This window comes from Sapajus apella, unplaced genomic scaffold (assembly GCF_009761245.1).
Source record: "Sapajus apella isolate SASKATOON/1434 unplaced genomic scaffold, GSC_monkey_1.0 scaffold159, whole genome shotgun sequence".
Classification (NCBI taxonomy): Eukaryota; Metazoa; Chordata; class Mammalia; order Primates; family Cebidae; genus Sapajus; species Sapajus apella.
The window spans coordinates 2,255,457-2,317,718 of record NW_022437099.1 but is presented as its reverse complement, the minus strand read 5'-3'; the positions used below and the strand labels follow the sequence as shown (position 1 = coordinate 2,317,718).

At 46.3% G+C, this 62,262-nt stretch overlaps 2 protein-coding genes and 2 non-coding genes across 6 annotated transcripts in view; all 4 read left to right on the top strand.

The window, feature by feature from the left end:
* Nucleotides 1-10,609: 10,609 nt before the first annotated feature.
* Nucleotides 10,610-34,407, top strand: KDELR2 (KDEL endoplasmic reticulum protein retention receptor 2). Of its 2 annotated transcripts, XM_032266516.1 has the most exons (5): nucleotides 10,610-10,863; nucleotides 21,138-21,238; nucleotides 27,309-27,467; nucleotides 30,956-31,208; nucleotides 33,795-34,316. In XM_032266516.1, the coding sequence occupies exons 1-5, from the start codon at nucleotides 10,773-10,775 to the stop codon at nucleotides 33,827-33,829; spliced, it is 639 nt and encodes a 212-aa protein (XP_032122407.1). In that variant the 5' UTR covers nucleotides 10,610-10,772; the 3' UTR covers nucleotides 33,830-34,316. The 2 variants fall into 2 exon arrangements, with proteins under 2 accessions (XP_032122407.1, XP_032122408.1); XM_032266517.1 differs by lacking the exon at nucleotides 30,956-31,208 and having other exon boundaries at nucleotides 10,626-10,863; nucleotides 33,795-34,407.
* Nucleotides 15,414-15,617, top strand: LOC116542006. The gene has a single exon (XR_004265038.1). It is a non-coding gene; the product is annotated as a small nucleolar RNA SNORA73 family (small nucleolar RNA).
* LOC116542003 lies at nucleotides 23,282-23,388 on the top strand. The gene has a single exon (XR_004265035.1). It is a non-coding gene; the product is annotated as a U6 spliceosomal RNA (small nuclear RNA).
* Nucleotides 34,408-43,199: 8,792 nt separating the features above from the next.
* The window catches only part of DAGLB (diacylglycerol lipase beta), a 38,924-nt gene continuing 19,861 nt past the window's right edge, over nucleotides 43,200-62,262 (top strand). Inside the window, exons 1-5 of one of the 2 annotated variants that reach the window (XM_032266514.1) lie at nucleotides 43,200-43,458; nucleotides 45,682-45,833; nucleotides 56,400-56,571; nucleotides 57,883-58,141; nucleotides 60,254-60,376. In XM_032266514.1, coding sequence (XP_032122405.1) covers nucleotides 43,364-43,458; nucleotides 45,682-45,833; nucleotides 56,400-56,571; nucleotides 57,883-58,141; nucleotides 60,254-60,376 — 801 coding nt within the window. In that variant the 5' untranslated portion in view covers nucleotides 43,200-43,363. The remainder of the gene's footprint in view (nucleotides 43,459-45,681; nucleotides 45,834-56,399; nucleotides 56,572-57,882; nucleotides 58,142-60,253; nucleotides 60,377-62,262) is intronic. The other variant, XM_032266515.1, reaches the window with a different exon arrangement.

The window sequence follows — 62,262 nt, the reverse complement described above, 5'->3', positions numbered from 1 at the left end:
AATGCCTGTAATCCCAGCACTTTGGGAGGCCAAGGCAGGAGGATCACCTGAGGTCGGGAGTTCAAGACCAGCCTGACCAACAGAGAGAAACCCCATTTCTACTAAAAATACAAAATTAGCCGGGCATGGGGGTGGGGGCCTGTAATCCCAGCTACATGGGAAGCTGAGGGCTGAGGCAGGAGAATCACTTGAACCCAGGAGACAGAGGTTGTGATGAGCTGAGATTGCACCATTGCACTCCATTATGGGCAAAAGGAGCAAACTCTGTCCCAAAAAAAAAAAAAAAAAAAAAAAAAGAGATTCCCTTTGCTCTGGAATTTCTGGGTGTATAGAAGCTAGGAGTCAGGAGGGGCTGCCAAGACCACCACATGGAGGGCACCTGCCTGGATATAAAGCTAGTACAGGACAGAAAAAGAGGAGAAATTGCCATATACAGCCCACCGTCCCTGGATCCAGCCATACCTGAAGCACACAGTGGACTCGTCAGTCTTCAAACCAACAGATTCCCCTTCCATTAAAAAAAAAAAAATTAATGTATTTAAATTTCCTGGCTTAGGCTGGTTTGAACGGTTGTTATTACTTACAACCCTGAAAGGGTTAACTAACAGACCCATTAACAGATACCGATAAATATTCAGTCTTTTTAACACGCTCAGTGAGCACTCTTCCATCATACACACATTGGCCAATGCTTTTTAATTGCCTGCTGTATGCCAGGGGCATTGCTGGGTACAAACATCTTAGAAAGCAGCCTCTGAATTTGGTTACCTGGGGTTATGTTTTATGGTGGTTTTACCCCAGAGTCAGTGCAAAGCCCTGTAGATGAGTCAATGTCTGTACTGTATCCACCCTACCCCCTAAGATGTCATCCTCACCAGATGACAAGGTGTGAATGCAGGCACTTATGCCTCAGGTATTCATTTATCTCCAATAATACTAACAAAATAATGTAGTGTAATTATACACCACCTTTCCAGATAGTAATATCAGTTAATGTTTATTAATTAGTGTGCTCAGTGTTTTTATGGATTTCATTTCATTTTACTTTCACAAAAACCCTCCAAGGTGGGTTTTGTTATCTCCTTTTTGCAAATAAAACTCAAGAAGGTTATGTGACTTGCTGGATCTAAAACTGAAGTCTGTCTAAATCCAAAAGTCCCATCCTCTAAGTGGAAATAGTATATACAGATACACACACACACGCATACACACACACACACACACACACACACGCACTCTAAGGCTCTAAGGGCCACAGATGCTGGGGATTTCAACACAAAACCCTTACTTCTTTTCTCTCTTCCTGTTCCTCCCTCTATTTGTTTGCTAGGGCTGCTGTGATAAAATACCATAGACTGAGCAGCTTGAACAGAAGAAATGAGTTTTCCCACAGTTTTGGGGTTGGAAGTCCAAGATCAAACTGTCAGCAGGTTGGGTTTCTCTGGAGGCTGTCCTCCCTGGCTTGCAGACAAGCTTTCTACCTGTGTCCTCACTTGGTCTTTTCTCCCTGGCATTCCTTCTCCTCCACCTCCTCTTCCTTGTCTTCTTCCTCCTCCTCCTCCTTCTTTCCCTCCTCCTCCTCCTTCTTTCCCTCCTCCTTCTTCTCCTTCTTCCCCTCTTCTTCCTCCTTCTTCTCCTTCCTTCCTTTCTCCTCCTCCTTCTCCTCCTTCTCCTTCTTCTTCTGCTTCACCTTCTTCCTCCTCCTCTTCTTCCCCCTCGTCCTCCTCCTCCTGTCTCCCATCCTCCTCCTCCTCCCTCTTCTTCTTTCCTCCTCCTTCTTTCCTTCTTTCTTCCTCCTTCTCCTTCTTCCTTCTACCTTCCTCCTCCTCTTCTCTTTTTCTTCTTCCTCCTCTTCTTCCTCCTTCTTTCTTCTCCTTCCTCCTTCCCCTCCTCCTTCTTCTGCTTCTTACCCTTCTCCTCCTCCTCTTCCTCCTTTTTTCTTCTTCCTTCCCTCCTTCCTTCCCTTCTCCTCCTCCCCTTCCTCCTCCTCCTCCTTCTTCTTCTTCTTTCTCCTTCTCCTTCCCCTTCCCTTTCCCTTTCCCCTTCCCCTTCCCCTTCCCCTTCTCCTCCTCCTTCCTTTTCATAAAGACAGGGTCTTGCTCTGTCACCTAGGCTGAAGTGCAGTGATACAATCATGGTTCACTGCATGAGTGCAGTAAACACCAAGTAATACAAACACGTGGAGGCTTGCTTATGGGCTCAAGCAATCCTCTCACCTCAGCCTCCCGAATAGCTGGGACCACAGGCATGTAACGCCATGCTTTTTTTATTTTTATTTTTACTTTTGTAGATATGGGGTCTTGCTATGTTGTCCAGGCTTCTGCCTCTTCGTATAAGGAAACCAGTCCTATTGGATTAAGCCCCCATTTAACCTTAATTACCTCTCTCCAAATACATTCACATTCTGAGATATTGGGGAGTAGGACTTCCACATATGGATTTGGTTGTTGTGAGAAAGCGATACAATTCAGTCTGTAACACCCTCTTTTCAGATGCCAAAGATATAATAGTCCTAGTCTCAAGGAGGCCTCCAAGATCTTTGCATGAGCTGAGGATGCTTCACAGAGAAAAGATTCTGTCAGGCAGAGGCAGCAGGCAGTGGCTCATGCCTGTAATCCCAGCACTTTGGGAGGCCAAAGTGGGTGGATCACTGAGGTCAGGAGTTCGAGACCAGCTTGGCGAACATGAAACCCTGTCTTTACTAAAAATACAAAAAATTAGTTGGGCATAGTGGTAGGCGCCTGTAATCCCAGCTACTCAGGAGGCTGAGGCAAGAGAATCACTTGAACCCGGGAGGCAGAGGTTTCAGTGAGCTGAGATTGAGCCGCTGCACTCCAGCCTGGGAGACGGAGCGAGATTCCGTCTCAAAAAAAAAAAAAAGATTCTATCAGACAGGATTCTCCCACCTTGTGCCTCTTGTACAAACTTGTATGCATCTACTCCCATCCTCATCACAGGGCATCCAGGCCTCCCTCCCCACTCCTCCAATTCAGAGCTAATTCACTGTCTATTCTGGGCACTTGCCTTCCTAAACTCTCAGTCCATCAGTGACCACAAATCACTCTCAACTAGCTCTTTCCCCTTTGCCTGTAAATATCCCCTCCCACCGCTGTCCACGAAGCATGCTGGACAGTTCTAGACCTCAGCAGCTACTGCCCTCTCCTTCCCCTTTTCTTTTCTTTCTTTCTTTCTTTTTTTTTTAATTGAGACAGAGTCTCCACTCAGACTGGAGTGCAGTTGTGCCATCTCAGCTCACTGCATCGGGCTTCCAATGTGCTGGGATTACAGGCGTGAACCACCACACCTGGCCCTATTACCCATGTCCTTTTTTTTTTGAGACGGAGTCTTGCACTGTCTCCCAGGCTGGAGTGCAGTGGTGCAATCTCAGCTCACTGCAACCTCCACCTCCCGGGCTCAAGCAATTCTCCTGCCTCCCGAGTAGCTGGGACTACAGGCACATACCACCACGCCCAGTTAATTTTTTGTATTATTAGTAGAGACGGGGTTTCACCGTGTTAGCCAGGATGGTCTTTATCTCCTGACCTCATGATCCACCTGCCTTGGCCTCCCAAAGTGCTGGGATTACAGGCGTGAGCCACCGCACCCGCCCTATTACCCATGTTCTTAAGAAAGAGTTTTACTGGGTCCTATGGTTTGGATGTTTGTAGCCTCCAAACCTCATGCTGAAATTTGATGCCACCTTTTCCAACTGGGGTTTGGCAGAATGGCTCCTGCAAAGAAGGGTGGCAAAAAAAGAAGGGTGGCAAAAAATCGTTCCACCATTAATGAGGCGGTGACCCCAGGATACACAAGCACATCGATGGAGTGGGCTTCAAGAAGTGCCCCTCAGGCACACAAAGAGATCCAGAAATTTGCCATGAAGGAGATGGGGACTCCAGATGGGTACATTAATGCCAGGCTCAAAAAAGCTGTCTGTGCCAAAGGAATAAGGAATGTCCCATACCATATCCATGTGCAGTTGTCCAGAAAAAGTAATGAGGATGAAGAGTCACCAAACAAACTCTATGCTTTTGTTACCTACATACCTGTTGCCACTTTCACAAATCTACAGACAGGCAATGTGGATCGGAACTAACCACTGATGGTTCAACTATTAAATAAAACTATTTAAAAAAAAATTTGGGGTGGGTGCGGTGGCTCACGCCTGTAATCCCAGTCCCTTGGGAGGTGGGTGGATCATTTGAGGTCAGGAGTTCAAGACCAGCATGACCAACATGATGAAACCCCATCTCTACTAAAACTATAAAAAAAATTAGCTGGGCCGGGAGCAGTGGCTCAAGCCTGTAATCCCAGCACTTTGGGAGGCCGAGGCGGGTGGATCATGAGGTCAAGAGATCGAGACCATCCTGGTCAACATGGTGAAACCCCGTCTCTACTAAAAATACAAAAAAAAATTAGCTGGGCATGGTGGTGCGTGCCTGTAATCCCAGCTACTCAGGAGGCTGAGGCAGGAGAATTGCCTGAACCCAGGAGGCTGAGGTTGCGGTGAGCCGAGATCGCACCATTGCACTCCAGCCTGGTTAACATGAGTGAAACTCCGTCTCAAAAAAAAAAAAAAAAAAAAAAAAATTAGCTGGGCATGATGATGTGTGCCTGTAATCCCAGCAAAAAGTAAAAATAAAACAAAACAAAAAAAGATAGGATAAATTTTCTTTTTTGGGGGGGTAAAGACTATTAATTCGTATGTAATGGACTGTATCTACCTTCCTATATAAAAGGGTGTTCTGCCAGGCATGGCATCTCATGCCCAGCACTTTGGGAGGCCAAGGTGGGTAAGCACGAGGTTAGGAGTTCAAGATCAGCCTGGCCAAGATGATGAAACCCCATCTCTACTAAAAATACAAAAATTGGGCCAGGCGTGGTAGCTCATGCCTGTAATCTGAGCACTTTGGGAGGCTGAGGCAGGCGGATCATGAGGTCAAGAGATAGAGACCATCCTGGCCAACATGGTGAAACCCCATCTCTACTAAAAATACAAAAATTAGCTGGGCATGATGGCTCATGCCTGTAGTCTCAGCTACTCAGGAGGCTGAGGCAGGAGAATTGCTTGAACCTGGGAAGCAGTGGTTGCAATCAGCTGAGATCACCGGGACAGAGCAAGACTCCATCCCTCAACAACAACAAAAAAAGCCAGGTGTGGTGGCAGGCACCTGTAATCACAGCTACTCGGGAGGCTGAGGCAGATAATCACTTGAATTCAGAAGGCAGAGGTTGCAGTGAGCCTAGATCCTGACACTGCACTGAGCCTGGGCAACAGGGCCAGACACCATCTCAGAAAAAAAAAAAAAAAGTGTTCTATTTTGTTTGTTTGTTTGTTTGTTTGTTTTGAGACAGTCTCGTTCAGTTGCCCAGGCTGGACTGCACTGGCATGATCTCTATTCACTGCAACCTCTGCCTCCCAGGTTCAAGCAATTGTCCTGCCTCAGCCTCCCAAGTAACTGGGATTATAGGTGTACACCACCATACCCAGTTAATTTTTTTTTTAGTGGAGACAGGTTTCACCATGTTGGCCAGGCTAGTCTTGAACTCCTGACCTCAAGTGATCCACCTGCCTTGGCCTCCCAAACTGCTGGGATTACAGGTGTGAGCCACCGTGCCCGGCCTGGTGTTTTTTGTCTTTGGTATCACTTTGGTGGACTGCCTGTGATGCTCATTATCACAGTCTAGTCTGATGCTTATTCATTAATAAAACTAATTACTAGTTACACAGGAGGCTGAGGCAGGAGAATCATTTGGACTCAGGAGGCAGAGGTTACAGTGAGCTGAGATCGTGCAACTGCACTCCAGCCTGGGCAACAGAGTGAGACTCATCTCAAAAAAAAATAAAGAAGAGGCCGGGCGCGGTGGCTCAAGCCTGTAATCCCAGCACTTTGGGAGGCCGAGGCAGGTGGATCACGAGGTCAAGAGATCGAGACCATCCTGGTCAACATGGTGAAACCCCGTCTCTACTAAAAATACAAAAAATTAGCTGGGCATGGTGGTGCGTGCCTGTAATCCCAGCTACTCAGGAAGCTGAGGCAGGAGAATTGCCTGAACCCAGGAGGTGGAGGTTGCGGTGAGCCGAGATCACGCCATTGCACTCCAGCCTGGGTAACAAGAGCGAAACTCCGTCTCAAAAAAATAAATAAATAAATAAAGAAGAAAAAAGAAGTGAGTCACTGGCCATGTGTAATTGGCCAACTGGACAACACATGCCTGCTGTCCTGTCTTCTCAGGAGGCTGAGGTGGGAGGATCACTGGAGCCAAGGAGGCTGAGGCTGTAGTGAGCTACAATCAAGCCACTGTACTGTAGTCTGGGTGATGGACCAAGACCCTGTCTCAGAAAAAAAAAAAAAAAAAGTCACTGAGTCCATCCCATATTGAAGGGAAGGAGAATTAACTGACTTTCAAGGGAAGTGTCATATCCAAAAGCACTAAACCATTAAATACAAGGAGTGCTAACAATCCGGTTAACTAGTATTACAAATCCAAAAAGTACCACACTTGCCATAGAAAATGTGAAGAGGCAATCAAAGAGTGTACAGTGACAAAAGTGTAAGAAAAAGTGAGGCATAGGGGTGTGCACCTGTAATCCCAACACTTTGGGAGTTAAAGGTGGGAGGATCACTTGAGGCCAGAAGTTTGAGGCTTCAGTAAGCCATGATTGAGTCACTGCACTTTAGCCTGGGCAACAGAGGAAGACCATGTCTCAATTTAACATCATCAACAACAACAAAAAATACACACACACAAATATATATGTATATGTATTATATATGTGCATACACATATATATATATATTTTTTTTGTTTGGTTGGTTGGTTGGTTTTTTTTTTTTTTTTTTGAGACAGTCTTGCTCTGTCACCCAGGCTGGAGTACAGTGGTGCAATCTTGGCTCACTGCAACCTCTGCCTTCAAGGTTCAAGCGATTCTCCTGCCTCTCCTAAGTAGCTGGGATTACAGGCATGCACCACCACACCCAACTAATTTTTTTGTGTGTATTTTTAGTAGAGATGGGGTTTCACCATGTTGGTCAGGCTGGTCTCGAACTCCTGACCTCATGATCCGCCCACCTCGGTCTCCCAAAGTGCTGGGATTACAGGTGTGAGCCACCACGCCTGGCCTACATACATATTATATATGCATGTATGTATGTGCATATATCATATATAAGGATCTGCATATATATGTGCATATATGTGTGTGTATATATGCATATATGTATATACGTATGTAGGGAAAAGACTATTACAGAAGTGCATGAGGTAGTTAATCAATAAAAGTGTTATTTTTTTTTTTTTCCAGACCGAGTCTGGCTCTGTCTCCCAGGCTGGAGTGCAATGGCATGATCTTGGCTCATTGCAACCTCTGCCTCCCGGGTTCAAGCAATTCCTGCATCAGCCTCCCGTGTAGCTGGGATTATAGGTGCACGCCACCACATCTGGCTAATTTTTGTATTTTTAGTAGAGACAGGGTTTTGCTATGTTGGCCAGGCTCATCTCGAACTGCTGACCTTGTGATCCGCCCACCTTGGCCTCCCAAAGTGCTGGGATTACAGGCATGAGCCACTGCGCCTGGCCAAAAGTATTATTTTCTGAATTTTGTGTTCTTTGTTATCTGTGAGAAGAGCTGGCTTCTAGCTAGTAGAAAGAATAGTGCGGTTTCCCAGGGTCTGATGCTCCAAAGGGCCCATACGCAAGGTTTAATGTTTTTGCAGTCACTGTCCTGAAAATTTCTGCTTTTTTCTTTTTTTTTTTTTTATTGAGACAGAGTTTCACTCTTGTTACCCAGGCTGCAGTGCAATGATGAAATCTCACTCACTACAACCTCCGCCTCCCAGTTTCAAGTGATTCTCCTGCCTCTGCCTCCTGAGTAGCTGGGATTACAGGCATGCACCACCATGCCCGGCTAATTTTGTATTTTTAGTAGATACAGGGTTCCTCCATGTTGGTCAGGCTGGACTCGAACCCCCGACCTCAGGTGATCTGCTTGTCTCGGCCTCCCAAAGTGCTGGGATTACAGGTGTGAGCCATCGCGCCCGGCCAATTTCAGCTTTGAATTTGTGTTTTCCAAGTAAAGCCCAAATGAGACAGTGGAGCCGGGCGCGGTGGCTCAAGCCTGTAATCCCAGCACTTTGGGAGGCCGAGGCGGGTGGATCACGAGGTCAAGAGATCTAGACCATCCTGGTCAACATGGTGAAACCCCGTCTCTACTAAAAATACAAAAAATTAGCTGGGCATGGTGGCGCGTGCCTGTAATCCCAGCTGCTGGGGAGGCTGAGGCAGGAGAATTGCCTGAACCCAGGAGGCGGAGGTTGCGGTGAGCCGAGATCGTGCCATTGCACTCCAGTCTGGGTAACAAGAGCGAAACTCCGTCTCGGAAAAAAAAAAAAAAAAAAAAAAAGAGACAGTGGAGCATGAAATAGAGACTTGAAGCTGGGGCACACACATGATTCCACCTCTTGCCTCTCTGATAGGTTCTCTGAGCAGAGAACCGGTCTGGCAGCCCGGTCTCCCCATTTCTGCCCTTGCCCAGGGACCACTGCTGCCCCCTGTTCAGCTGGGGGCCTGGGTGCGGGTACAGAGTTCATCAGGCCAGGTTACAGTGGTAAGACCAGACTCATATGCCCTGTGCCTCTCTGGGCACGCCATGGCGGTGGCTGTCCACTGTGGGTGGTGCCATGGTGCATTTGGTGGGCAACTCAGTAGAGATAAGTCTTACCCCCACTCCTGATCCAGGTACCTAGTGGGTTCCTTGCATGAAGGTTGCAATACCCTTGAGGATTGCCTTCTGTCAGGGCTTGGGGTGGTGTTTTGCAGGAAGGAATGATGTCTGACTCAACCTCCCTGCACTGGCCATCAGTTGGCAGGAGAGGGAAGCAGCACTCATCAAGCCCAAATGCATACTCCCTCTGCGTTCAGTGTAGACGTTCATGTGCACTAGGGGAGCACGTGACTGTCTACACTGGCCCATCTAGCATCCCCATGCCCAAGGTGTGCTGTCTTAGCCAGCTCTGTACCTGATGGATCCCCATCCGTTCCTTTCAACCCTCATGGGTCTGGCCTATGCCCATGTCCTCTGGCGAGCCCCAGGCACACTCTGGACAAGCCATGAAATATGAATCGTGAACTTTCTCGGATTCTTCATCTCAGTTAAATGATCTGATATTTGCATTCAAAACTGACATTGCTGGTCTGGACGTGGTGGCTAAAGCCTTATAATACTAGCACTTTTGGAGGCCAAGGCAGGAGGATTGCTTGAGGCCAGAAGTTCAAGGCTGCAGTTAGCCATGATTGCACCACTGCACTCCAGCCTGGGCAACAGAGCAAGACTCCATTTCTAAATAAAATAAAGACAAATGGGAAAGCTTATGATCATTATTAAAATTTCCCAACTCTTCTTTACTTAGAATGACATTAAATAGCAAACAAGAAACACCACAAGTTGAGAAGGAGACTGCAAAAAGAAAAAGCTTTATCTTTTAGGACTTAACACTTTCCTCCACTGCTTTTTTTTTTTTTTTTTTTTGACAGGGTCTCACTCTGTTGCCTAGGCTGGAGTGCAGTGGTCCAATCTCCCCTCACTGCAACCTTTGGCCCCTGGGCTCAAGTGATCCTCCCACATCAGCCTCTATTTTTTTGTTTTGTTTTGTTTTAGATGGAGTCTTGGTCTGTTGCCAGGCTGGAGTGCAATGGCATGATCTCGGCTCTGCAACCTCCGTCTCCTAGGTTCAAACGATTCTCCTGCCTCAGCCTTCCAAGTATCTGGAACTACAGCCTCCTGTCACCACACCTGGCTAATTTTTGTATTTTTAGTAGAGACGGGGTTTCATCACGTGGGCCAGGATGGTCTCGATCTCCTGACCTCATCATCTGCCCGCCTCGGCCTCCCAAAGTGTTGGGATTACAGGCATGAGCCACCGCGTCCGGCTAATTAAAAAAAAATTGTAGAGACCGGGGTCTCATTGGGTTGCCCAGGCTGGTTTCAAACTCCTGGGCTCGAAGGATCCTCCTGCTTCGGCCTCTCAAAATGCTGGGATTCCAGGCATGAGCCACTGCGCCCGGCCTTTTCTTACACTTTTTCATACAATAAGCCTGTGGAGGGCCGGGCACGATGGCTCATGCCTGAAATTCCAGCACTTTGGGAGGCCGAGGCGGGTGGATCACGAGGTCAAGAGATCGAGACCATCCTGGTCAACACGGTGAAACCCTGTCTCTACTAAAAATATAAAAAATAGCTGGGCATGGTGGCGCGTGCCTGTAATCCCAGCTACTCAGGAGGCTGAGGCAGGAGAATTGCCTGAACCCAGGAGGCGGAGGTTGCGGTGAGCCGAGATCGCGCCATTGCACTCTAGCCTGGGTAACAAGAGCGAAACTCCGTCCCAAAAAAAAAAAAAAAGCCTGTAGAGCTCTTTTGATATGTGAGAGGGAAAAAAAATCCCCAGGAGTGTTATTTCAAAAAGTAAAGGAAACTGCTGGCATCCGAGGAGACGCCGGAAAGCCGGCAGGGAAAAGCTGGCAGAGAGTCCGGGGTCTTCCGGCAAGGGAGTCCCTGAGGCCTGGCCGGGCCTGCGCTCGTCCCCTTTAAGGGGCGGGGCAGGGGCGGGATCTGGCACCGCTTTCCCAGGCTGCCCCGCGCGCGCGCGCCGACAGTTCGGCCACGTCCCTGGCCACGTCGCGGCCGCTCTCGCCATCTTCGCCGCTTCCTCTCAGGGGCTGCTGCTCCCTGAGCCGCCGAGCTCCGGGGCCGCCGCGCTGCGCCGACCGCCGCCATGAACATATTCCGGCTGACCGGGGACCTGTCCCACCTGGCGGCCATCGTCATCCTGCTGCTGAAGATCTGGAAGACGCGTTCCTGCGCGGGTGAGCGGCCGGGGAAGGCCCCGAGAGGCTCGGGCGCGGGGGCCGGGTCTGGCAGAGGACCCGCTGACCTCGGCCGCCTCACGCCCCGCGGGGCCTGCGCCGGCCCGACACACCTCCTCGGCCGGCCTAGCGGGTGCCCGGACCCGAGGGACAGCAGTCTGCGGGCCCTCGGTGTGGGCGCCGCCGGGCCAGGTGTCGCAGCGCGGGGCCCCGCTCTGCACCCGATCCCGGCGCGAACTTGAGCCGTCGGGGCGCACCCGGCTGCGCGGGGCCCTGCTCTGTCTGAAAAGTTGGCGTGGGTGGGAGGTTCCGGCAGGCGTGGCCCCTCCGTGGGCTTGAATGGGGGCGCTTCTCTGGCCGGGGTCCCGCTTGGGGGCTGCCAGGGGTGCAAGGAACCCGCGTATTAATGGCACGGGCGGGAGGAGAATGGGCAGGATCGCTGCTGACTGGGCCTGACGTGGCAGCCCAGCCAGCTCGGGAGGTGGGGCGGGCGCGGGGAGAGGTCATCTGGCTCCCCACCCTGCCCGTGCAAGGCTTGGGCTCTAGGTGTGGTGCAGTGGGGTCGGATCAGGCATGTCCTTAGAGTTGTGTGGGCTTCACCCAAGCCCTTGGATCCAGGATCACACCTGCCAGGGGAGGGGCTTGCGGGGAGGTCTAAAGTGATTTTCTTGGCATAATTAACTCTGCTTTGGGAAAAACTATCTGGTTTGTCAAACTCCAAGTGCCTTCATCTAATGACGGGTTCTCTTAAAATTGCGGCACCCGGGGACCGCGGAGGTCTCTCCTCTGGGCTGCTGCCGTTCCTCACTCCACGTCACCAGTGAGTTGGCTGCTGCCCTGTTCAGGAGTACAGATTTCATGCAGGCACTGCTGGTAGGCAGTGAAGCGAGCCTTTCCTAGATAATGGTTGTGGACTTTACATTTCATTAATTTTAAAGGCATAATAATCGCAAGCTTTTCACTTCTTTTTTTGAAACAGGGTCTCGCTCTGTCACCCAGGTTGGAGTGCAGTGGTGCGATCACTGTTCACTGCAGCCTCTGCCTCTCCTGGCTCAAATAATCCTCCTGCCTCAGCCACCTGAATAGCTGGGACTCTAGGCATGCACCACCACACCTGGCTAATTTTTTTTTTTTTTTTTTTGCTATTTTTTTTGTAGACACAAGGTTTCACCATGTTGCCCAGGCTTTAACTTTTAAAAAAATTCCTTAAACTTATTTTTGATGCTCGGCGAAATAACTTTTGTTGAAATCAAGAACTTAATATTTTCAGAGGCAGTAAAAGACAATCCTGAAGGAACTGGGTGGCAGAGACTCTATTTACCCGATTTCTTTCTTAAAATGTTGACGTCTAGAGTCACACTTCATTTCTATCTAACTCTGCTGTCTGCAGGCCTCACCTGTCTAACTGAGATCCAGGAAGTAAGCAAAACCAAAAAGACCTTTGAGCAATCAAAATGGGTGTTACAAAGTCCTTGTGCCAGTGTGCCTGACTTGGAGGTGATCTCTCAATTGATACATAGTTCTGAGAGGCTCCATTGTATGATTTCCAATGACAACAAATAATTGCAGCAATTCTGAGAACTGACTTTGAGGCACTTGCTTTCTAGCAAGTAGTCTCCTGATAGCTTTATATAGCTTATCCCAGGTTATCATTAAAATAACCCTAGGAGTTAGGTGCTGTTGTTCCCATTCTTTTATGGGGGAACTGAGTCTTAGGGAGGCAAATAAATTAGTGATAGAGCCAGGATTGAAGCACAATTAGTACCTCAAAGGATCTGAGTGATGAATGTCTAATGGAGCTGAAATAAACACTGGATACCAAATCAATATGTGTAGATTATTTTTTGTTACACTCAGATGATGTTACCTTTTTTTTTTTTTTTTTTTTTTTAAAGAGTTAGTGCGGGCCGGGCGCGGTGGCTCATGCCTGTAATCCTAGCACTTTGGGAAGCCGAGGCAGGTGGATCACGAGGTCAAGAGATCGAGACCATCCTGGTCAACATAGTGAAACCCCGTCTCTACTAAAAATACAAAAAATCAGCTGGGCATGGTGGCGCATGCCTGTAATCCCAGCTACTCAGGAGGCTGAGGCAGGAGAATTGCCTGAACCCAGGAGGCGGAGGTTGCGGTGAGCCGAGATAGTGCCATTGCACTCCAGCCTGGGTAACAAGAGCGAAACTCCGTCTCAAAAAAAAAAAAAGGAGTTAGTCCGGTGTCTCACTCTGGCTGGAGTGCAATGGCTGTGTCACCTCACTACAGCCTCAAACTCTTAGGCTCAAGTGATCCTCCTACCTCAGCCTCCTGAGTGGCTGGGTACAGGGGTGAGCCACAGTGCCTGGCAGTGTTACTTTTAATCTTTAGTTTTGCTCCAGAATCTTTGTGTGAGTCTCTTCATTTTCTTCTGTTTTTCAGAATCCCCTCCTCTGGCAAGTTATTAAGTCTTGAAGTGTGCTGTCTCCTAAACTTTTATTCACACTAAGATATTTGGGAGAATTTAGTGCAACTCTAGAATAGATTTCTTTCTTTTTTTCTTTTTCTTTTTTTTTTTTTTTTTTTGCTACGGAGTCTCACTCTGTCACCCAGGCTGGAGTGCAGTGGTGTGATTTCAGCTCACTGCAACCTCTGCCTGCCTCCCAGGTTCAAGCAGTTCTCTGCCTTAGCCTCCTGAGTAGCTGGGATTAGAGGCACCCGCCACCATGCCCAGCTAATTTTTGTATTTTTTAATATAGATGGGGTTTCACTGTCTTGGCCAGGCTGGTCTTGAACTCCTAACCTCGTGATCCACCTGCCTCAGCCTCCCCAAAGTGTTGGGATTACAGGCGTGAGCCACTGCGCCCAGTCATTTATTCAGAATTAAATGCTAAATTTGACAAGCTGCCTTTTTTTCCATACTAAATAATAAAAGTTAGAGTCTTTCAAAAGAGTAAGAATTTGATAAGAGTTTCTCAAATAACTGGAATAGGAGACACATGCATCCAGATTGTGTTTCTCATTTTGAAAATACTCGTACTGGGGCTGGGCGCGGTGGCTCAAGCCTGTAATCCCAGCACTTTGGGAGGCCGAGGCAGGTGGATCACGAGGTCAAGAGATCGAGACCATCCTGGTCAACATGGTGAAACCCCGTCTCTACTAAAAATACAAAAAATTAGCTGGGCATGGTGGCACGTGCCTGTAATCCCAGCTACTCAGGAGGCTGAGGCAGGAGAATTGCCTGAACCCAGGAGGCGGAGGTTGCAGTGAGCCGAGATCGCGCCATTGCACTCCAGCCTGGGTAACAAGAGCGAAACTCCGTCTCAAAAAAAAAAAAAAAAAAAAAAAAAAAAGAAAATACTCATACTGAGGTTCATTTTTAGGATTTTAGCACCAATTTTGAAAATGGTATTTTAGTCTCGGAACTGTGGTGCTTTTTACCCAGTAAGGATCAGAGAAGCTAGTGAGGAAGCTGGAGATTCTGTTTTCCTCATAGTCAGATTCCAAAACAGCTGCCTTTAAGGACCATTTCAAAGTAGGGGCAGTGAGCTGATCATGTTTGAGCCTGCATTCTCTTGTGGCTGTGTCTGCTATTGTCATTACAGAAGGGTGCCAAAATGGACTGTGAGTTTCTTCTATTCTGATTTATCATTGCAGCTCCATCCACAATATGCTCAAGTTGTCACTTTATTTTTGTCCTAAACACTGACCTACTTAACCTTGGGAAAAGAAGCTGCGGTTTTAGTTATGAAGGGCTTCCTATCCAAATTTTCCTGCAAGCTGATGGTTATTAGTGCTGTATCTACTGTAGTGCAGTATCTATTAGTATGTATCTACCGTAGCTACAGGAGTCTTTCTGAGATCCATGACCTCGGGCCTTCCTCCCCCAATGTCTCTCCTTCCCTGTTTCCCCTGTTGCTTAGATTGTTGTTAGCTGTTATGTAGGTTGTAAACTTTCCATCCTACCAAACACCATACTGGAGCTTATGGTATCCAGATTTCACATATTGGTCAGTTTATATTTTTGAAGTCATGTAGTGGGTAAGATGTGGAATACTCCAAGTAGCTTTTGAATCACCTGTGCAGCTCCCTCTGTAGTTGCTGTCACCTCAGCTGGTTTCTCTCTGAGTAACCATTACTCTCAAACATTTATTGACCACCCACTGTGTGCAAGGCACTGGCACACAGTTCAGAGCAGCAGCTTGTAGCTATTAAAACTTTCTGTTAAAAAAAAAAACAAAAAACAAAACAAAAAAAAAACTTTCTGTTGTCAGCTGGACTTAGTGGCTCATGCCTGTAATCCCAGCACTTTGGGAGGCCAAGATGGGTGGATCACTTGAGCACAGGAGCTCAAGACCAGCTTGGGCAGCATGGTGAAACCCTGTCTCTACCAAAAATACAAAAATTAGCCAGCCATGGTGGTGCACTGTGATCCCACCCAGCTAATCAGAAGGCTGAGTGGGGAGGATCACTGGAGCCCAGAAAGTCGAGGTTGCAGTGAGCCGTGATCACACCACTGTACTTCAGCTTGAGTGACAGACTGAGACCGTCTCAGAAACAAAAACAAAACAGGTTTCTGTCCAACGTGGATACCCTAGGAGGTCACTCTCCCCAGGCTCTGTCCAAGTGGCGCAGGGGAGCATAGGGCTTTGCCCCGTGATGTGCAGTCCCTTTCCACAACGTTGGAGATGAAGTTGGGCCTCGTGTCTGCGCCTGCATATTCCTACAGCTCCCCAGAGTCCTGTGGACAGTGACTGGGGAGACAAACCATGCAGGAGACATGTCTAGGAATAATTTAAAAAAAAAAAAAAAACAGGTTTCTATTCTCAAGAAAGCTGCAATGTAGTTGAAATGATATGAAAATGTATGAAAGATAAAAATGTAGGATGTCAAACTGTCAGGCAGTTAAAGCCTATGGGTGTGAAACAGCAAGAAGATCCCAGGGAAGGCTCCTCTGACTTTCCAGCAAGATGTGTATAAGACCTGTATGAAAAGTATTAAGGCTGGGTATGATGGCTCACACCTGTTATCCCAGCACTTTGGGAGGCTGAGGCGGATGGCTCATCTAAGGTCAGGAGTTCAAGACCAGCCTGGCCAACATTGTGAGACCCCATCTCTACTAAAAATACAAAAATTAGCCGGACGTGGTGGCACACACCTATAATCCCTGCTACTCATGAGGCTGAAGCAGGAGAATCGCTTGAACCCAGGAGGTGGAAGTTGCAGTGAGCTGAGATTGTGCCACTACACTCCAGCCTGGGCGACAAGAGCGAAGTTCTGTCTCAAAAAAAAAAAAATAGGGAAGTATTAAACTTTGCTGATGGACATAGAAGATGACTTGCATGTATGTTTATACCATGGTCCTGGAGAGCACCCAGGCAGGCTGGTGAAGAAGAATAAGACACATCTCTCCAAATTGATTTTTTAATTCAGAATATTATCAAAGCTAAAGATAATAAACTGAGAGAAATAATCTGTAATATACCTAAGTGACAAAAGCTTAATATCTATAATAAAGTACTCCTACAAATAAAAACCCAGCAGAAAAATGAGCAAAGTTGGCGACTCACTGATGAATAAGAAAAGACCAGTGAAGCATGAAAGGATGCCCAGCCTCACTAGAAGCTAGGAACTTGAATATTAAAATAGCAGTGCAGCCGGGCGTGGTGGCTCACGCCTGTAATCCCAGCACTTTGGGAGGCCGAGGCAGGTGGATCACCTGAGGTCAGGAGTTTTCAGGACCAGCCTGCCCAACATGGCGAAACCCTGTCTCTACTAAAAATACAAAACATTAGCCAGGAGTGGCGGCGGACCCTTGTAATCTGAGCTACGTGGGAGGCTGAGGCAGGAGAATCACTTGAACCTGGGAGACAGAGGTTGCAGTGAGCCAAGATTGCGCCATTGCACTCCAGCCTGGGTGACAGAGTGAGACTCCATCTCAAAATATATATGTATATATATATGTATCGAGAGAGAGAGAGAGAGAGAGCGAGCGAGCGCGTGAGCGAGCACGAGCAGTTCAGACCAGGTATGGTGGCTCCTGCATGTGGTCCCAGCGCTTTGGGTGGCCAAGGCTAAAGGATCACTTGAGGCCAGAAGCTTTGAGACCAGCCTGGGCAACATAGTGAGACCCTATCTCACAAAAAATAAAAGATTAGCTGGGCATGGTGGCGTGTACCTGTGTCTTAGCTTCTCAGGAAGCTGAGATGAGAGAATCACTTAAGCCTCAGGCTGCAGTGAGCTGCGCTCATGCCATTATACCCCAGTCTGGGCAACAGGTGAGGTTCTATCTCAAAAAAAAAAAAAAAAAGGAGTCGGGGGAGGCAAGCAAAGAAAGAAGAACACCAGTGCATACTGTTACCTGCCCACCACTGGGTAGGAAAAAGTAAAAGAGGTTTACAGCCTCTCAGGTTGACAAGGATGTGAAGAGAAGAGTCTTCTCCTTTGGTGTTAGTAGATATGTAAATTGGCATAGCCTTTCTAGGAGAAATTTGACAATATCAAATTTTAAAATGTTCATGTCTTATTTTTGGTTTATGTGTTTTTATTTGCATTATTTTGAGTTATGGATTAAAATTTTTAATTGGTACATTATGATTGGATCTACTTATGGGATACAACTTGATGTTTCAATACAATGATCTAAGCAGGGTAGTTATATCCATCATCTCATGCATTTATCATTTCTGCATTCGAAAACTTCTCTTCTGGCTATTTTTGTAATATATAATACCTTATTGGGAGGATTACTTGAGACTAGGAGTTCAAGGCTGCAGTCAGCTATGATTGCACCAGTGTACTACAGCCTGGGCTGTATCAGGTTAAATGTCTTTTGTTTTCTGGGCCACAAAGACCCCAGAAAACAAAAGACATTTAACCTGATACAGTAGAATAAGACAAGAATGATGTTAAGTTTAATGACTGGCTTCCATTTAACAAGTTGTACTCCTTGTTATGGATGTTTGGTGTATATGGTATGGGGATGTCGGTTTCAGAAACATTTACAAAAGTGAGTATTCTGGTAGAGCTTATTACCTGGTAACCTTAGCATGCTTTGATCTCAAAGGAGAGAGATACTAACTGGGAGCTGCTCTGGCTTAGTAGCAAGTGTTCTACCCCTAACCCTTCCAGGAGATTCTTGCCCTACCCCATTCTGTCTTCAGCTGGAATCCCCATTTTCCTGTGAAGACAGAACATTTTTGTTGTTCTGTAAGAAGCTGCTCCTACTTCCTAATCAGGATCCTGGGCCAGGGAGAATGGTGTGGGACCACGTTAGCATCCGCAGATTTCCAGTACGGCGGTCCTATGTGGATGCTACTCCATGGACAGGCCGTAGACAACACACTGCCCCGTGCGCACTCTGGGTTCTCCCACCCTCTAGCTGGTGGTAAATTAGGGCAGAGCCCTATTTACAGTCACAGGGACACAGTATGACTTGGACATTCTTCAGAAGTGTTCTCCCAAAATACCACAAAATGAGAATTTGCCCCCATGACATGAAGGTAAAATGAATTCCATTTTCTTTTGTCCATTTGTTCATTCAGCAAATATTTTCTGAGTCCTGCTGTGTGTCAGGGCCCAGTGTCCCGTGCAGGAAATACAAGATGGAATAAGGTGTGACCCCAGCCTTTAGAGATCTCAGTATCCAATGGGGTTTTTGGGGAGAAGAGAGGCAGGAACCAAATCATCACAGTGTATTTTTATAAGTACTGTAATTGGAGCTAAAGCAGCAGCTGGCATGAAGCAGGTCTCATTATGTGCTTGCTGAATGAATCAACAGCCCCAAGGGTGGGTGTCTTCAGAGATGACCTCCGGAGGAGGTGGGATGTGATTTGGGTCTCCAGGGGGGCTGGTAAAGACAATATGATGATCCCTGGTTTTCACTATAGGCATGCTGGGAAGAAGGGCACAATTTCAAATCTGCCTGGCTTCCAAAGTTCTGTTAGGGTAAAACCCTTTCCCACAGAATTCACCTTTCTGTATCCTATGTGTTTGTATTTAAAATACTGGAAAGAACCATATAGGAAATAAGCTGGAAATTGATTTCTTAAGGATTCCACAAACACCAGATAGGGTCTGACTGCTCCCTGTTCTTTCTTCTTCCCCCTCTGTAACCTCCAGTTTTCTTGGTTAGCAGCAGCCTTGTTATTTCTCCTTTGGAGCATTGATCTCTGTAGGGAAAAAAAAGTTACCCGTTACTGGGGAAAAGACTAAGCAGAGCAGATTTACTGTCTGTGTTTCCTCCTTGAAGTTGGTTTCTATTGATGGATCTGGAAGGATGGCATCAACATTTTCTTCCATTTCTATTTAGGTGTATATGTGAATAGGCTGGGACTGCAATTATTCATCTGAGAAAGTAACATTCTTACATTCAGGCTTTCAGCTTTAGCAAGCTGCAAAGTGATTGTTCATAAAATATTGAAAAACAATGTGTAATACAAAAATTAGCCAGGCGTGGTGGCGCATGCACCTGTAGTCCCAGCTACTCAGGAGGCTGAAGAGGGAGGATCACCTGAGCCCAGGGAGGTTGAAGGTGCAGTGGGCTGTACTCTTGCCACTGCACTCCAGCCTGGGCAACCAAGTGAGACCCAGTCTCAAGAAAATAAAAATAAAGGGCTTTTCATGTTCCAGAGTAGTGTTGTGAAAGATTTGGGTAAAGAGACATTTCTGTTAAACTCATACTTACTAAAATGTGTAATGGTGTGAAGTTTGCATCAAAGATGAGGGTGGGTGGGTTCTGACATTTAATCAGCCTTCAGTTTTTCTAATGCATCCGCTCAGTCTCCAGCATCTGAAACCCATAGTTCATGTCCTTTGTCACATAAATATTTGACTAACTATAAATGTCAGAAAAGCTGTGTGCACACCACATAAACATCCAGCCTTCCCAGCTGAGTGTGGCCATGCCATGCAGTGCTCTGGAGGTGGGTTGGTGGTTGGAAGTGGAAACACAGTTTCAAGGCCTTAAAAAAAACAGCTGCTTTTGAAGACTGGCTATAGTTGCAGGTTCCTACCTTCATGCTGTCCTAGCATTCAGGAACATTTTTATACAAATAGAATGAAATTTCTGTTTTTGTTTTTGTTTTTGTTTTCTTTTAATTTTTTGAGACAGGGTCTCACTCTGTCACCCAGGCTAGAGTGCAGGGATGTGACCACAGCTCACTGCAGCCTCAACCTCCTGGACTCACATAGTCCTCCCACCTCAACCTCCCATGAGCTGGGACCACAGGCGTGCGCCACTTTGGCCTGACTGTAATTTTTCTTTTTTTTTTTTGTAGAGACAGACTCTTGCTATGTTGCCCAGTCTGGTCTCGAACTCCTGGGCTCAAGTGATCCTCCCTCTTTAGCCTCTCAAAGTATTGAGATTACAGCCATGAACCATTATGCCCAATTGAGATAGAAGCTTTAAAAATCTTAACATGTCCGAGTACTTGCTGCCCTTAGCAAAGGAGTCATCTTGGGAGGTCATGCTGTTATTCCAGCAGGAGTTCCTGTGCAGCTCTTACTTGAGTCAGTGCTCTTCACTAGACTCCTCATCCCCCTTAATCACAGTAGACTCCAACTCCATTCTCAAAAGATTTCTCACCATGGACATACTATTTTACCATGCAAAGAAAGGGCTAGGGGAGGTGGCTCATAACTAGTCCCAACACTTTGGGAGACTGAGAGAGTTGCTTGAACCCAGGAGTTCAAGACTAGTGTGGGCAACATGGTGAAACTCTATCTCTACAAAACTCTTTTTTAAAATTAGCTGGATGGGATAGCTCACATCTCTAGTCCCATCTATTCGGGAGGCTGAAGTGGAAAGATTGCTTAAGCCCAGGAGATCAAGGCTACAGTGAGCTATGATCGTGCCTCTGCATGCCAGCCTGGGCAACAGAGGAAGACTCTGTCTCAGGGCAGTGGGGAGAGAAAAAAGGAAAAGAAAAATCTATAGGTAAGAGACAAATTATAACACTAAATGACAGAATTATTGAGAGAAATTTGTTCCTACCTAAGCTGATGTATTTGAGAAATACAAGGTTCCTTTTGAATGATACACATCCTGCCAAAATGAAGTCCCTTTCCTGTAGTCACCCTTTAGAGTGAGACAGAAAAGCCTGTTAGAGCTTCTTAAAAGGGGTGTGTTCAGGAATGATAAGGATAGAAAAACTACAGCTGCTCTTGTTCATTTAGAGGCATCCCAGGCCTGGGTCTTGACCCCACGTGCCCCTCCTTCCCTGTCTGCACTCCCTGCCCAGTGTGATCCACAGGAATCCTAAAGCTCTTCAGGCCTTTCTAATACTTCCCTTCTGTTTCTCTAGGTATTTCTGGGAAAAGCCAGCTTCTGTTTGCACTGGTCTTCACAACTCGTTACCTGGATCTTTTTACTTCATTTATTTCATTGTATAATACATCTATGAAGGTATGGTATGCCATGCACTGGAATGTATTTCATCTATAGTGCACAGACCTATGGATATTTAATTTATGTCAGCTGTGTATTTTTAATTAAAATGCTCCAAAAATAATATCTTAATATGCTGTTCTTGACTTTAAAACTTTTAGACCACCTTGTACGTATAACTGGGAATAAATGAGCTATCGGTAAACATACATTTTTGGTTTCAAAACAGTAGTTAATTAAAATACTTTGAAGTTCAAGCTTTTTTATTTTAGGTTCCTTAAGTATGATAAATATAAAGCTCGGGATAACTCTATAAGAAAGAGGGGTAACTATTATATTTTCAAGTTGTGGGAAATTACAGAGTCCCCAGAGCAATCCAGCAAGTTGGTGCATAACAAGGAATGAAAGTAGGACTCCTAGTTGCAGTGTCTCATTTTGCTGCTGTGTGAGGAACTGTGTACAGGCCTCTACCTTTTTTCTTTTCTACTTAGTAAGTTTTTCTTAAACTGCCGTGTGTGTTATTTTTATTATGTTTGCTATGCTTAAATGCTCTCTATACCATCATTTACTTAGTAACATACTTTTTAAACCTCCAACTTGTCCTAAGCATTAGTATCTATAACACCTTTGTTGTCTTTCTTATATGTTTTTCTAATTCACATTAAAACAAATGTATAACTTTTTTTTTTTTTTTTTTTTTGGAGACAGAGTTTCGCTCTTGTTGCCCAGGCTGGAGTGCAATGGCGCGATCTCGGCTCACCACAACCTCCGCCTCCTGGGTTCAGGCAATTCTCCTGCCTCAGCCTCCTGAGTAGCTGGGATTACAGGCACGCACCACCATGCCCAGCTAATTTTTTTTTTGTATTTTTAGTAGAGACGGGGTTTCACCATGTTGACCAGGATGGTCTCGATCTCTTGACCTCGTGATCCACCCGCCTCGGCCTCCCAAAGTGCTGGGATTACAGGCATGAGCCACCGCGCCCGGCCAAATGTATAACTATTAAAATACAAAGTGTTTGCACACAACCTAACACTTCGTGTACCACTGGTGGTACACACCCCATACTGGGATACTATATGACTTCTTAGGGGACTTCATGGACTACATGAGCTTTGTTTCTTTCTCACAGTGTTGAATTGATGCTTATAAACGCCTACAGAGCTGGGCACTGAGGATGTGGCAGAAAATAAGAAGTCTCTAGTCTGGTGTGGGGAGTACACAGAGTACGCTCCTGACCTCAAATGATCAGCCTGCCTCCGCCTCCCAAAGTGCTGCGATTACTGGTGTGAGCTACTGTGCCCGGCTGGCAGTTTCTTATAAAGTTAAACTTGGGCCAGTCACGGTGGCTCACACCTGTAATCCCAGCACTTTGGGAGACCAAGGTGGGTAGATTGCTTGAGCCCAGGAATCCGAGCCAGCCTGAGCAACATAATGAGACCCCGTCTCTAAAATAAATAAATAAATTAGCCAGGCATGGTGGCGTACTCCTGTAGTCTCAACTACTCAGAAGGCTGAGGTGGTAGGATTGCTTGAGCCCTGGAGGTTGAGGCTGCAGTGAGCCACGATCACGTCACTGTACTCAGCCTGGCGGCCTGAGTGATCAAGCAGGAACCTGTCTCCAAAAAAAAAATAAAAGAAACAAAGATAGAAGTATAGGGGCTCTCAGGATATGTAATAGGAGTCTGATTTCTTTCTTTCATTCATTCTACAAATACTGAGCCCCTGTGTGCCAGGCAGTATTCTAGGCCATTTGGTTATTGGCACACCCAAGGAAGTAATATTTAAACTGAAACTTAAAAGTATGATATCTAAACAACCTTCCCCTTAACATTTTGTGTTTAGGAGAATTTTCATAAGCACTGGTGAAAGGAGACATAGCAATATGTCAGTCTGGTCTTTATAAAATCTGTAAAGCAATTTTGAGTCACTTAGCAAATTTGAGTGACTTATAATGGATTCTTCATTATCAAGTGTTGGGAACCTAGTATTCAGGAAATAATGAGCTTATTTAAAAATGGTTAGGTCCCCACTTGTCTAGGCAAGTTAAAAAAAAAATAGGCGTGCTCGCTTCGGCAGCACATATACTAAAATTGGAACGATACAGAGAAGATTAGCATGGCCCCTGCGCAAGGATGACACGCAAATTCGTGAAGCGTTCCATAAAAAAAAAAAAAAAAAAAAAGGCATAGAGGTGTGTAAGCAAGAATCCTCCCTCCTCCTCAGGATGCCCAGGTTTCAGAGGATTCCATGCTTGCTTGGTTGTAGTTTCTAAGCACAATGTCCTGAAAGTCTGGAGTGAGAGCTGAGGTGCTCCTGTCTTTTTTTTTTTTTTGAGACGGAGTTTTGCTCTTGTTACCCAGGCTGGAGTGCAATGGCGCAATCTCGGCTCACCGCAACCTCCGCCTCCTGGTTTCAGACAATTCTCCTGCCTCAGCCTCCTGAGTAGCTGGGATTACAGGCACGTGCCACCATGCCCAGCTAATTTTTTGTATTTTTAGTAGAGACGGGGTTTCACCATGTTGACCAGGATGGTCTCGATCTCTTGACCTCGTGATCCACCCTCCTCGGCCTCCCAAAGTGCTGGGATTACAGGCTTGAGCCACCGCGCCCGGCCCCGCTCCTGTCTTTTTACTTTAACTTCCATGTGCTGGTGAGAGGAGAGAAGCAGCTGTTTTTCTCCAGCTGCTGCTAAGGCCTTAGTGGAAATAACGGCCATCAAGTGTTTATTAATCTTGAGCTACCCACAGACTGGGTCCTGTTGAGGGGCCTCTCTGCTGTGAGCCTTGGCTGAATGTGCTGAGGGGGCTTAATGCATGTGTAGATGGATGTGTGTTTTGTTTATGCATGTAGATTTTGTATTTTATTTATTCACTTACATGTGTACATACATTTGTGAGTGGAGAGAACTCCTGTAATAGTATATATAATGTTCCTTGATTTCTTTTGGGGGTATTCTTTGGTATATGAGTATGACCAACAATTTTAATACCATGTTGACTTTATTTACAAATACAACTGCATGATGAGGTGTCAGGGACAATTCAGTGTCTTTGTGGGTTTTTGGGTTTTGATTGTTTTTTTTTTTTTTTTTTTTTTTGAGACAGAGTCTCACTCCATCACCCAGGCTTGAGTGCAGTGGCATGACCTCGGCTCACTGCAACCTCCACCTCATGTCACCACGCCCGACTAATTTTTGTATTTTTAGTAGAGACGGGGTTTCACCATCTTGGCCAGGTTCGTCTTGAACTCCTGATCTTGTGATCCACCCACCTCAGCCTCCCAAAATGCTGTTGGGATTACAGGCATGAGCTGCTGCATCCAGCCCTTTGTGGGTTTTTTAAAGCATGTAAAGGCTTCATGACTGCTCTCATTTTCTTTTTAAGTCATCTGCCCCTAGATATTCTCATGTTGTCTTTCCTGGGGACAAGTAGCACCAGGCAGAACAGCTACCTCTCAGGTATTTCTGTTCCTGGACTAAACCTGCTATTTGATTCTTGGGCCTAAATTTCTACAGTCCGAGAGTTGATGTAATTTTAGAATATCAGAGCTTTTCTTTGGGGTTGAAGGAATATATGCTGTTGGTTTGACCTTTTTTTTTTTTTTTTTTTTTTTTAGACACAGTCACACTCTGTTGCCCAGGCTGGAGTGCAGTGGTGTGATCTCTGCTCACTGCAGCCTCCACCTCCCAGGTTCAAGCAGTTCTCCTGCCTCGGCCTCCTAAGTAGCTGAGATTACAGGCACCTGCCACTACACCTAGCTAATTTTTGTATTTTTAAAGTTAAATTTACGGCCGGGCGCATTATCCCAGCACTTTGGGAGGCTGAGGTTGACAGATCCGGGGTCAGGAGATTGAGACCATCCTGGCCAAAATGGTAAAATTCCATCTCTGCTAAAAAGTAGCTGGGCGTGGCAGTTTGTTCCTGTAATCCCAGCTACTTGGGAGGCTGAGGCAGGAGAATTGCTTGAACCCGGGAGGCAGAGGTTGCAGTGAACCGAGATCACATCACTGTACTCCAGTCTGGCGGCAGAGCAAGACTTCATCTCAAAAACTAAAGACAAGTTAAACTTACACTTAACATATGACCCAGCAATCTCACCCCTAACTATATACCCAAGAGAAGCGAAAACTTACATTCGCAGACGCTTGTACACAAATGTTCACAGCAGCTTTATCGACTGTCCTCCCAAATTAGAAACCACCTGCCCTTCACCTGGTGAGTGAATAAACAAACCGGTGCATCCATACAATGGACCACCAATGGACTCAGCTACAGAAAAGGAACAAATTATTAACACTAGGCCCTCATTTAATGTCATTGGTAGGTTCTTAGAAACTGTGACTTGAAGTGAAACAACGTATAGTGAAGCCAGTTTTACCATAGGCTAATTGGTATAAATAAGAGTTAAGTTCCTACAGCATATTTCTGGTCCCAAAAGCATCACCAGACTTTTTTTTTTTTTTTTTTTAGACAGAGTTTCACTCTCACTCTTGTTACCCAGGCTGGAGTGCAATGGCGCGATCTCGGCTCACTGCAACCTCCGCCTCCTGGGTTCAAGCAACTCTCCTGCCTCAGCCTTCCGAGTAGCTGGGACTATAGGCACGTGCCACCATGCCCAGCTAATTTTTGTATTTTTAGTAGAGACGGGGTTTCACCATGTTGACCAGGATGGTCTCGATCTCTTGACCTCGTGATCCACCCGCCTCGGCCTCCCAAAGTGCTGGGATTATAGGTGTGAGCCACCACACCCGGCCCAGACTTTTAAATAAAGACCAAAAACAGGCTGGGCGTGGTGGCTCATGTCTGTAATCTCAACACTTTGAGAGGCCAAGGTGGGTGCATTACTTGAGGTCAGGAGTTCGAGACCAGCCTGGCCAACATGGCAAAACCTCGTCTCTACTAAAAATACAAAACTGAGCTGGGCATGGTGGTGGACACCTATAATCCCAGCTACTCAGGAGGCTGAGGCAGGAGAATCACTTGAACCTGGTAGGCAGAGGTTGCAGTGAGTCAAGATCGTGCCACTGCACTCCAGCTTAAGTGACAGAGCGAGACTCCGTCTCAAAAACAAACAAACATGAGCTATACATTTAAGAAAGATTAATAAAAGCAGCATAATTATTTATCCAATTTTTGCTGAATCAGTGCGTGGTGGTGGTCATAGTGGTGGCGGATTAAGTCAAGAAGTTTATATTTGCAAAGCAAAGATTATAAGGAACACTCCTGTCATAAAGCTCAACAACAACAAATATAGCAGGCTCACTGGGTGCTTTTGTACAACATTGTTTATTGTGATACATTTGTATAATTATTGTATACTACTTTATGAATTTTTATTTTACCATAATTCATATTCATTTTCCAAGCCACTTACTTCAGTTCAGGGTCCCAGGTGCCCAGAGCCTATCCCAGCAGCTCAGGAGCAAGGTGGGAACCCCCACTGGACAGAATGCCATTCCATCATTGGGCACACTTACCCACACCCACACACACTAGGACCGTTCACACATGCCAGTTCACCTAACATGCACATCTTTGAGATGTAAGAGGAAACCAAAGTATCTGGAGAAGACCCACACAGACCTGGGGAGAACATGCAAATTCCATGTGAACAGTGGCCACAGCTGGGAACTAAGCTCGTTGTCATGACGAAATATGTTATTGGTGGACCTGCTGTATACACAGTAAGTTTGGTAACTCTCAGATACATTAGGCTAACAGAAGTTGGACTCAGAAGGCGACATACTATATGACCCCATTTATGTGGCATTCTAGAAATGGCGAAACTAGGGACAGAGAACATAAGCGTGATTTCAGGAGGCTGAGGAAGCCTGGGGGAACTTGACTACAAAGGGACAGCATGGCAGAATTTTGGGGGTGATGGAACTGTTCTGTGTCCTAATTGCAGTGGTAGTTATGCCTCAGAACTGAACACCTCCAAAAAGGAGAATTTTACTGTATTGAAGTTTTAAAATTCTAAAAAAAGCTAAGGAAAAACATCTTGCCTTTCCAAACATGGGTGATAAAGCTGGGGGAGCTGGAACAGTGGTGAGGTATTGACACCTGGTGTTTTTTCTTTTGGTTGTAGGTTATTTACCTTGCCTGCTCCTATGCCACAGTGTACCTGATCTACCTGAAATTTAAGGCAACCTACGACGGAAATCACGATACCTTTCGAGTGGAATTTCTGGTGGTCCCTGTGGGAGGCCTCTCGTTTCTAGTCAATCATGATTTCTCTCCTCTTGAGGTCAGTTTAAGAGGTTATTTAGGGCTGAGCGCGGTGGTTCACGCCTGTAATCCCAGCACTTTGGGAGGTCAAGGTGGGCGGATCATAAGGTCAGGAGTTTGAGACCAGCCTGGCCAACATGACAAAACCCTGTCTCTACTAAAAATACAAAAAATTAGGTAGGTGTGGTGGTGCACACCTGTAATCCCAGCTACTTGGGTGGCTGAGGCAGGAGAATCGCTTGAACCCAGGAGGCGGAGGTTTCAGTGAGCTGAGATCACACCATTGCACTCCAGTCTGGGTGACAGAGTAAGACTCCATCTTGAGAGGGAAAAAAAAAAAGGTTATTTAGGGCCGGGTATGGTGGTTCATGCCTATAATCCCAACATTTTGGGAGGCCAAGGTGTGCAGATCACTTGAGGTCAGAGGTTCATGCATTCAGCCTGGCCAACATGGTGAAACTCTGTTTCTATTAAAAATACAAAAGTTAGCCAGTCATGGTGGCACACACCTGTAATCCCAGCTACTCAAGAGGCTGAGGCACGGGAATCACTTAAATCCAGGGGGTAGAGGTTGCAGTGAGCTGAGATTGAGCCACTGCACTCCAGCCTTGGTGGCAGAGCAAGACTCCATCCAAAAAAAAGTTACTTAGTGGTCATATCTGGTTATCTAGGTGAATGGATCTGTTTTCATGTTGGCAGAACATGTAGGTATTCATGGTTTTTTTTTTTTATTTTTTATTTTCTGGTTTGGCAAACTCCAGTACAGTGTTCATGACTGGTGTAAAAAATTATAGATGAGGCCGGGCGTGGTGGCTCATGCCTGTAATCCAAGCACTTTGGAGGTCAGGGCAGGCAGATCACCTGAGGTCGGGAGTTCAAGACCAGCCTGACCAACATGGTGAAACCCCATCTTAAAAAAAAAAAAAAATTCAGCCGGGCGCGGTGGCTCAAGCCTGTAATCCCAGCACTTTGGGAGGCCGAGGCGGGTGGATCACGAGGTCAAGAGATCGAGACCATCCTGGTCAACATGGTGAAACCCCGTCTCTACCAAAAATACAAAAAATTAGCTGGGCATGGTGGTGCGTGCCTGTAATCCCAGCTACTCAGGAAGCTGAGGCAGGAGAATTGCCTGAACCCAGGAGGCGGAGGTTGCGGTGAGCCGAGATCGCGCCATTGCACTCCAGCCTGAAAAAAAAAAAAAAAAAATTTTCTCAAAAAAAAAAAAAAATTGTAGAAGAAAATTAAGCACCCACATATTTGGTTGTCTGCTGACAGTTTACTGTCTGATTCCTTTGAAATAGAAACTTGAAACTGTATTTTGTTATCTTGACTTCTGTGGTACCAGACACAGAGCCCTGCCTGTCCCAGTGTTGGAAGAACATGGTCTCCCTCCTGTAGCCCACATTTTGTTTCCTTTGCATGTATAGATGTGGATTGATGTCATGTCTGTGACCCTGTTTAGCAGCACTCTGCACCCCTTTCCTTTAGGAAAGGTGGTTTGTGGTACCCCTGGCACTGTGCAGTGCGCTGATCTGCTCCCAAGTACCTCTTCCTTCACCACTGAACAGGCAAACGGTGCTGCTCCACATCCTGGGGCCAATCAAGTCACTGTGCTGTCCTTTTTTTTTCTTTATAGACAGGGTTTCACCATGTTGGTCAGGCTGGTCTTGAACTCCCGACCTCAGGTGATCTGCCCGCCTTGGCCTCCAAAGTACTTAGATTACAGGCAGGCATGAGCCACCCATGCCCGGCCTTTTTTTTTTTTTTTTTTTTTTTTTACGGGGTGTTTCTTTGTCACCCAGGCTGGAGTGCAGTGGCGTGATCTTGGTTCACCGCAACCTTTGCCTCTTGGGTTCAAGTGATTCTCCCGCCTCAGACTCCCAAGTAGCTGGGATTACAGGTGCATGCCACCACACCTGGATAATTTTTGTATTGTTAGTAGCAACAGGGTTTCATCATGTTTTCCAGGCTGGTCTTGAACTCCTGATCTCAGGTGATCTACCTGTCTCGGCCTCCCAAAGTGCTGGGATTACAGACGTGAGCCACCCCGCCCAGCTGCACCTAGACTTTTAAAACACTCAAGGACTCTGTGAAAGTCCTTCTGTCATCATCATGAATAAAGTCATATGTTGGGCAGAGAATTTCCATAATTACAACTCTGATTATACCCCTTTGATTTAACCACACCAGAAAAGCCTAAGGAATAAGAAAAATAGGCCGGGCGTGGTAGCTCATGCCTATAATCCCAGCACTTTGGGTGGCCAAGGTGGGTGGATCACGCTGTCAAGAGATCGAAACCATCCTGGTCAACATGGTGAAACCCCGTCTCTACTAAAAATACAAAAATTAGCTGGGCATGGTGGCACACGCCTATAATCCCAGCACTTTGGGAGGCAGGAGAATTGCTTGAACCCAGGAGGCAGAGGTTGCGGTGAGCCGAGATCGTGCCATTGCACTCCAGTCTGGGTAACAAGAGCGAAACTCTTGTCTCAAAAAAAAAAAAAAGAATAAGAAAAATAGGGAAAATATTTCAGTACTCTGGCAAGATCAGTCGGTGAGGAAAAACAGCAGTGAGGAAGTAGGAGCTTCCCACTTACCAATGCTGTCAACCCTGGCAGAAAGCAGGGTTGATTTGTCATCCCAGATCTGGAGCAGGACAAGCTTGGCCAGGAAAAATGTCTTTATGTAGACTCATAGAAAATTGAAGAGGGAAAAATAAACCTGGAGGGACAAGGTCAAAGAGGTAGAGGCATCCAAGTTACCCAGCTTGTCACACTGGCAGTGCCCTGCCTCTTGAAGGTTGCTTAAGTTTCTGTGATTTCTGCCAGGAGTCCCCAATCCCTGGGCCACTGACTGGTACTGGTTCGTGGCTTGTTAGAAACCAGGCTTCACAGGAGGTGAGCAGTGGGTGAGCAAGTGAAGCTTCATTGTATTTACAGCCGCTCCCCATCACTCACATTACTGCCTAAGCTCCACGTCCTGTCATAAAAGTGGTGGCATTCAGTTCTCATAGGAGTACAAATCCTATTGTGAACTGTGCATGCGAAAGGTCTAGGTTGCCTGCTCCTTATGAGAATCTAATGCCTGATGATCTGTTACTGTCTCCCACCACCCCCAGATGGGACCATCTAGTTGCAGGAAAACAAGCTCAGGGCTCCTACTGATTCTGCATTATGATGAGTTGTATAATTATTTCATTGTATATTACAATAATAATAGAAATAAAGTGCACAGTGAATGCAGTGCACTTGAATCATCCTGAAACCATCCATCCACGCTGCTGGTCTGTGGAAAAATTGTCTTCTATGAAACCAGTTGCTGGTGTCAAAAAGTTTGGGGACCACTGGGTTATTCAGTTGCCAAGCTGTTGTTCAATTTTGGGCCAACATGCCCCACTCCACAACTCCCTGTCATCTTAAGCTGCTTTGTGGTAAAGCAAGCAAGAGTGTTTCCTCTAGGCTTCTGGTGGGCAGTGAGCCTGACGGAAACTTGCCATTTCTCTTCCAGATCCTCTGGACCTTCTCCATCTACCTGGAGTCTGTGGCTATCCTTCCGCAGCTCTTTATGATCAGCAAGACTGGGGAGGCTGAGACCATCACCACCCACTACCTGTTCTTCCTGGGCCTCTATCGTGCTTTGTATCTTGTCAACTGGATCTGGCGCTTCTACTTTGAGGGCTTCTTTGACCTCATTGCTGTGGTGGCCGGCGTAGTCCAGACCATCCTATACTGTGACTTCTTCTACTTGTACATTACAAAAGGTATGTTGGGTGCAACTTAACATTGTTTCTAGAGTCATGTGTTCTTTTAGGAGCGCCCTTGCTCAGTACTCTTCTAACCTGGCACTCTCTCATAAAGCAGAACTGGCTCCAGAGAACCATTTTTGTGACTGGCCAGTAACATTCTGGATCAGGGTGTCTTTTTTTTTTTTTTTTTTTTTGAGACGGAGTCTTGTTCTGTCACCAGGCTGGAGTGCAGTGGTACAATTTTGGCTCTCTGCAACCTCCACCCCCTGGGTTCAAGCGATTCTTCTGCCTCAGCCTCCTGAGTAGCTGGGACCACAGGCACATGCCATCATGCCTGGCTAATTGTTTTGTATTTTTAGTAGAGACAGGGTTTCACCGTGTTGGCCAGGATGGTCTCGATCTCTTGACCTCATGATCTGCCCGCCTTGGCCTCTCAAAGTGCTGAGATTACAGGCGTGAGCTATCACGCCCAGCCAGGGTGTCATCTTTTTAAATATAACAACGCTTTTCCTTTTGTGATAGATTTCCTAAAATGGCATGTTTTCATTGTAAAAAATTCATCTGGTGTTTTAGTAAACATTAACACCAGATACTTTTCAATGCATACACAGACACATGACTTAAACTCTGCGTGCTGATCTATATACTGCTTTTATTCCACTCACATTTTTCATGTCACTAGAAATCTACATAGTTTTTGTTTTTTGTTTTTTGGTTTTTTTTTGAGACAGAGTCTTGCTCTGTTGCCAGGCACCAGGCTGGAGTGCAGTGGCGCAATCTCAGCTCACTGCAACCTCCGCCTCCTGGGTTCAAACAATTCTGCCTCAGCCTCCTGAGTAGCTGGGACCACAGGTGCACGCCACCACGCCCAGCTAATTTTTGTATTTTTTAGTAGAGATGGGGTTTCACCATGGTCTTGATCTCTTGACCTTGTGATCTGCCTGCCTCGGCTTCCCAAAGTGCTGAGATTACAGATGTGAGCCACCGTGCCCAGCCTAAAAATCTGCATAATTTTCAGTAGCCACAGAGTGTTTCATTATGTGCATATACCATAATTTATTTACCCAGCCCCCTATTTATGGGTGGTCAGGCTGTTACTGGTTTGCTGTTAAAATCCAGTCATTAAATCAGCATCCTTATCTATACGTGTTTTTGCATTTGTATGAATATAGGACATGTGAACTTACAAAAATCTGATGAACACTATCATCCTTGTTTAGGAAAAAAGAGCATATTTATGCATATGTAACCCAAATGCATGCATATAGTTTTGAGAGGTTCAGGAGCACCTGAAACCCAACCACAGATCCCAGGCTAAGAATCCAGCTATCCAATAAAATTCCTAATGGTGGTGGAATTGCTAGGTAAAAGAGCATATATAGACCGGGTGCAGTGGCTCACGCCTGTAATCTTAACATTTTGGGAGGCTGAGGCAGGTAGATCACCTGAGGTCAGGAGTTTGAGACCAGCCTTTTCATGGCGAAACCCCATCTCTACTGAAAATACAAAATTAGCCAGGTGTGGTGGCACGTGCCTGTAATCCCAGCTACTTGGGAGACTGAAGCAGGAGAATCTCTTGAACCCGGGAGGCAGAAGTTGCAGTGAGCTAAGATTGTGCCATTGCATTCTAGCCTGGGCAACAAGAGCAAAACTGAGTCTCAAAAAAAAAAAAGATTTAAAAAAAAGCATATCTTATTTCTCACCTTTTTTTTCTTTTTTCTTTTTTTGAGACAGATTCTTGCGCTGTCACTCAGGCTAGAGTGCAGTGACGGGATCTCGGCTCACTGCAACCCCTGCCTCCCAACTTCAAGCGATTCTCCTGCCTCAGCCTCCTGGATAGCTGAGGTTATAGTTGTGTGCCAACATACCTGGCTAATTTTGTATTTTTAGTAGAGATGGAGTTTTGCCATGTTGCCAGACTGGTCTTGAACTCCTGACCTCAGGAGATCCACCCACCTCAGCCTCCCAAAGTTATGGGATTATAGGCAGGAGCTGTCTCGCCCACCCATCCTTTTTGTTTTTTTCTTTCTTTTCAAAGGGACAGGGTCTCACTCTGTCACCCGGGCTGCAAGAATGCAGTGCCGTGATCTTAGCTCACTGCAGCCCCAAACTCCTGGGCTCAAGTGATCCTCCCTGCTCAGCCTTCTGAGTAGCTGGGACTACAGGTGCATGCCACCACACCTGGCTCATTTAAAAAAAAAAAAATTTATAGAGATGGGGTCGCTCTCACTTGGTTGCTTATGCTCGTATTGAACTCCTGGCTTCAAGGGATCCTCCTACCCTTGCCTGCCAAAGTGCTGGGATTACAGGTGTGAGCCACTGCATCCGGCCTTTATGTTTCAGTACCCAGAATTTCATATGCTTCCCTACATAAGCTATATTTTACTATATTGATTAGGGTGAAAGCCATAATAACAAAAAGCCACTATGAATTTAGTGGCACGTTGGATCAAATTTGCATTTTTAAAATACAATTGCTTATTTCCTATACCTTTCTATGTAGAATCTTGTGTGGGGGAGACTTCTAGGAATGGAAAGGAGGAGGCTAAGTTTGTCAGCATCAGTAACTTTTGTTTTCTTTTCCTCTCTTTGAAATTCTAGTACTCAAGGGAAAGAAGCTCAGTTTGCCAGCATAAGTGCCAAAGACCATCACCAGCATCTGTCCTTCAGGGTGCTTGGACAGATTTCTTACCACAGCAAAGGCATAAGATGCTTGATACGGAAAATCAGAAACTTAACTCTTTTGTTGCAGATAGTCATCAGTGGCTCTGTAAGAATGCAGAGGAGAAGAGCCAGAAGGTTTCTGTTTAATGCATCTTGCCTTATCTTTTTTTATTACTGTGTACAAAGATTTTTTTACACAAAGAAACTTAATGCTGTATTAATAAATTCAGTGTGTAGCTTCAATTGGGATAGTTTCAAAAGTGAAGATTTTTGTGAGGAATAAGTGCAAATGTTCTTTTTTTATTTTAAAAAATTCTTTGAAACTGTTGAGTCTTTGTGTCTGCAATGAAATTGTACTCCTTGACAGTTGGTAGATTATATATTCTTCCACCTATCAAAATTGCATTCCACTATATTTATTTTTTGCCAGAAGATGAGCTCTATTTGTTTGAAATCTGAGACACTATGTTTAATTGGATGTATCTGTTCAAATTTATTCCCACGTGATGTGGAACTCCTTTGTTGGATGTCACAACACTACATTTAAGGTTGGTAAGGATGACTTGCAGGTCCATGGTTTTCATTACCAAAATTTTAAGATTCTGAATGTCGATGGAGTCTCACTGAAGAGTTACCAAAGGTGCCTGCCCTCCTCCCCTGCTGGAATGTGTCAGTTGGAGACTGTCCCAAGGGTGCCGAAGAATCCAGTGGCAGGGGTTCTGACTGCTTTCCATCTGAGTGTGGGATGGGAGGGGTGTTCATGATCATTTGGATATAGGAGTCTACTGCTATGAGGAATGGAACACAAGTAGTTAACCTATCACTTTCATTTACAATGCCAAAAGATGTCTACAATCGTGTCCCTGCTCAGATTCAAACAGTTTTCCGTATCACTTTTTGGTGGTAAGATGATTTACAGTTTTTTTTTTTTAATTGACAGTACCACTTACCATTCCTTATATTCTTTTTGTTCTGTGTGGTTTTTTTCTTTTTATTTAACCCACAGTCAACATCATAGTTTCTTGTTTTGTTTTACTGAGCTCTTGCAAGACTTATGTTACCATCCTAAAAAACACTATATTAAACATAGAATAAATTGTCCTTTTTATGAATTAGGCTTTTGAAACATCCTGTGTTGGGATGATTTTTTTGTTTTTCTTTTCTTTTTTTTTTTTTTTTTTTCAAAGACGGGGTTTTACCATGTTGGTCAGGCTGGTGTTGAACTCCTGACCTCAGGTGATCCGCCCGCCTTGGCCTCCAAAGTGCTTGGATTACAGGCGTGAGCCACCGCGCCCGGCTGATTTTTTTTGTTTTTCAATTGGCAACAAAAGCTCTGTAGGGCTGCAAACATTTAAAGTCTATATAATCATCTTTAAGACATTCTGTATTTTGTGGAAATATTAGATTTTTTTTTCCTGATTTTGCCATTATACGGATTTGCTATTTTTTTTTATTAATACAAAAGTATAAGACTTTGTTTTTTATGTGATGCACCATAAATATTAAAGTGTTGAATACTAACAGTGCTTACTATGGAAAGGATGTATTTTTGCTTTCTGCATTTCAGTGTCTTCTGGAGGAAGGGTGCAGGATGGGTTTCATTTGTATCTAGTGTGTGTCTTAACATCTTTCTAAATCGGCAGTGTAACTGCATAGTTTTAACTTTCTGTGTCTCCCTCATTTTTTCCCTCTTTGCCTCATGTTTTTGCTTTTGTGTATCAGAGCATCTTTCTTTACAGCATCCTGGTCTTGCATTAGTTTCTGTGGTCTTTTTTCATCCTCCTTGAAGATTCTGAGCAGAGGGAGGCTGGGAAGTCTGGCGCAGTAGGTGAGCAGCCGCTTGCTGCCCAGTCCAGGGTGGGTGGGGTGCACACCTGTCTTTGTGCATGCAAATCCGACACAGCTGGCACATCCGCTGGAGAGCACAACCCATGGAAGGGTCTGGAAGCTGCATGTAGCGATGCCTTCTGCAGTCATCCTACCCAAGTAAAAATAACTTTGGCTACGTTGTTACCACTGTTTTGTGGTCAGCCAGGAGGACATCTTAGCAATGGTGCCTGCGATGGAGTGCGGGACTGGGCCTCATCCTCCCTGGCGTTGGGAACCAAGGCCTTGTATGCCACGCCTTATGAAGCACTGTTTCACAGTTACTTTCACTTCCCGAATAAAGGTTACCAGGTAATTAATTTTTTTTATTGAGGTGTTTGTGTGTTTTTCAGTGTAAGCATGATGAGAAATAAAGCAAAGGTCAGAGATTTGTCCAGTAACTGATATTACAGGAAAAGCTGTTTTCCAGCCAGGCCTGGTGGCTCATTCCTGTAACCACAGCACTTTGGGAGGCTAAGACAGGCGGATCACTTGAGGCCAAGAGTTTCAGACCAGCCTGGGCAACATAGCAAGACCACATCTCCATTTTAAAGAGAAGGGTTTCTTGGCCATTGGCTTCTTAACAGAGACCAATCCATTCCCCTGTCCAGTTCAATCACAGAGAAACTTTGAAGAAGTTTCTGGCTTCCTCACGCTCTGGCCAAGAGAAGAGCAGGTGGAGAAGGGGTTTTTATGGAGATCATAGTGATTTATGGGAACCCTAAGTAAGAAAAGCACACGCTTTGGGCCCAGTCCTGTGTTGAGACTTGGCTCCCTTGCCTACACTCCCTGACCCTGGACTTCACATGAGCCTCATTGCCCTCACTTACGTAGGTAAACTCCCAGGGATTTCTGTGCGGTTTAAATGAGCCACTGTTGGCAAAGCTCACGGCCAGAGCTTGGTACACATCCAGTAACCACCTTTGCCCCACCTGACTTTGTGTTTAGTTTGTGACAGCTGCTTCAAAAGCTGGTTGGGAACTGGTTTCTGGCAGAAATCCCTCTGGCCCATTTGATATGGGTCAGATTTGCCAGAAGGTTCACAATGCTTGTTTGGCGAGGTATAGAAATTGACTCTGGCCAGGCACAGTGGCTCATGCCTGTAATCCCAGCACTTTGGGAGGCTGAGGTGGGTGGATCACTTGAGGTCAGGGGTTCGAGACCAGCCTGGCCAACACAGTGAAACCCCGCCTGTACTGAAAATACAAAAATAAGCTGGGTATGGTGGCGTATACCTATAATCTCAGCTACTCGGGAGACTGAGGCACAAGAATCACTTGAACATGGGAGGCAGAGGTTGCAGCAAGCTGAGATTGTGCCACTGCACTCCAGCCTGGGCAACAGAGTGAGACTCTATCTCAAATAAATAAATAAATAAAATAAAAATTATTTTAGGTAACTTCCAAAAGCATCCACCCATCTAAGTCTTGCTTGATTGGGTCTGTGTGGGTTTTTTCTGTGTGCCTCCGTCCTCTAGTGTCCAGATGTGGAATTTCCAAGAAACCAGAGCTCTGCCTAATACCACCCAGCCATCCCCACAACTATCCAGGTTAACTGGAATCTGTAGCCTGGATTCTGCTGGAGGTGCTGTGGGTGTTTCTCTAGTTTTGAAACAACTCCTTTTGTCCCTGCACTTTAAAAGGCATTTGCAGCATAACATAGTACATATCCTTTTAAGCAATGACAAGGGTACTTTTTTACAATACTAAAATACTCTGTTCTAGTTTCACTTTGGGCACTTAAAAAGCGAGTCGCCTGGCATGGTGGCTAACGCATGTAATCCCAGCAGTTTGGGAGGCCGAGGCAGGCAGATCACCTGAGGTCAGGAGTTCAAGACCAGCTTAGCCAACATGGTGAACCCCCATCTCTACTAAAAATACAAAAATTAGCCAGGTGTGGTGGCAGGGGCCTGTAATGCCAGCTACTTGGGAGGCTGAGGCAGAAGAATCATTGGAACTTGGGAGACAGAGGTTGCAGTGAGCTGAGATCATTCCACTGCACTCCAGCCTGGGTGACAGAGCAAGACTTCATCTTGAACAAAAAAGTGAGAGTTTTTTTTTTTTTTTTTTGAGACGGAGTTTCACTCTTGTTACCCAGGCTGGAGTGCAATGGCGCGATCTCGGCTCACTGCAACCTCCGCCCCCTGGGTTCAGGCAATTCTCCTGCCTCAACCTCCTCAGTAGCTGGGATTACAGGCACGCGCCACCATGCCCAGCTAATGTTTTTTTTGTAGTTTTAGTAGAGACGGGGTTTCACCATGTTGACCAGGATGGTCTCGATCTCCTGACCTCGTGATCCACCCGCCTCGGCCTCCCAAAGTGCTGGGATTACAGGCTTGAGCCACCGCGCCCGGCCAAAAGTGAGAGTTTTTAAGCAAACCCCACACTACAACTGACTCCATTACCAAAACTGAATGAAAACACAGAACGTATTTACTGATCTAATAAGGTATCTGTGACAATAAGTGGACCTGTATGGATGACTCAAAAGGAAGTTAATATAAAAAATTTTTTTTAAAAAGCCGGTGCAGTAGCTCACGCCTGTAATCCAGGACTTTGGGAGGCCAAGGTGGATGAAATCACCTGAGGTCAGGAGTTCGACACCAGCCTGACCAACATGGAGAAACTCTGTCTATACTAAAAATACAAAAATTATTGGGGCATGGTGGCACATGCCTGTAATCTCAGCTACTTGGGAGGCTAGAGCAGGAGAATCACTTGAACCTGGGAGGCGGAGGTTGCAGTAAGCCGAAATTGCAATATTGCACTCCAGCCTGGGCAACAAGAGCAAAACACCGTCTCAAAAAAAATTGAAAAAAATTTTAAAGACCTGTAATCCAGAAACTGGTGTGTGCTCTGAAACTAAAAAAGTTACTTGTTTACTTTGAGGTCTGAGAACTGAAGATCTCAACACTTTAAAAAATGCTTTAAAAAAATCCAGATTTCCGGCTGGGCATGGTGGCTTACACCTGTAATCCCAGCACTTTGGGAGCCCGAGGCAGGTAGATCACTGAGGTCAGGAGTTCAAGACTAGCTTGAGCAACATGGTGAAATCCAGTCTCTACTAAAAATACAAAAATTAGCTGGGCATGGTGGCCCACGCCTGAAATTCCAGGTGCTATGGAGGCTGAGACAAAAGAATTGCTTGAAACCAGGAGGCAGAGGTTTCACTGAGCCGAGATCTTGCCACTGCACTGCAGTCTCGGCGACTGAGTGAGACTATGTCTCAAAAAAATAAAAAAGAAATGAGGCAGGAGAGGCTGGTGGCAGTGGCTCATCCCTGTAATCCTAGCAGCAGGGCAGATCACTTGAGGTCCAGAAACTCCCTCTCATAAATAAATTAAAAAAAATAAAGGAGTAGGTAAGAGATAACAAACATGATGTACTGTCAGGGGCTGATTATGTGCAATGAAGAAAACTAAGGCAGCATAAGGAATAGAGACTGACAGTTTTGCTGTTTTGAGATGAGGTAGTCAGGGAAGGCCTCTTTGAAGCCACGATGCTTGAGCTGAGGCCTGAATGATGTGGGAGATAGTAATGAGGCAGGAGAAGGGCGCGGTGGCTCACACCTGTAATCCCAGCATTTTGGGAGCCCAAGTTGGGCGGATCACTGGTCAGGAGTTGAAGACCAGCTTGAGCAACATGGTGAAATCTGGTCTGTACTAAAAATACAAAAATTAGCTGGGCATGGTGGCTCACCCCTGTAATCCCAGCCCTTTAGGAGGCCAAGGTGGGGCAGATCACTTGAAGTCAAGAATTCGAGACCAGCCATGGCCAACATGGCAAAAATACAAAAATTAGCTGTGTTGTGGCACACACCTATAAATCCAGATACTCAGGAGGCTGAGGCAGGAGAATTGCTTGAACTCTGGAGGCTGAGGTTACAGTAAAGCTGAGATCGTACCACTGCACTCCAGCCTGGGTGAGAGAGTAAGACTCCATCTCAAAAAAAAAAGGGTGGCCTGGTCGTACATCGGGGCACTTCTACTTTAAGTATTTTTAACCAATGGTTAACAAGGGTTAAGGCAGAAGCAAAACATCAGCAGGTGCAGCCAGTTCTGGGCAGGATTAGGCAGCATAGAGGCCACATCTTCAGTGATAACAAGATAGAAGTTTCCACTTTAGCCAGGGATGTTAACCAAATTGTTTTAGCTTAATAAAAACCCTAATTGAGGGTCTCTTGAGCTGCTTGGTCAAGCTCACTCCCCTCTGAGTTGCAGTTTTGTGCCAGTCTGTGCTTTTGTCACTCCATTTGTTTGTTTTGTCTTTTGTTGATTGGTTTTATTTTTTTTGTTGTTGCTTTGTGTGTTTTTGGTTGCAATTTTTTTTTTTTTTTTTTTTTTGAGTCGGAGTTTTGCTCTTGTTACCCAGGCTGGAGTGCAATGGCGCGATCTCGGCTCACCGCAACCTCCACCTCCTGGGTTCAGGCAATTCTCCTGCCTCAGCCTCCTGAGTAGCTGGGATTACAGGCACGCACCACCATGCCCAGCTAATTTTTTGTATTTTTAGTAGAGATGGGGTTTCACCATGTTGACCAGGATGGTCTCGATCTCTTGACCTCGTGATCCACCCGCCTCGGCCTCCCAAAGTGCTGGGATTACAGGCGTGAGCCACCGCGCCCGGCCAGCAATTTGTTTTTTTAGGTGGAGTATTGCTCTGTTGCCCAGGCTGGAGTGCAGTGGTATGAACTCAGCTCACTGCAACCTCTGCCTCCTGGGTTCAAGCAATTCTCCTGACTCAGCCTCCCCAGTAGCTGAAATTACAGGTGCATAACACCATCCCCAGCTAATTGTTTTGAGGCTGAGTCTCGCTCTGTTGCTCAGGCTGGAGAAGAGTGGCACAATCTCGGCTCACTGTAACCTCCATCTCCCAGGTTCTAGTGATTCTCCTGCCTCAGCCTCCCAAGCAGCTGGGACTACAGGCACGTGCCACCACACCCAGCTAACTTTTGTATTTTCAGTAAGATGGGATTTCACCCTGTTGGCTAGGCTATTCTAGAACTCCTGACCTCAAGTGATCCACCGGCCTCAGCTTCCCAAAGTGCTGGGATTACAGGCGTAAGACACTGGGACAGCCCCACTTACTCTTTATATGTAATCAGTTATTCATTCATTAAGCATTTAAGAATGCCTATAATGTGCTCTATTGAACAAGACAGACAAGGTGCCTCTGCTCATGAAACTTACACTTTAAAGGAGGAGATGAGAGATAATTAACATGACGTACTGTCAGGGGCTGATTATGTGCAATGAAGAAAACTAAAGCAGAATAAGGAATAGAGACTGACAGTTTTGCTGTTTTAGATAAGATGGTCAGAGAAGGCCTCTTTAAAGCAGTGATCCTTGAGCTGAGGCCTGAATGACGTGAGAGACAGTAATGAGTTAGGAGCAGAGTACGGTGGCTCACACCTGTAATCCCAGCACTTTGGGAGCCTCAGGTGGGCGGATCACTTGAGGTCAGTTCAAGACCAGTCTGAGCAACGTGGCTAAATCTTGTCTCTATTAAAAACACAAAAATTAGCTGGGCATGGTGGCACATAATCTCCCAAAGTGCTGGGATTACAGGCATGAGCCACTACACCCGACTGAAATTTCAATTTTATAGGGAGGAACTCCTCAGGCTTGGAGGAATTAGCCCAAAGACCCAGGCTGTCAAGTGGTGGATGTGGGACTCATACCCAGGTCTGTGAGACTTGCAAGCATGGGCAACATTGCCTCCATCTCTGCCCCTTGCTGTAAGGAACTCCATTTTAGAAACCCCTCCAGTTCAGGGTCTGAAGCCACCCCGCAGCTGAGCGCTTCTGAGTACCCCCACCTTCATCTCCTGCCTGGGCTCATCACCCCACGGTGCATTCTCATTCTGCTGTGCCCTCTTTAGCAGCCACGGTGACTTTGGGAACCTTGAGAACCTTTGTGCCCCCTTTAGCAGCCAGGCTGACTTTGTGAACCTTGAGCAGGTTGGGACTTCGCAAGGCTGCACTTAGTGCATAAAATTACACTCCAGCCCCTGGGAAACGCCTTTCCCTAGTAGTCACACATCACAAGTTTATAATGGCTCATTTATCTGTCTCCCTGGTTACTACTCTGCCTCCATCACCCATCTCACTGCCTGTGGCCTTTTCCTGCTCTGAAAAGACATCAGGGTCATTCTTGCCCCAGGAATTCTATATTCTGGGTTTCCTTTTCCAGGGATATTCCTCCTGCAGGTATTTCTGTTACTGGATGGAAAGTCTTGGCTGTGAGTTGGTCAGGTGCTTGGTGCATTGAACTGAGAATTGCAACACAAGGCTGGGTGTGGTGGCTCACACCTGTAATCCCAGAACTTTGGGAGGCCAAAGCAGGAGGATCACCTGAAGTCAGGAGTTTGAGACCAGCTGGCCAACATGGCGAAACCCTGTCTCTACTAAAAATATAGAAATTAGCCAGATGTGGTGGCACACACCTGTAATCCCAGCGACTCGGGAGGCTGAGGCAGGAGAATCCCTTGAACTCGGGAGGTGGAGGCTGCAGTGAGCAGAGATTGCCCCACTGTACTCTAGCCTGGGCAACAAGAGCTAAATTCCACGTTAAAAAAAAAAAAATTGAAACAGAAAATGCACAAAGCAACAAAAATAAAACGAATCGACAAAAGACAAAACAAATGGAGTAACAAAAACACAGATTGACGAACAAAATCACAATTTGGTGGGGGGGGGGGTGGCTCACGGCTGTAATCCTAGCACTCTGGGAGGCCGAGGCGGGCGGATCACCAGCCTGGCCAACGTGGTGAAACGTCGTCTCTACTATAAATACAAAAATTAGCCAGGGGTGGTGGCTGGCACCTGTAATCACAGCTACGCGGGAGCCTGAGGCCGGAGAATCTTCTGAACCCGGGAGGCGGAGCTTGCAGTGAGAGCAGAGCACACAAACTGCACTCCAGCCTGGGCAACTGAGCGAGACTCCGTATAAAAAAAAAATAAGGCCGGGCGCGGTGGCTCACGCCTGTAATCCCAGCACTTTGGGAGGCCGAGGCGGGTGGATCACGAGGTCAAGAGATCGAGACTATCCTGGTCAACATGGTGAAACCCCGTCTCTACTAAAAATACAAAAAATTAGCTGGGCATGGTGGAGCGTGCCTGTAGTCCCGGCTACTCGGGAGGCTGAGGCAGGAGAATTGCCTGAACCCAGAAGGCGGAGGTTGCGGTGAGCCAAGATCGCGTCATTGCACTCCAGCCTGGGTAACAGGAGCGAAACTCCGTCTCAAAATAAATAAATAAATAAATAAAATAAAAAACCACTCCAAAAAAAAACCTCGAAAAAGAAAAAGGAAATATCACCAGAACCGATATTACTGCACTTTTCATGAAAATGAAAAAGGAAATACCAGAACGGATTTCACCGATCTGCAAACCTGCAAACAACTGCCAGCGGCTTCGGTCAGCGTTTTTGCGCAGGCGTAGAGGGCTCCGGCGGAGGCGGCGGCATGGGGCTCAATGCGCCTGCGCAGGTCTCAGAGTCGGAGTGAGCACAGGCCAGGTTCCCGCCCTCGCTGCGCCTGCGCGTCGGCGCAGACAATTTGGTGGCGGCGCCCGGCTGGCGCTGGGTTGAGCTCTGTGAGCTGCGCGCGGGGTCTGCCCGGAGTACAGGCGACCGGACCTTCGCCATGCCGGGGCTGGTGCTCTTCGGCCGGCGCTGGGCCATCGCCAGCGACGACTTGGTCTTCCCAGGGTTCTTCGAGCTGGTTGTGCGAGTGCTGTGGTAAGGACGGCGGCTATGGGGGCGGTGGAGCGCACCGGGGAGGGCGCGGGGGTGGGGGGCGAGCTGTTCCCTGAGACGGTGACAGAAGTGGCTTCCCGAGCTCTTTCGTGGTCCCAGCGCTGGCCACGCAACCTCTTACCGACTTCTCACCACCGCCCGAAGAGGTGGGCAGTGGTGCTGTGTCAATTTGACGGATAACAAACCGAATCCCCCGGAGTGTGTGGGCCGGACCCGGGGTCACACAGGGAAGCTTGAAAGTCCGCGCTGCACCACACGAGCACCCCTCGGTGTGCAGCGCCAAGACCTGACTGGGAGCGGCGAGGGTGTCACCGCCGCCTCGAGGTCATGGCCTCGAGGTCTCCTTTCTCCAGTCGGGAGCAGCAACTTGTGCCCTTCCTTCCTTTTGTACGGAAAAGCAGAGCACTTGAATCTGCAAAATGAAGGATGGGAAAAAATACCGAGCCAGTTGTGGCTGCATTTGGTGAGAAACAGACAGGCTCAACATACAACGCTGTTGTCTTTCAAAGTGTGGAATCAGTGGGAAGTGGCATTGGTGCCTGAAGTCTGTTCCCAGAGGATCTGTATAGGGCATGAATCGTTGTTATGAAAAAGTAGCTTTTTGGCCGGGCTCCGTGGCTCACGCTTGTTACCCCAACACAGAGAGGCTGAGATGGGAGGATTGCTTGAGGGCAGGAGTTTGAGACCAACTTGGGCAACTTAGTGAGACTACTTTTTATTTTTTTTTTTTGAGATAGGGTGTCAGTCTGCTACCCAGGCGGGAGTGGTGCAATCACCACTCACTGCAGCCTCTGCCTTCTGGGCTCAAGTAATCCTCCTGCCTTGGCCTCCCAAAGTGCTGGGATTGTAGGCATGAGCCATGTCACCTGGCTTGGTTTTTGCCCTATTGGTTTATGTATTACACACAGCAAATTACAGTGTATTTGCCAATTCCGTATTTTTTTCTTTTTTTTTAACTGCTCCTCTCAGACCAGGGCTACTTACAGGCAGTGTGCCTGAAGTAGCCATGTTTGTCAATTTCTTATGAATTCACAGAAGTAAAAATTATCTTGTTAATAATTTAGCAGACATCTAGTTTGTTGGTTTACCAGTTGTGTATTTCTGAGTCAGGATGGCGCTGTTTTCCAGCAGCTCACATTATATTTGCTTGCTTGGGGCTTTAAATGCTTCACATGCCTACAGCAGGCATACAGTAAGAACAGTAAGGTAAGGATGGAACATATAAAACTCGTGAAAAAAAGAAAGCCATACTCTTTTTTTTTTTTTTTTTTTTTGAGACAGAGTTTCACTCTTGTTACCCAGGCTGGAGTGCAATGGCGCGATCTCGGCTCACCGCAACCTCCGCCTCCTGGGTTCAGGCAATTCTCCTGCCTCAGCCTCCTGAGTAGCTGGGATTACAGGCACGCACCACCATGCCCAGCTAATTTTTTGTATTTTTAGTAGGGACGGGGTTTCACCATGTTGACCAGGATGGTCTCGATCTCTTGACCTCGTGATCCACCCGCCTCGGCCTCCCAAAGTGCTGGGATTACAAACTTGAGCCACCGCGCCTGGCCTGAAAGCCATACTCTTTAATTGACTTGTTAGATCTTCTTTTTCTTTTTCCTTTTTTTTTTTTTTTTTTTTGAGACGGCGTTTCCCTCTTGTTGCCCAGACTGGAGTACAATGGTGTGATCTTGGCCCACTGCAACCTCCACCTCCTGGGTTCAAACAATTCTCAGGTCTCAGCCTCCCAAGTAGCTGGGACTACAGATGCACACCACCATACCCATCTAATTTTTGTATTTTTAGTAGAGATGGGGTTTCACCATGTTGTTCAGGCTGATCTTGAACTCCTGACCTCAGGATCCACCTGCCTCGGCCTCCGAAAGTGCTGGGATTGCAGACATGAGCCACCATGCCTGGCCTAAATCTTTTATTGCTGAAAATTATATTCCAGGCCAGGTGCAGTGACTCATGCCTGTAATCCCAGCACTTTGGGAGGCCAAGGCAGGAAGATACTTGAAGCCAGGAGTTGAAGACCAGTCTGAGCAACATAGCAAGAACTTGTCTCTACAAAAAAAAAAAAGAAAGAAAAAGAAAATTATATTCCAAAGTGAACCTTGCCTTGTTTTAGAAAATATTAACTCCTTTTATTTCTTTGTATCATGTTTTACACAGCAGCTCCTTTGATTTCATTTCTGACCCTTTCCCTTTTTTTGCCAGGTGGATTGGCATTCTGACGTTGTATCTTATGCACAGAGAGAAGCTGGACTGTGCTGGAGGATCCCTGCTCAGCAGTTACTTGATCGTCCTCATGATTCTCCTGGCACTTGTCATATGTACTGTGTCAGCCATCATGTGTGTCAGCATGAGAGGTAAAAAGTAGCCGTTTCTATTTGATACCTATTTCTTATTTTAATAGCTTTATTGAGATATAATTAACATACCATCCAATTCACTTATTTAAACTTTCCAATTCAGTGTTTTTTTGCATAGTCACAGAGTTGTGCAACCATCACTACAATCAAGTTTAGAATATTCTCTTCACTCCTAAAAGAAATCCTGGCGGGGTATGGTGGCTTATGCCTGTAATCCCAGCACTTTGGGCAGCCGAGGTGGGTGGATCACCTGAGGTTGGGAGTTTTAGACCAGCCTGACCAAAGTGGAGAACTCCCATCTCTACTAAAAATACAAAAGTAGCTGGGTGTGATGGTACAGCTACTTTTATAATTTTTAGTAGAGACGGGATTTCTACGAAATCCCAGTTACTCAGGAGGATGAGGCAAGAGAATTGCTTGAACCCAGGAAGTGGAGGTTGTGGTGAGCTGAAATCACGCCATTGCACTCCAGCCTGCGCAGCAAGAATGAAACTCCCTCTCAAAAAAAAAAATCCCATACCAGCCGAGACACAGTGGCTCACACCTGTAATCCCAGCACTTTGGGAGGCCGAGGTGGGTGGATCACTTGAGGCCAGGAGTTCTAGAGGAGCCTGGACAACACAGTGAAACCCTGTCTCTACGCGTCTGCTAAAAATAGAAAAGATTATGTTGGTGCATGCTTGTAATCCCAGCTACTAGGGAGCTGAGATCACTCCAGTGTACTCCAACCTGGGCAACAGAATGAGACTCTGTCTCAAAAAAAAAAGGAAAGAAAGAAATCTTTTTTTTTTTTTTTTTTTGAGACAGAGTTTTGCTGTTGTTACCCAGACTGGAGTGCAATGGCACAATCTTGGCTCACCGCAACCTCTGCCTCCTGGGTTCAAGTAATTCTCCTGCCTCAGCCTCCCGAGTAGCTGGGACTACAGGCACGCACCACCAAGCCCAGCTAAATTTTTTTGTATTTTTAGTAGAGACGGGGTTTCACCTTGTTGACCAGGATGGTCTCGATCTCTTGACCTCGTGATCCACCCGCCTCGGCCTCCCAAAGTGCTGGGATTACAGGCGTGAGCCACCGTGCCCGGCCAAGAAAGAAATCTTGTACTCCTTAGCAGTCACTCCTCATTTTCCCCAAACTCCCCTAGCCCTAAGCATTCACTAATTTGCTTTCTGTCTGTGTATATTTGCCTGATGTGGACATCATATAAGTGGAATTATTCACTGTGTGGCCTTTTGGTCTGATTTCTTTTCTTTTTTTTTTTTTTGACACTTCACCTGAATTGGTCTGGTTTCTTAAACTTACCATAACGTCTTCAAGTTCATCCGTGTTTTAGCATATATCTGTACCTTATTTATTTATTTATTTAATTTTGAGATGGCGTCTTGCTCTGTCACTAGGCTGAAGTGCAGTGGGCTGATCTCAGCTCACTACAACCACCACCTCCTGGGCTCAAGCAGTTCTCTTGCCTCAGCCTCCCAACTAACTGGGATTACAGGCGATTTGTTTTTTCTCTCACGGCTTTGATGAACATTTCTTTGATGACTGATGTTGAGCATCTTTTCATTTGCTTATTGGTCATTTGTATATTGTTTTTGTGGAAATGTCTGTTCAGATCTTTTTGACCAGTTTTAGACTAGGCTATTTACCTTTTTATTTTTTATTTTTATTTTTTGAGATAGAGTCTCCTCTGTCGCCCAGACTGGAGTAGGGTGGCACGTTCTCTGCTCACTGCAGCCTCCACCTCCTGGGTTCAAGTGATTCATCTGCCTCAGCCTCCCATGTAGCTGGGATTACAGGTGCCCACCACCACACCTGGCTAATTTAGTATTTTTAGTAGAGATGGGGTTTCACCATGTTGGCCAGGCTGGTCTTGAACTCCTGACCTCAAGTGATCTGCCCGTCTCAGCTTCCCAAAGTGCTGGGATTACAAGTGTGAGCCACTGTGCCTGGCCCCTTTTATTTTTAAGAGTTATTGTTAACAGTAACACGTATTTTGTTGTTGTTAGAGACAGTGTCTTGCTCTGTTGCCCAGGCTAGAGTGCAGTGGCACAATCATAGCTCACTGTAGCCTCAAATTCCTGGCTCAAGTGATCCTCCCTTCTCAATCCCCCAAGTGGCTGGAACTACAGGTTCGTGCCACCATACCTGGCTAGTTTTTTTATTTTTATTTTTTGTAGAGACAGGATCTTACTCTATAGCTTAGACTGGTCTCAAACTCCTGGGCTCAGGTGATCCTCTTGTCTCGGCCTCCCAAAATGCTAGGATTTACAGGCATGAGCCACCATGCCTGACCACCTTTTCTTTATATTTTTTAATATGTGTTACAGTTTTCTGCAGATAACCATTTATCTGAGAATGTCTCCAGAAGTGTTGGAAACCTTCCCTGTTTGATTCCTCTGCTTCACAGGATGAGTTGAGCACTGTGGTGACTAATAGAAATGCATCCATAGAAAGGATTCATCAGTCAGAGGCAGGGCTGTGTGGCATGCCACCATCGTCATGTTTTAGTGTTTTGTCACTGCTTGAATTGGAATGGATGAGTTATGCATATCAGATGCATGCTGGTGGTGGCGGTGCACTGGGAGGTGGTGGGGATACAATGAATGACAGGATCAAGATCTTGACGGTTTGGAATGAAGGACTGAAACGTAAAAGATGTTAGCTCGGCTGGGTGTGGTGGCTCACACTTGTAATCCCAGCACTTTGGGAGACTGAGGCGGGCAGATCACCTGAGGTCAGAAGTTTGAGACCAGCATGTCCAACATGGAGAAACCCCGTCTCTACTAAAAATAAAATTAGCTGGGCGCAATGGTGTGTTCGCGTAGTCTCAGCTATTCAGGAGGCTGAGGCATGAGAATTGCGTGAATCCAGGAAGCAGAGCCTGCAGTGAGCTGAGATCACACCACTGCACTCCAGCCTGGGCTACAGAGCAAGATTCTGTCTCAAGAAAAAAGAGAAGAAATAGTTGTTTGCTCGTGGGGGAAATGTAGAGGGTAGAAATGTTAGCAGGAATATCTTTCATGAGAAAAAGGCCTTAGGGTTTGGGATGACCAACAAGAATGGCATGGGCCTGCTTACCACAGTAACATAGAAAACAGAGCTCTGTGTATTGTATTGTATTGTATTGTAATTGTATTTTTTTCCTTTGAGACAGTTTTGTTCTTGCTGCCCAGGCTGGAATGCAATGGTGTGATCTCGGCTCACTGTAACCTCTGCCTCCCAGGTTCAAGCGATTCTCCTGCCTCAGCCTCCTGAGTAGCTGAGATTACAGGCACGCACCACCACACCCAGCTAATTTTTTTGTATTTTTAGTAGAGAGGGGGTTTCACCATGTTGGCCAGGCTGGTCTTGAGCTCCTTACCTCAGGTGATCCACCTGCCTCAGCCTCCAAAGTGCTGCGATTACAGGCATGCGCCACCGTGTCTGGCTGGCTCTGTGTATTTTATATGCCTTTAAAAACATTGATTCATGGAGGCTAGATTGATGGAGTTTCCACTTCTGTGGTCTCTGTGGGCCCCCAAGTGTGGGCTGTCATTGGTGCCAGATGCTTAAGGAAAGAAAGAAACCATGTGTACAGTGTGGCTTACTAAGGGCTGCGTCAGGGCTGGTTGCCCAGGCTGGGGTGCAGTGGCAGTGGCATCAAACTGAAAACAGTATTTTACAAAAACACGTTCATTTCATTGTTAGTTTGTTACACATAACATCATATGCCTTATTAAAACTATTTATTGAAGGCCAGGGGTGGTGGCTCATGCCTATAATCCCAGCACTTACGGAGGCCAAGGCAGACGGATCATGAGGTCAGGAGTTTGAGATCAGCCTGGCCAACATGGTGAAACCCATTTCTACTAAAAATACAAAAAATTAGCTGGGCGTGGTGGTGGGTGCCTGTAATCACAGCTACTCAGGAGGCTGAGGCAGGAGAATTACTTGAACCCATGAAGCGGAGGTTTGCGGGCCCAGAGCTGAGACCGCGCCACTGCACTCCAGCCTGGGCAACAGATCAAGACTGTCTCAAAAAAGAAAAAAATATATATGTATTGAACAGAATATACCTACTAACTGCATATGTATTTTGGTGAAGAGTACCAAAAGGAACGGTTAAAAAGACAAATGAGGAAAAACTCTTTGTAATACATGAGACAAAGAGGCAGGCAGTCTCCTTAGCAATAAGGGCTTCTGTAATAAAAAAGAAAGAAACTGGCCTGGCGAGGTGGCTCACGCCTGTAATCTCAGCCCTTTGGGAGGCTGAGGCGAGTGGATCACCTGAGGTCAGGAGTTCAAGACCAGCCTGGGCAACATGGCGAAACCTCGTCTCTACTAAAAATACAAAAAATCAGGGCAGGGCGCAGTGGCTCATGCCTATAACCCCAGCTCTTTGGGAGGCCGAGCTGGGCAGATCATGAGGTCAAGAGAGCAAGACCATATTGGCCAACATGATAAAACCCTGCCTCTACTAAAAATACAAAAAATTAGCTGGATGTGGTGGCGTGCACCTGTAGTCCCAGCTGTTTGGGAGGCTGAGGCAGGAGAATCGCTTGAACCAGGAGGCAGAGGTTACAGTGAGCCGAGATCGCGCCACTACATGTCAGCCTGGCAGCAGAGCGAGATTCCGTCTCTATCAGGCGTGGTGGCAAGTGCCTGTAATCGCAGCTACTCAGGAGACCGAGGCAGGAGAATCACTTGATTCTCCGAGAGATTGCACCACGACACTCCAGCCTGGGTAACGAGAATGAAACTTTGTCCCCCTACCAAAAAAAAAAAGAGAGAAAAAACCATTGGTCAGTAGAAAAATGGGCAAAGAAAATGAACAGTAACGGAAATATAAATGATTTTTATTTTTATTTTTTTTTTGAGATGGAATCTCGCTCTGTCGCCTATACTAGAATGCAGTGGTGGGATCTCAGCTCTCTGCAACCTCTGCCTCCCAGGTTCAAGCGATTCTCCTGCCTCACCCTCTCAAATAGCTGGGATTACAGGCACCTGCCACCATGCCTGGCTAATTTTTATATTTTTTTGTAGAGACAGGGTTTCACCATGTTAACCAGGCGGGTCTCCACCTTCCTGCCATGGCCTCCCAAAGTGTAGGGATAACAGGCGTGAGCCACTGCGCCCGGCCAACATCGCTAACTCTGGTTGTCCCTTTTGTTTCATAAATCAAGTCCCAATAGTGTGTCATCTGAGCTGAAAGAATGCTTATTTAGCTTTTGGCTGATACTCCTCTCTAAAAGGAACATCACATATTGTGGAGGGAATGTTTGGAGCAGGTGGAATTCAGTCCTTCCCATCTAGAAGACTGATCCTCTTCTTCTGTAGCTCAGTTGGGGAAAACTTTGATACTGTGGTCATTTCATTTCTTTTCTTTCCCTTTCTTTCCTCTTTTCTTTCTTTTGAGACACAGCCTTTTTCCATCACCCAGGCTGGAGTGTAGTGGCATGATCTCGGCTCACCGCAACCTCTGCCTCCTGTGTTCAAGTGATTCTCCTGACTTAGCCTCCCGAGTAGCTGGGATTGTAGGCACCCGCCACCACGCCCAGCTAATTTTTGTTTTTTTAATAGAGATAGGGTTTTGCCATGTTGGCCAGGCTGGTCTCAAACTCCTGACCTCAGGTGATCCACCTGCCTCAGCCTCCCAAAGTGCTGGGATTACAGGCTTGAGCCACTGCGCCCGGCCTAGTTTCTATTTTTTATTTGAAAACCTCCCAGATGAAATCCTACAGCTCCACCTTGTGGGAGATTTAATTAGGGATGGTCCACCCTTATGACTACCATGTTTTGATAGAAGAGCACTTTGACATGGTGTGCCATGTACCATGTTTGGCTTTGATTGTGGGATGTCTGCTTGTGTCTTCTCTGCGTTTGTATCCCAAGAGCTCATGACTAACCTGGGGCCAGAGACAATTGCTGCAGTGGCTGTAGGAGGTGAATGTAACGATTCTGGGACCTAGCCCTTCCTTTTGTTGCTCTTACATAAGTGGCTATGCCCGATGATGGATGACAGAGTTACTTAACCAAGGTGGTGGTAAGGACATTACATTCAGGAATGCAGCTGTGTTCCTTGGTTATGGGGCCAGTGACCTTACAAGGCCTGCTGCACCAGCCAGGTTCATACCAGAATCTCTTTATCTTAAAGAGAAATAAAATATAATTTTTGTCTTTTTTCTTTTTGAGACAGAGTCTTGCTCTGTCGTCAGACTGGAGTGCAGTGGCACAATCTTGGCTCCCTGCAACCTCCGCTTCCCAGGTTCAAGCGATTCTCCTGTCTCAGCCCCTGAGCAGCTGGGACTACATGTGCACACCACCATGCCTGGCTAATTTTTTGTATTTTAGTAGAAACAAGGTTTCACCATGTTGGCTGGGCTCTTCTCAAACTCCTGAGCTCAGGCACTCCACCTTCTTCAGCCTCCCAAAGTGCTGGGATTACAGGTGTGAGCCAACACACCCAGCCAGAAATTTTTTCTAGGCAGGCAAAACTATGTAAAGGAGATTTCCTCAGTATCATCATCATCATCATCATCTTTTTAAAAAAATAATCAGAGTTGAGGTCTCTCTGTGTTACCCAGGCTGGTCTTGAACTCCTGGGTTCAAGCAGTCCTTCCGCTTCAGCCTCCTAATGTGCTGGGATCAGTATCTTATTTTCTGGATCCTAATTCAGAGCAACTCCATCTCTTGATTCCTTGTCTGTGGATTTCATCAGCAGTTGTCATCACAGTTGGAGTTCCAGGTCCAGGTGCTGCTGACATTATGATGTATCTGTTTTTAGAATCCCAGCCCTCCAGGAAGCAGTGTGTATGCAAATACTGTTTCCTGTTTCTCTGGGGTGTTTGACTATTGTTATAACAAGCTCCAGATATAGAATTGTGTTTTTTGTTTTGTTTTGTTTTGTTGTTTTTACCATACCTGCACCCTTTCCCCCTCAGAGAGGTTACTATTACAATTATTTAGCTTATGAAATTTTGTCTTTGTGCCAAAAATGAGGCTGTTATTGCCTAATATTTTAAAATGTAACTATTTAAATCATTCTAACAGTAGGTAATTTTTGGAATTTAAAAGCTATTTCCTGGCCAGATGCGGTGACTCACAGCTGTAATCCCTCAACCTTTGGGAGGTTGTGGTAGGCAGATCACCTCTTGTCAGGAGTTTGAGACCAGCCTGGCCAACATGGTGAAACTTCTTCTCTACTAAAAATACAAAAATTAGCCAGACATGGTGGTACAGACCTGTAGTCCCAGCTACTCAGGAGGCTGAGTCAGGAGAATCACTCGAACCTGGAAGGTGGAGGTTGCAGTGAGTCAAGATTGTACCACTGCACTCCATACTGGGCGACAGAACGAGATGCCACCTCAGAAAAAAAAAAATAATAAAGCTATTTCCTTACCAAGTCTTTTATTAAATTTTAGATTTTTTTCAATCGTTTTTGTTTCAATTATGTGGGTTTTGGTTTTTTGTTTTGTTGTTTTTCGAGACAGATTTTTGCTCTGTCACCCAGGCTGGAGTACAGTGGTGGTATCCGCTGCAGTTCCAAACTCCTGGCCTTGATCCTCCCATTTCAACCTCCTAAAATGCTGTGATTACAGGCGTGAGCCACCACGCCTGGCCCATCTGGCATTTTTATGTTACTTAGATCAGTGTTTATTATAACTTCCCAAAGGGAGAGAGTCTAGGTTTTACATTATGAATTAAAACACACAGGCCAGACGGGGTGGCTCATGCCTGTAATCCTAGCATTTTGGAAGGCCGAGGTGGGCGGACCACGAGGTCAGGAGTTCAAGACCAGCCTAGCCAACATGGTGAATCCCTGTCTCTACTAAAAATACAAAAAAATGGGCCGGGCGCAGTGGCTCATGCCTGTAATCCCAGCACTTTGAGAGGCCGAGGTGGGCGGGTCACAAGGTCAAGAGATCGAGACCATCCTGGCCAACATGGTGAAACCTTGTCTCTACTAAAAATACAAAAATTAGCCGGGCGTGGTGGCACATGCCTGTAGTCCCAGCTACTCAGGAGGCTGAGCCAGGAGAATTACTTGAACCCAGGAGGCAGAGGTTGCAGTGAGCCGAGATGGTGCCGCTACACTCCAGCCTGGAGCTTGGCAACAGAGCAACACTCTATCTCCAAAAGAAAAAAAAATACAAAAAAATTAGCCAGATGTGGTACTACATGCCTGTAATCCCATCTACTCAGAGGGCGGAGGTTGCAGTGAGCTGAAATTGTGCCACTGCACTCCAGTGGGACTCTGTCTCAGAATAAAGCAAAACTACACAGAACTCTATAGGTACTTAAATATTTGTTTTACAAATATAGTAAAAATGTCAGGTCTAAGTGTGAGACATTTTCAAGTGGCCTCACACAACAGAATTGTTTACTTCCCAAAAATGAAGACCATGGGGACAAATAGCACATGTCACACAGACCTGGATTATATCTTAGAAAGTAGTCTGGGCATGGTGGCTCACACTTGTAATCACAGCACTTTGGAAGGCCGAGGTGGAGGATTGCTTGAGGCCAGGAATTTGAGACCAGCCTGGGCAACACAGAAAGACCCTGTCTCTACAAAAAAATGAACAGTTAGCTGGGTGTTGTTAGCAAAACACCAGGGGTTCAGTCTGGGGCCTGTGGCTTGCCCCACAGAAAGCCAGTCACTGAGTATTTCCAAAGAAGAAGGCTTCAATCTGGTGCTACAGCCACTGAGAAAGGAGCTTGGTCTCAAATCCATCTCCCTGTTATAAACAGAAAACGGATTCGGAACCAGGGCAGGGCAAAGAGGCATTTTTTGGTGATCTGGTGAGTTTCCGTTTTTGATACTTCCTGAAAGTTCTTTCCTGAGAAAGGAACTCAGGTTAAAAAAAAAAAAGAAGAAGTTTCAAGCTTACCAGAAGAATCCATTTCTATGTTTATCCAAAAACAACTGTCAGGTCATGATAGCTCATACCTGTAATCCCAGCACTTTGGAAGGCCAAGGCAGGCAGATCACTTGAGATCACGAGTTCAAGACCAGCCTGGTCAACATGATGAAACCCTGTCTCTACTAAAAATACAAAAGTAGCTGTGTATAATGCCTCTGATCCCAGCTACTCGGGAGGCTGAGGCAGAAGAATTGCTTGAACCCGTGAGGCAGAGGTTGTGGTGAGCCGAGATCACGCCACTGCACTCCAGCCTGGGTGACAGAGTGAGGCTCCATCTCAAAAAAACACAAAAATTAACAACAACAAAACAACTGTGTATGGGACTGTTAGGTCTATTTCATGGTGGTGGTGTGCACCAGTAGTTCCAGCCAGCGGGGAGGGTGAAGTGGAAGGATCACTTGAGCCTAAGAGGTTGTGGCTGCAGTGAGCTGTGATTATGCCACCACACTCTAGCCTGGGCAATAGAGTGAGACCCTGTCTCCAAAAGAAGATAGGTATTAAGTTATCCGAGCTTCAGTTTCCTCATAGGTAAAATGACATAATGACTAACCCAGTCATTGTGGGGATTAATGAAGAATGGGCATAAAGTGTTTTAGGTTGGTGTCTAGAACAATATAGGTCTCAAAGGGATGTGCAGCTTATTTTCTGGCTGTTAGAACTTGGGTGACCATATATTCCTATTTGCCTGGGACAGTTCTGTTTTGTGGCTGTTGTCCCAGCATAATAATAATTAATATTATTATTTTGAGGAGGAGCCTTACTCTGTCGCCCAGACTAGAGTGCAGTGGCACGATCTCGGCTCACTGCAACCTCTGCGTACCAGATTCAAGTGATTTTCCTGCCTCAGCCTCCCTTGCAAGTAGCTGGGATTACAGGCGCCCACTACCATGCCTCGCTAATTTTTGTGTTTTTAGTAGAGATGAGGTTTCATCCTGTTGGCCAGGCTGGTCTCAAACTCCTGACCTCAGGTGATCCACCTGCCTTGGTCTCCCAAAGTGCTGGGACTGTAGGTTTGAGCCACTGCACGCAGCCCCAGCTTAATTAATAATAGTCTCCTCTTTTGCTCTCAGATGTATAGCAGTTTGGCAATGATTATGTTGTTACCCAAGTTAGAACCCAGGAGTGGTTTTTTTTTTGTTTGTTTGTTTTTTGAGTCGGAGTTTCCCTCTTGTTACCCAGGCAATGGCGCAGCCTTGGCTCACCGCAACCTCTGCCTCCTGGGTTCAAGCAATTCTCCTGCCTCAGCCTCCCGAGTAGCAGGGACAACAGGCGTGCGCCACCATGCCCAGCTAATTTTTGTATTTTTAGTAAAGACGGGGTTTCCCCATGTTGACCAGGATGGTCTCTATCTCTTGACCTTGTGATCCACCCGCCTCGGCCTCCCAAAGTGCTGGGATTACAGGCGTGAGCCACTGTGCCTCGCCTAACCCAGGAGTGTTTTTAATCCCTGGTAAATCTTCAAAAGGAGCCTGAGACTTACTGTCATGTTTCCCATCCTCACTTTGTCACTTGCTGTCTAACTTAGGTACTGATTACCAATCACAAGTCGGAAAAGTCAGGAGGCAGGTGTATGAACAGTACAGATGTATGCTCTGCAAAAACTATATTTTTGCAGAAAGGAAGCTCTTCATCTCTGAGGAAGCATGTTTTTTTGTATTTCAGGAACGATTTGTAACCCTGGACCTCGGAAGTCTATGTCTAAGCTGCTTTACATCCGGCTGGCACTCTTTTTTCCAGAGATGGTCTGGGCCTCTCTGGGGGCCGCCTGGGTGGCAGATGGTGTTCAGTGCGACAGGACAGTTGTGAACGGCATCATCGCAACCGTCGTGGTCAGGTGAGGTCTCCTTTCTTCGCTTTTAGTTTCAGTGCATTTGAGACATAGGGGAACAAACGCTTGTAACATGACAGAGAGCCTGGCATTCCTCGAGCTTCCTGAAATAGTTAGAAATTGGAGTTACTTTCTGAGTAACTCATGAAAATTTTAGAGACACTTGTTTATCAATGAAATATAACTCATCTTTCATTATGCATTTATTAATGTAGATTTCTTTTCTTACTGCTTCTCTCCTTTCTACGTTCCTTTTTTTTTTTTTCTTGAAGTCTTTTATTCCTAACCTTTCTCTTACAAGTATTCAGAAGAAAACCGAAGACCAAAACAAGATCAAAAACTAAAACTAAAGGTATAAGAAGAGATATGGTGTCCAGAAGTGGGACAGGGAATAATATCTAGAACCATAAGGTTTTCGTGTTTTCTAGGCTAAAAATCTTGGAGATGATCCAGTTCTGCCCCCTCAACACCCTCTGTTATAAATAAGGAATTAGACCTGGGCTGTTGCCGCATTTCCTAAGTCACACCACCAGGGGGCAGCAGAGCCCCTTCGGAAGGGACATCTTCCCTGTGGCAGGTGCTCCCGAATACAGTGGCTTGCAGCGTGGAAATATTTAAACATAGATGAAAGGTCTATCAGAGTACCCTGTGATAAGGAAATTCTTTTGCTTTCATGAGAAGAGCCCTGAGACTCTAAAGGAGAATAAGTGCCCACTACTTCCGGGCCCAGGCTGCAACTCTGCCCTATTCTTTTTGCGGCCTTTCCTTTTAGGGCTGTAATCTTTCTAGGGCCTGGGTTAACCATTGATTCGTAAGGAACTTTCTTTCTTTTCTCTTTTTCTTTTCTTTTTTTTTTTGAGGCGAAGTCTTGCTCTGTCGCCCAGGCTGGAGTGCAGTGGCACTATCTTGGCTAACTATAACCTCTGACTTCCAGGTTCAGGTGATTCTCCTTTCCTCACCCTCCCGAGTAGCTGGAATTACAGGTACATGCCACCATGCCCAGTTAATTTTTGTATTTTTAGTAGAGATGGGGTTTCACCATGTTAGCCAGGATGGTCTCAATCTCCTGACCTTGTGATTACCCGCCTCGGCCTCCCAAAGTTCTGGGATTACAGGCACGAGCCACCATGCCCAGCCTCATAAGGAACTTTCTAGAAGAAAGTTGCTCACTTCAGGCAGGTTCTGGGAGAGCTGCATCTTGCTTGGTAACAGGACACTCCGTGGTAGAGACTTAGAAACTGAACCCAGAGGAGGGATCCCTGATGCCTGTGCCTGGGGCCTGCAGTCACCGAGCCTTTTCCTCTCTCTGTTTTGCAGTTGGATCATCATCGCTGCCACGGTGGTTTCCATTGTCATTGTCTTTGACCCTCTGGGGGGGAAAATGGCTCCATATTCATCTGCTGGCCCCAGCCACCTGGATAGTCATGATTCAAGCCAGTTACTTAATGGCCTCAAGACAGCAGCTACAAGCGTGTGGGAAACCAGAATCAAGCTCTTGTGCTGTTGCATTGGGAAAGATGACCATACTCGGGTTGCTTTTTCGAGTACGGCAGAGCTTTTCTCAACCTACTTTTCAGTAAGCCGAGGGGATCTGGTTTGGTCTCTTTCTTCTGTTTCAGTGAATGCTTCTGATGGAGCCTGTCCCTCTGTTCCCATAAAACAGCGTTTGAGAACCTGGCATCTTTTGGTGTGTGAGGGGGTGGCGGGAGACACTCTGTCTGTGTGTGACAAGCCCTCCAGGAAGCAGTTAACTTCAAGGGCCATTCCTTCTCAGAGCCTGTCTCCCAGTAGGGGATGTCTTTGTATTGACACCCACTCACTGCCCTGTCAAGATGCTGCATTAGACTGTAAGGAACTAAATAACGGAAGCTGTATACTTTGAGAAGAAACTGCAGTGAGTACTGAGCAGATACCAAGCACAGGCAGTGGCATGAATTGAGGGTGGAATCAGATCGTGACTTCTTACCACTTTGTATCATGATGGAAATGATCGATGATCCTACTTTTGGAAGACAGTTTGAATAGATGATTGCAGCTCAGGAGGGATCATCATTCTAGAGCGATTTCTTCAGTGATTTGAAAACGCTTGTTTTTCTTTCACATGCAGTGTGTGATCTTTCTGTATGACATTCTCTCATAAATGCTCTTACGTTCTGTAGTGAGACAAGGTAAGGGAGGAAGAGATTTCTGGACATCCTGCACACCTGCCAGTCTCTCCGCCCACCTCTGCGCTATCCAACTTTGCACCATCCAGGGCTGGTCCTGGAGCCTGACACCAAGCCATAGCAGCAGCCTTCATAGAGGGAAGAGGGAAGCGTGTCCCCTAAGTAACTTAAAGGAGTGCTTCAACCTAGTCTTAAGATATTTGGAAAAGGGAAGAACAGAAGCTGGCTATTTCTAGAGGATGTTGTAATCTATATCATAGGCAGAACTGATGGCTCTGGGCCGAGTGGCCAGTACATTGTCCTTCCTTTTTTTCATATTTTTTAATTTTTGTGATGGAGTCTTGCCCTGTCACCAGGCTGAAGTGCAGTGGCACGATCTCGGCTCACTGCAACCTCTGCCTCCTGGGTTCAAGTGATTATCCTGCCTCAGCCTCCTGATAGCTGGGACTACAGGCACATGCTACCACACGCAGCTAATTTTTTGTATTTTTAGTAGAGATGGGGTTTCACAGTGTTTCACAGGCCAGGATGGTCTCCATCTCTCGACCTCGAGATCTGCCCATCTCGGCCTCCCAAAGTGCTGGGATTACAGGTGTGAGCCACCGTGCCCAGCTTTTTTTTTTTTTTTTAAATATAAATTTTCTTTAAGCATTCCATCGCCTGGAAAAGCGAGGCAGTTTTATCGTTTTTTTTGAGATGGAGTCCCACTCTGTCGCCCAGGCTGGTACAAGCGATTCTCCTGCCTCAGCCTCCCAAGTAGCTGGGACTACAGGCGCCCACTGCCCTGCCTGGTAATTTTTGTATTTATAGTGGAGACGGGGTTTCACCACATTGGCCAGGCTGGTGCTTACCTCAGGTGAGCTGCCTGCCTTGGGCTCCCAAAGTGCTGGGATTACAGGCGTGAGCCACCACGCCCGGCCAGTATATTGTCCTTTCTTACAGGCTGCAAGTCCTTTCTTACAGGTGATTGGGGATTCCTGACTCCTCCATTTCCTGGAGAAAAAGAGTACATCAGGCCCAAGGAGACTGTCTGTCTGTTGCTTTCCTAGCTTTGGGTCCTTTTTGAGGCTTGCCATACCCAACGAGTATGAGTTTAGTCTCATAAATCTCTACCATCCACTGTGTTTTAGCAAAACCTTCAGAATCTTAAGAAATGAGAGTATGAATTTGGGCTAAAATGGTGTATTGCTACAACAACGGATAATTTATCTATTGATTTCTTCACTTTACAAAATATTTATAGTAGATTAAAAATAGCTGAGTCAGTTGAAGTGAAATTTTAAGACAGATGAACAGCATTTTTATGTTCTCCAGTGGACCCGTCTGAGGGCAGGATGTGACAATATATTAAGGTCACATAGAAAAGCAGTCCTGCAAGGAGAATGCATTGTAAGATACCTGTGTGCCTGGAAATGTCTCTGTGTGTGCGTGTGTGCCTATGAACTAGAGAAGACTGGATGTTAGGGAACCCAGGGACGGTGCCTGCTGGGCTTCAGGACAGGCCATTGTGGTTTCCCACCCAGGACACAGATCTGGTGCCCAGCGACATTGCGGCAGGCCTCACCCTGCTTCACCAGCAACAGGACAATATCAGGAACAGCCAGGAGCCTGCCGAGGTGGTCAGCCACACCCCAGGGAGCTCGCAGGTGAGCCTGGCTTCCATGGATTGTCCAGTTCTGACACTTAGACCTCTTGGTGAGTCTTCAAAATCATATAGCTAATCTATAGCAATTACCTCCTCCCTTCCTCCCTCCCCTCCCCTTTTTTTTCTTTTACTTATTTATTATTTTTGAGATGGAGTTTCGCTCTTATTGCCCAGGCTAGAGTGCAATGGTACAATCTCAGCTCACTGCAAACTCCACCTCCTGGGTTCAAGTGATTCTCCTGCCTCAGACTCCTGAGTAGCTGGGATTGGTGCCTGCCACCATGCTCGGCTAATTTTTTGTATTTTTAGTAGAGATGGGGTTTTGCCATATTGGCCAGGCTGGTCTTGAACTCCTGACCTCTGGTGATCCACCTGCCTCGGCCTCCCAAAGTGCTGGGTTTACAGGAGTGAACCATCACACCTGGCCTGACTCCTCATTTTATTTTATTTTATTTATTTATTTTTTTTGAGACGGAGTTTCACTCTTGTTACCCAGGCTGGAGTGCAATGGCCGCGATCTCGGCTCACCGCAACCTCCGCCTCCTGGGTTCAGGCAATTCTGCTGCCTCAGCCTCCTGAGTAGCTGGGATTACAGGCACGCACCACCATGCCCAGCTAATTTTTTGTATTTTTAGTAGAGACGGGGTTTCACCGTGTTGACCAGGATGGTCTCGATCTCTTGACCTCGTGATCCACCCGCCTCGGCCTCCCAAAGTGCTGGGATTACAGGCTTGAGCCACCGCGCCCGGCTCTGACTCCTCATTTTATAGGAATGCAGCAAGCATGGTGGAAGCTAACAATAAAAAACACTCTAATGACTTCTCTGGTGTCTTCCTGAAATGAGGTGGCGCTTCCTATCTAGATGCCTCAAACTAGTACATTTCAACACTGCTGCCATACATGAGCTGCCAAGAGCTGGGTGTCTTAACACGGAACAGCGAAATACCATCGACCTGCAATTTTCTTTCTCGAAACATAAAAATCTGTAGCAGGAAAACTATCATCAAGCAAAGCTGAACTGTTTCTGCCCCCCAGCCCCAGAGAAGAAAGCAAACACAGCCAGGGAGAATTGCAGGTCCCATCCCAGGTGGAATTGTTCTCATATGTAGAATCGAACAGCAAATTTTCTAAAACACAAGGCTTTAAAGATAGGATGGATGTGGCTAGATGCAGTGACTTATGCCTGTAATCCCAGCACTTTGGGAGGCTGAGGCAGGTCGATCACCTGAGGTCAGGAGATCAAGACCAGCCTGGCCAACATGGTGAAGCCCATCTCTACTAAAAATACAAAAAATTAGCTGGGCATGGTGGTGTGTACCTGTAATCCCAGCTACCTGGAAGGCTGAGGCAAGAGAATTGCTTGAACTCAGGAGGCAGCAGTTGCAGTGAGCTGAGATTGTGCCACTGCACTCCAGCCTGGATGACAGAGTGAGACTCCATCTCAAAAAAAAGAAAAGAAGAAAAAGAAAAGACCAGAATCCAAAACCTCTCAGCTAACAGTTTGAAACCAGTATCTTCCAACACAGTAGAAGCAGCCCATGTGTCTCCAGTACTGCACCACCAGGCATGCCTAGGCAACCATGTTGGGTGGAATATTTTTCCTGGATAAATGTGTTATTGATGAAGACCGTCATTCGGGCAGCATCTCTCTTCCTCTTACCCTGCAGTGGTGATTGAGAAGTAACAGTGTGGCGGGCACCATTGGTTGCTCATGTGCAGCCAACCTGTCTCTACTGCAGAGGCTGAAAATGGCAGCTAGTCACTTTCCCAGCCTCTCTTGCTGCTAGGGATGGTCATGTGACCCAATTCTGGCCAATGGGACCTGAGAGGAAGTTGGCTGAAGTGACTTCTGGGAAAAGGTTTTCTCTCTGGTTAAAAAAAAAAAAA

Coding starts and splice junctions, on each gene's coding strand:
- KDELR2 (XM_032266516.1), top strand. CDS start 10,773: ATGAACATATTCCGGCTGACCGGGGACCTGTCCCACCTGGCGGCCATC. Junction 21,239..27,308: donor TGTATAATACATCTATGAAG/GTATGGTATGCC, acceptor TTTTGGTTGTAG/GTTATTTACCTTGCCTGCTC. Junction 27,468..30,955: donor ATGATTTCTCTCCTCTTGAG/GTCAGTTTAAGA, acceptor TTTCTCTTCCAG/ATCCTCTGGACCTTCTCCAT.